General features: G+C 39.2%; 3 protein-coding genes, 1 long non-coding RNA gene and 1 pseudogene across 4 annotated transcripts; 3 read left to right on the forward strand and 2 right to left on the reverse strand.

Moving 5' to 3' along the window:
• Positions 1-337: 337 nt before the first annotated feature.
• LOC125261837 (rab9 effector protein with kelch motifs-like) lies at positions 338-5,060 on the forward strand (the record flags this gene model as incomplete). Its single annotated transcript, XM_048180387.1, has 4 exons — positions 338-548; positions 2,481-2,630; positions 2,943-3,092; positions 4,812-5,060. Coding segments are annotated over 4 exons (717 nt in total), but the record flags the coding sequence as incomplete, so codon positions are not given.
• Positions 5,061-6,193: 1,133 nt separating this feature from the next.
• On the reverse strand, positions 6,194-11,779 carry LOC125261841 (endoplasmic reticulum chaperone BiP). The gene is made up of 9 exons (XM_048180391.1): positions 11,626-11,779; positions 10,637-10,788; positions 9,934-10,165; positions 9,708-9,845; positions 9,504-9,616; positions 8,738-9,128; positions 8,390-8,627; positions 8,000-8,167; positions 6,194-7,118 (listed from the first exon to the last, which is right to left on the reverse strand). Exons 2-9 carry the CDS (start codon positions 10,750-10,752, stop codon positions 6,553-6,555), a joined length of 1,962 nt encoding a protein of 653 aa, XP_048036348.1. The 5' UTR covers positions 10,753-10,788; positions 11,626-11,779; the 3' UTR covers positions 6,194-6,552.
• A 5,345-nt stretch (positions 11,780-17,124) lies between these two features.
• On the reverse strand, positions 17,125-19,809 carry LOC125261842 (annotated as a pseudogene).
• An 8,957-nt stretch (positions 19,810-28,766) lies between these two features.
• Positions 28,767-39,524, forward strand: LOC125261838 (endoplasmic reticulum chaperone BiP-like). Its single transcript, XM_048180388.1, has 10 exons — positions 28,767-29,110; positions 29,235-29,300; positions 29,715-29,810; positions 29,976-30,207; positions 30,299-30,436; positions 30,539-30,651; positions 32,739-33,129; positions 36,311-36,548; positions 36,892-37,059; positions 38,782-39,524. Exons 1-10 carry the CDS (start codon positions 29,031-29,033, stop codon positions 39,102-39,104), a joined length of 1,845 nt encoding a protein of 614 aa, XP_048036345.1. The 5' UTR covers positions 28,767-29,030; the 3' UTR covers positions 39,105-39,524.
• Positions 39,525-55,729: 16,205 nt separating this feature from the next.
• On the forward strand, positions 55,730-67,427 carry LOC125261840. The gene is made up of 3 exons (XR_007183448.1): positions 55,730-56,091; positions 66,843-66,956; positions 67,335-67,427. It is a non-coding gene; the product is annotated as an uncharacterized LOC125261840 (long non-coding RNA).
• The last annotated feature ends 4,662 nt before the right edge of the window (positions 67,428-72,089 follow it).

Below are 72,089 nucleotides of genomic sequence, written 5' to 3' on the forward strand. Positions count from 1 at the left end.
CTTGCATGCTTGTGCATTCATACAGTACCAGTCTCCAAGGCTGCAAAATACAGTAAAAACCGTAAATATTATTACAATTTAAAACAGCTGTTTTCAACATAATCATGAATGTTTCTCGAGCAGCAAATCATCATATCAGAATGATTTCTGAAGGATCATGTGACACTGAAGACTGGAGTAATGATGCTGAAAATTAACAGGAATAAATTACACTTTACTATATATTCACATAGAAAACATTGTAATAATATTTAACAATTTTTACTGTATTTTTGATCCAATAAATGCAGCTTTGGTGAGCAGAAGAGACTCTTTCAAAAGCATTAAATAATCATAATTATTCCAAACGTTTGACCGCCAGTGCATATGCTGTTCATTATGCTGTGCAGATGGTTTGTGGAAGACAGTGCAGGTGAAAGGAAGTCCTCCTACAGTCAGGACGTACCACACAAACTCCGCCTGTGTTGGAAACAGACTCTACGTGTTTTCGGGAGGCGACGCCGGAGCAGCTCCAGTCACTGATCCACAAGTCCACGTCTTTGATTCAGGTCTGACAAATACTTATATTTGGACACAAATACTGAAATATAGCTGCAAGCAGCAATTAAGGGGCCAAGCACAGAGAGCAATGAGCAATTAAAGACAAATTAAGATGATTTTGAGGCAAAATGGCTGAAAAATCATGAATGCAATTACTAGTAATATGATTTAATAGTTTATCACTTTCGACCAGTAGGTGGCGCTGTGACCAAATTGATGTGGTGTGGTCAGAGTGAGGTGAAAATAACACCTGTAAAGTTTGGTGTCAATATGCCAAAGCATTGCAGAGTTGTTTTGGCATCATGTCATCAAATTTGTTTATGCGGAATATGAAAACGTTTCATCTATCGATACGAAATGCATACGCTAGAAAAAGTAGGTTTTTAAAGAAAAACAAAAGCGTGCACAGGAAGTTCGGCCAAATTGGTATCTATGTTCTCGGCATGACCCAAGGAATCTATTAAGACCAGTGTTATCTACATAGGCAAAATAAATCAAAAGCTATTAGCATTTTTGTACATTTTTGACCCCATGGTGCTGAAGACATATAGAATTTTACGACAAAATTACAAAATGATTAATACCCAAAATGGCCTTTGGGTATGGGGTATTGTTCAATTTGGCATGCTGCACCGAATCTAAAGAGACCAGTTTTGTGATTTTTGGCCAAACCGTTCAGAAGTTATACGCAAAAATGTACATTTTTCATATCTCCTGACCACTAGGTGGCAGTGTGCCGAAACTGTACAGGTACAGTTCAACCTGAATTCTGTAACTTTTTGTCAGCATGGTCTGAAGATCATCTGGTATAAGTTTCAGTAAAATTGGAGCAACAACCAAGGAGGAGTTGGAAAAAGAAGGTTTTACGTAAAATTCAAAATGGTCGATATGGGAGAATTGGGTATCGTTCGACTCGACATGCTGTAGCTAATCTTAAGAGATCAGTTTTGTGATTTTTGGCCAAACTGTTTATAAGCTATAATCAAAAATGTCAATACACTAAAGCATTACGGGAGATATAGCCTCGTGTTCATTTTGGCGGGAACTTCGTCAAATTCGTTTGCAGTACGAACTTATGATAATATCGCAAATATTTTTCATCCATTTGAATATTCAGTACAGGTCTTGATTTACATCATGATGTCATTGTAGTGTCATTGAGATACTATTATAGTTTTTATTAATATTTTGAATCAGTTTTTATATTTTACATTTTCATTTTAGTTGAAGTTTTAGTCTTTTTATTTGTTTTTGTTATATTTAAGTTGTTTTAGTACATCAAGTAAAATGAAATGATATTTTATTTTATTTATATTTTATTTAAATGCAAATGTTTATTTATGGTCTTAGTTTAGTTAACGTTAATAACCCTGTTGCAAAATGAATAATTGCAAAAATGTAATTTTTCATATCTCCTGACCACTAGGTGGCAGTGTGCTGAAACTGTGCAGGAAGCCTCAGGTCATGGTTGTCATAACACACACCAAGTTTGGCCAGAATACGCTAAAGCGTTGCAGAGATATAGCCTCATGTTCATTTTGGAGGGAACTTCGTCAAGTTCGTTTGCGCGTTATTCGATAACATTTTGATAAAAATCAGCTTGAATTCCGTAACTTTTTTTGCCATGGTCTGAAGATCATCTGGTTCATTTTTCCAGAAAATTGGACCAACAGCCTAGGAGGAGTTCGGAAAAGTATTTTTTCCAGAAAATTTAAAATGGCGGAAAAATAGGGTGCGATCGAATCGAATCAGTTGGTGGCGCTAGAGCGATTGATTTAGAGCTGTGGTTAATGTTCAGGCTGTCTTCTATCAATGTGCCAAATTTCATAACTTTCCCAGAAGCGGTTCTATGGGCTGCTGTAGACTCAAGAGCTGAGGAACAATAAACGTACGAAAACGAACTTGATTGATGCGTGATCACCGTCTGCCTTTATTTACAGTCACTGCGACCTGGACGCAGCCACAGAGCACAGGGAAACCTCCTGCGCCGCGGCACGGACACGTGATCGCAGCCATCGGATCGGACATCTACATACACGGAGGAATGTCAGGAGAGACGTTTCACAACGACATGTTCTTACTGAACACGGGTGGGTCAGGAGAGAGTAACACAAACCAACATCCATCAAATCCACTGATGATGCTTACTGAACCATGATCCTGCTGCTGTTTTCCCACCAAACTGATGTCACTTCCTGGAGGATGTTGTCATGTCCTCTTGTTTCCTTAAAAGGACAGAAGAACATATAAAATGATCTAGTTGAAAGTCAATTCACATTTAGTTAAAATGACAAGTTGTATGAAAGAACCGGGTCATTTTCTTAACTTTTAAAGTAGAGGCTCAACTGTCCTCCTCGTACATGTTGTTATATTTTATTATTTTTTCTCTCATTGTTATTCAGAAACTATGAAATGGGAGAAAGTGAAAGCGAAAGGCGAAATCCCACCAGGAGTGGCGGCGCATTCATCCGTGAGCTTTGGGAAAAACATCTTCATCTTTGGAGGAATGACGTCAGAAGGAGCCTCAAATTCCATGTTCAAGTTTCAGTGCGGTACGAAATTATGATAATATCGCAAATATTTATCAGCCTTTTGAATATTCAATAGAGGTTTTGATTTACATCATGATGTCATTGAGATACTATTATAGTTTTTATTAATATTTTGAATCAGTTTTTAGTTTTTATATTTTACATTTTCATTTTAGTTGAAGTTTTAGTCATTTTTATTTGTTTTTGTTATTTTTAAGTTGTTTTAGTACATCAAGTAAAATTAAACGATATTTTATTTTATATACATTTTTTCAATGAATTTCAATTATTTATGGTCTTAGTTTCGTTAACGTTAATAACCCTGTTACAAAATGAATAATTGTGGCCAAAATATTAAATAATATTAGCCTTATATACATATATATATATATATATATATATATATATATATATATATATATATATATATATATATATATATATATATATATATATATACACAGTACAGTCCAAAAGTTTGGAACCACTAAGATTTTTAATGTTTTTAAAAGAAGTTTCGTCTGCTCACCAAGGCTACATTTATTTAATTAAAAATACAGTAAAAAACAGTAATATTGTGAAATATTATTACAATTTAAAATAACTGTTTTCTATTTGAATATATTTCACAAAGTAATTTATTCCTGTGATCAAAGCTGAATTTTCAGCATCATTACTCCAGTCTTCAGTGTCACATGATCCTTCAGAAATCTTTCTAATATGCTGATCTGCTGCTCAAGAAACATTTAATGTGTACAATTGTATTTTTACAATATTTTTTTTCAGGATTATTTGATGAATAGAAAGTTCAAAAGAACAGTGTTTATCTGAAATCTAATCTTTTGTAACATTATAAATGTCTTTACTGCCACTTTTGATTGATTTAATGCATCCTTGCTGAATAAAAGTATTCATTTCTTTAATTTCTTTTCAAAAAAATTAAAATAAAAATTCTTACTGACCCCAAACTTTTGAACGGTAGTGTATAATGCTACAGAAGCTTTGTATTTCAGATAAATGCTGTTCTTTTGAACTTTCTATTCATCAAGGAATCCTGAAAAAAAAAGTACACAACTGTTTTCAACATTGAAAATAATCATAAATGTTTATTGAGCAGCAAATCAGCATATTAGAATGATTTCTGAAGGATCATGTGACACTGAAGACTGGAGTAATGATGCTGAAAATTCAGCTTTGCATCACAGGAATAAATTACTTTGTCAAATATATTTAAATAGTACACAGTTATTTTAAATTGTAATAATATTTCACAATATTACTGTTTTTTACTGTATTTTTAATTAAATAAATGTAGCCTTGGTGAGCAGACGAAACTTCTTTTAAAAACATTAAAAATCTTAGTGGTTCCAAACTTTTGGACTGTACTGTATATATATATATATATATATATATATATATATATATATATATATATATATATATATATATATATATATATATAAACACTGTTTTTAGTTAAAGTTTTAGTAATTTTGTTGTGTTTTTGTCTTTATTAAAAAAAAATTAGAATTTAATTCTAACTTTTTTTAAATTTTTACTTTGTAACTAGCTAAAATAAACATTTTTTTTTAAATATTTGATTTCAGTTTACTTTTTTCATAAGTAAAAATTTATGGTTTATTTTAGTTAGTTAACTATAATAACCCGGTTACAAAACTAATAAATATCAAATAAAAACAAATAATATCAAAGCATCTGAAGTAATATGATTTCTCACAGACAAACAGCGCTGGACGCGGCTGAAGTTTGAAGGAGATCTTCCTCCGGGGCGACTGGATCACTCCATGTGTTTAGTGCCGTGGCGTGTGAAGACGGCGGGTCGAGAAACATGTGACGCAGATGTGCAGCATCTGTGCTTCATCTTCGGAGGAATGGACACTCAGGGCGTCATATTCAACGACTGCCTCGTTACGCTGCTCACATGACCACTAGCTTTAATATTCAATAAACATATTCAATCTCAAAACAGCTGAATTGATTTCCTCAAGTTCCTCTGAACCTGAAGATCTGTTAGTTTCAACAAGATTAAAAACTATAAATTTAGACTACATGTGTTTGGGAAATGGGTCAATGATAGGAGAATTACTTTTGATTTTAATCCAGTTTGATTGCTGATCATATAAATGTAACCTTTGCATTCATGTCAACTTCATACATATTTGAAAAACTACTAAAATTAATTGAATTGCATTTTTAAAGTACTTTTGAACAACTTAATACAGAGTTTCCCAAACTGTTGTTTGAGAGTTGATGAAAAGCGACCAGCATTAACTTCTTGAGCAATTTGAGCTACAGTAGCTTGTCTGTTGGATCGGACCACATGTGCATCAATGACCCTGTCGCCGGTTCACCACTGTTCCTTCCTTGGAGCACTTTTCATACATACTGACCACTGCAGACTGGGAACAAGAGCTGCAGTTTTGGAGATGCTCTGACCCAGTCATCTAGCCATCACAATTTGGTCCTTGTCAAACTCACTCAAATCCTTACGCTTGCCCATTTTTCCTGCTTCTAACATCAACTTCGAGGACAAAATGTTCACTTGCTCCCTAATATATCCACCCACTAACAGGTGCCGTGATGAAGAGATGATTAGTGTTATTCACTTCACCTGTCAGTGGTCCTAGGTGAAAAAAACAAAACACTTCCATAATGTACTTAAAGTGCTCTATTTTCACGCACTAATTTTGTACTTAATTAAAAATTCTTTAGTACTTAAGATAATCTTTCAAAAAAATAATTTAGTTACCACATAGTACACTTGAACCCATAAGTGTACTACAAGTGGCAGTTTTTAGTACATTAAGAACAAAATTAGTGTGTGAAAATAGAGCACTTTAAGTACATTATGGGAGTGTACTTTTTTTTTTTTTTTTCACCTGGGGTCATGTTATGCCTGATCGGTGTAGATACACACATACATGTGATTAATCAATTTGACAGTACTAAAAAGTAAACTATTGTATTTGTTAACCTGTATGTCATGTAACCATTAACAAACATCTGAGAATCATGAATGTGAAAACTTAAAATATCAAGACTTTACACTTTTTCCTCAGTTCAGTTTAGACACGACATTTGAATTCAAGAGACACCCGTCATTTTGTATCAAACATTTATTGTTTAATTGTGGTAGAAATGTCTTCTACGGTTGCCAGATTTTAATAAATAACTTTTTGCATGTCACATGGAATTTACCCAGAACCCCTGAACTCCCTCCCTCCCAGAACTGCCTGAGAATAGCAGCATCGAGCCTCAAACCAGGCTGACTAAATCTCCACCGGAGTGAAGAGAAAATAAGAAAACAAATGCAACTCTTTAATGCACCCCACAAGTCTTTCCCGAAGAGATTCGTGGCTTCACGGTCGACCGGTTCATACAAAAATGTTCAATATGTACACCAGTGCCACTTCTAGAGAGGCGAGGGCATCGACGCAACTGAGCAGAGTCACTGGACGATCTACAACTCGTCCTTTTCGCCCTGCTCGTCGCCCTCTTCTGGTGGCGGGCCGCCCGCGCTGCCGTACAGCTTGCTCACGATGGGCTGCACGACCTCCTCCAGCTCCTTCTTCTTGGCCTGGAAGTCTTCGAGTTCTGCTTCCTGATGAGACTCCAACCACTCGATCTTCTCCTCGACCGCCTTCTCGATGGCTTCTTTATCTTCGGACGACAGCTTGCCGCCGAGCTTCTCCTTGTCGCCGATCTGGTTCTTCAGAGAGTAGGCGTAGCTCTCCAGCTCGTTGCGGGCGTCGATGCGCTCCTTCAGCTTCTTGTCCTCGTCGGCGAAGCGCTCGGCCTCGTTCACCATGCGCTCGATGTCTTCGGGTGTCAGGCGGTTCTGGTCGTTGGTGATGGTGATCTTGTTCTTGTTTCCTGTGCCTTTGTCCTCAGCGGTGACACGGAGAATGCCGTTCACGTCGATCTCGAAGGTGACCTCGATCTGAGGGACGCCGCGGGGTGCGGGAGGGATGCCGGTCAGGTCAAAGGTTCCCAGAAGGTGGTTATCCTTGGTCAGGGGACGCTCACCTGGAAACAGGCAGAGAGAGTGAGAACTAGGGCTCGACATCAATAATGAAAAAAAAAAAAACAACACCAAAAATGCGAGAATAAGTCATTTTATTACATTTAGTGTAAGTGCCGATCAATAGCGGATAATGTTCTGATGGAAACAAGGTGGCGCTATTGAGGCTCACGCACACCAAGAAACTCAGTTAACATACTGCAGTAAAAACGTGAAGTTTTTATATTTATAACATTTGATACAGTTATGCAAAATCATACGAGTCACGACCAATGATTCAGCATTTTAAAACAAATCGGTTGAGTCAATGATTCAATGACTCATTCATAAACAAATGCCTCGTTCTTGAATGAATCAGCCGTTTGAACAAATCGTTTGAATGAATGACTCACTCATTAAGATAGTCACTTGCTGCCACCTACTGGCAGTTTAGTTTCATGTTTAAAAGTAAGATTCTTTCCAACATTTCTTATTTGCATATTGTAAACTTTCAAACAATCTCTTAACATTTTTTTAATAGAGTTGTAATTTTTCAGTGTAAATGATTTAATTTGATTGGTAACAGCCCTGTAGTGTTTTATTCTAATTAAATTGATCAAATTTAAGAATTTAAAATGAAAGATGAAGCACAAAAGTCTTATTTTTTCCAGACAAGCAGCTTTTTACTCTGACAAGTGAATGATCAGAAGTTCATCAAGCACATGACGAGGCTTAATGTCAAGCCCTGGATTCTATTCTGAAGATTAAAGACGGCTTATGAAACGGTCTAAAACGCAGCAAAATATAACATGCATACGCATTACATGTATGTCAATTTACCACAATGCCAGTGACCAGGCTATTTTCAAGTGTAACTGTCATGTTGACGCTAAAATCGTTGGCTTACCTTCATAAACTTTGATGGTCACGGTTGGCTGGTTGTCAGAAGCGGTGGAGAAGATCTGGGATTTCTTGGTGGGCACGACTGTGTTTCTGGGAATGAGCTTGGTCATCACTCCTCCAACGGTCTCAATGCCCAGGGTCAAAGGGCACACGTCCAGAAGCACCAGGTCACCTGATCAACAAGATTCAGTCATTAATCATCTCGCAAAAAAAGGGTTTGGCAAAATTATAGTCAAGATTATTTTGGTCAATATTGAGATGATTATTTAACAATTGATCGCTTTGGAAACATCATGAATTTATTGAACATATAGAGGGACATTTTAGGGAGTGGTGTGATGGATTTATTATCCAAATGCTAAACGATAACATCATTGCAAAATGGAATACTCACCGGTGTCCTCTTCTCCGGACAGAACTCCAGCCTGAACGGCGGCTCCGTACGCCACAGCCTCGTCGGGGTTGATTCCTCTGGAAGGCTCTTTGCCGTTGAAGAACTCTTTCACCAGCTGCTGGATCTTGGGGATTCGAGTGGAGCCGCCGACCAAGACGATCTCATCAATGTCAGACTTCTTCAGGTCAGAATCTTCCAGAACCTTCTGCACTGGTTTCATGGTGGAGCGGAACAAATCCTGCGAAGGGGAAACGGGTCATTTTATCAATTCATGCATTTATTAATATTTGGAATTAGTTATTTTACTTTAAAGTTTTGCAAGTTGTCATTTTTATTATATTCTCTCACCATGTTGAGCTCCTCAAACTTGGCGCGGGTCAGAGTTTCAGAGAAGTCTTCGCCCTCGAAGAAGGACTCGATCTCAATACGGGCCTGGTGCTGGGCGGACAGCGCTCTCTTGGCCTTCTCCACCTCACGGCGCAGCTTCTGCACGGCACGGTTGTCCTTGCGCACGTCCTTTCCGGTTTTCTTCTTGTACAGCTTGATGAAGTGCTCCATGACACGCTGGTCGAAATCTTCCCCACCCAGGTGAGTGTCTCCGTTGGTGGCCACTACCTCAAACACGCCGTTGTCGATGGTCAGCAGGGACACATCGAAGGTGCCACCACCCAGATCGAACACCAGGATGTTCTTCTCGCCGTCCTTCTTGTCCAGACCGTAAGCAATGGCGGCAGCAGTTCTGTGAAGAGCAACGAGACGTCCATCAGGGTTACAATCATTAATGAGAACTCAAAAACTTTGTTACTTGAAATAGAATACATTTTAACAAATAAAAACAGAGCGTAAATCTGGACTTCAAAGATCAAAGATTCTTATCCTGTTGCGCCCTCTATAGGCCATAAGTGACTAGTCGACGCCAAGCTTAAAGCGTCATGGCAGAGCATTAAAGTCGATTAGTCGGTGCAACCCCTACTTTTGATTAATGTTAACTAATGAAACCTTATTGTAAAGTGTTTCCTGAAACTATAATAGTAGATCTATGATACTAAAATAACACTGGTTGTAAAACAGCTTGTTTAAATTGACATCAAAGCAAGCGTAACAAGTTTCTTACGGCTCGTTGATGATCCTCATGACGTGCAGACCAGCGATGGTTCCTGCGTCTTTGGTGGCCTGGCGCTGGGCGTCGTTGAAATAAGCGGGCACAGTGACCACAGCATGTGTGACCTTTAAAAAGAGCAGAACTGAGTTAGATGGAGTTTCACAGACAGCAGCTGTTGGCCTCAATGTTTCCTGTGTGTTGAAATCAAAACTTTACCTTCTGTCCCAGGTAAGCCTCTGCAGTTTCCTTCATCTTTGTCAGAACCATTGCAGAGATTTCCTCAGGGGCAAAAGTCTTCAGTTGACCTGCTCCAATATCCAGCTGGATGTGAGGCTTGTTCTTCTTCTCAATAACCTGGAAGAGACAAAGCAAGTGTTTATCACCCATCGAAGACAAAGGGATGCAGAGCTCTGGCACAATACAGGTTTTCAGACGGGCGTACCTTAAAGGGAAAGTATTTAATGTCCTGCTGCACGGTGGAGTCGCCCCATGTGCGGCCGATCAACCGCTTGGCATCAAAGACGGTGTTCTCAGGGTTGGAGGTCAGCTGGTTCTTCGCAGCGTCTCCAATGAGACGCTCTCCTTCAGTGGTGAAGGCCACATATGATGGAGTGATGCGGTTTCCCTGGTCATTGGCGATGATCTCAACACGACCGTTCTTGAACACTCCAACACTGATGAAAAAAAGAAAACAGTATAAGTACACAGCAATAGTGTTTATTATTAAGTATAAGGGAGAAATGTTCACACTTTTTGCTTTTAAATAAAAAATAAACGTAATAAAATTATACAAATTAAAAATATATAATATATAAAATATATGTATATATTTTTATTAAATATTATTTTATAATTATATTTTGTTCAAGTTAAAAATGTATAAATACATTTTATATTGAAAAATGTTAATTTTTTAAAATATATAAAAAGTATAAAATATGTATATATTTGTATAAGATATATAATAATAAAAAAATTATATATTTTGTTCCAGTTAAATAAAAAAATAAAAAGTAAACATTTTTTGTGTGGGGTTGTCAAAATAAATTGCTATAAAAAAAAAAAAAAAAAAAAGTGATATATATATATATATATATATATATATATCTTGAAAATCAATTTTATGAACTCAAACTCATTCTCACCAGGAGTAGGTTGTCCCGAGGTCTATTCCAATCACTGTCCCAACACTTTCCTTCTTCTCATCGTCTTCGGCAAACACGCTGCCGGCCACCAGCAAAAACAGGCAAAGGAAACGCATTTTGGCCTAGATTTGGTGTCAAATCTTCACTGATTTCTGTAAAGAATACATTAATGTCAAAGGTCAGGACAGGTACATAATACAGTAAACATCACTGGTTGGAAAGTTTACTATAATCAAGTAAAACACCTTCATGCAAAAACTCAAGACCAAAGAAATCCTAATTATCCTCTAGATAGTTTAACCAAAAATGGCATGAACTGATGCATTTAATTCAATTATGTTTTTCAAATAGAAATAATGTAAGAACAAACAATGGACACTATTTTCCAATTCTGAAGCAGATATGATGTTCAGTCACTGAATCATATTCTAGAGTAACTACTCTCCAGTTCAACCTCGTGGTGCATCATTTTTTTTATTTTTTTCCAATTTACACCAAATATTAACATCATTGTAACATACATTTTAAACATTTTGAAACATATTTACTTTGAATTGAAACCAATTTAAGATAAAATACATTAGTTCCTCATGTTTTACCGGTTACCATCTAATGAATGAACATATAAGCAGCAAGCTATAACAGCAACAGTTCACCAGAAAAATCATAAATTTATGTCGATAACCAAAATATTTTCGGACTCCATTGACTTCCATAGCATTTTTTTCCCCTCCCGCACGTTACTATAGAAGTTAATGGCGGTTCACATACCCATATTTTTCAAAATATCCTCTTTAGCGTTCAGCAGAAGAAAGAAATTTTTACAGGTTTGGTACGACATGAGGTCGTGTAAAAGATGACATAATTTTCATTTTTAGGTGAACTGCCCCTTTAAATCGCCATTTCTCACGACTATCCAGTCAAAATGGGTTAGTTATCTTTAAAGCGGTTTTGTAGGGTAAAACAAACAATTAGACATAAAATCTCACCTGATAACGCAGAATTAAGCAGTAATCTCAAGGGCGTGTGCTGAACGCAATGTTTCTATCTTCTGTGTTTCTCGTGTGTTCTGTCTGTCTCGACTGTCACTCATGCGCTGCTCGCCTGTATATAAGCCGTCACCGCTTCCCCGTCGTGGAGCCTCGCCATTGGCCGGAGAGCAGCTCGTTGGAAGGCGCTCATTGGCTGAGCGTTGCACGCTGGCTGATGCTGATTTGCAGACGTACTGATGGGGAAACGTCATGAGACGAGGCGAACTGTAAGGATTTCATTGGCTTGCATGAGTGTCATTTTGTGAAGATTCTGGATGAGGAATCTGGTGCATTTGAAACAGGCCAAGAAATAGAAACATTTTGAGAGGCCTTAACCAAAAACTCTCATTTTACGTACATATGCACATCTCAAAATAAGCATATATATGATTGTGCGTAAAAGCAACATTATCTTGTTATTGCAGGACTGCTTGATGAATAAATAAATATATGGACAATGCATGTTGAGTGTTATGGTGTGAGAACATGAGAGAAACCCTCACAATGATCAATTATACAGTTTTGCCTCATGCAAAAATGTATCAAACACTAATATATTAAGCTTATTCAACTTATTAAGTGCAAATAAACTATTGAGGAGAATCTGATGGGTGCATGTGTGAAAATAATGGCATTCACAATTATATTTTTGTGGTTTGGTGACTCATTATGAGCGAAACTATCAGCACACAAACAATAAAAGATTTTCTGTCATGTAATGATGCAATGATAAGGCAAGGTTTTTCAGTATGTTTCAATTCTTAGTCACTAGTATTACTGCATTAATGTTTTTTTTTTTAACAATTAACGTAATGATCAATATACATTTCTGAATTGATTTAGAATTTTCAGTGTTGTATTTATATCTACATTTCATATAGGCTACCGACAATGAAACACAATAATGATGAGGTCTTAGTAGCACAACATTTCTTAAGACTTTCATTACAAATTAAAGTTAGGGTGCTTAAAGGATTAGTTCACTTTCAAATTAAAATTTCCTGATAATTTACTCACCCCCCATGTTATCCAAGATGTTCATGTCTTTCTTTCTTCAGTCGAAAAGAAATGAAGGTTTTTGATGAAAACATTCCAGGATTATTCTCCTTATAGTGGACTTCACTGGAGCCCAAAAGGTTGAAGGTCAAAATTACAGTTTCAGTGCAGCTTCAAAGCTTTTTACACGATTCCAGACGAGGAATAAGGGTCTTATTTAGAGAAACCATCGCTCATTTTCTAAAAAATAAATAAATAAACAATTATATAAGTTTTAACCATAAATGCTCATCTTGAACTAGCTCTCTTCTTCTTCTCTATTTGAATTCCAGCAGTGTAGACACTGCTAAGTGTATTACTGCCCTCCACAGGTCAAAGTTTGAACTAATTGTTATATACTTGCACTAGCATATTGTATATGACAATTTAGTTCAAACTTTGACCTGTGGAGGGCAGTAATACACTTAGCAGCATCTACACTGCTGGAATTCAAATGGAGAAGAAGAAGAAGAGAGCTAGTTCAAGATGAGCATTTATGGTTAAAACGTATAAAATTTGTAATTTTTTTTTTTTTTTTTTTTTTCAGAAAATGAGTGATGGTTTCTCTAGATAAGACCCTTATTTCTCATCTAGGATCGACTGTAATTTTGACCTTCAACCGTTTGGGCTCCATTGAAGTCCACTATAAGGAGAAAAAACCTGGAATGTTCAAAAATCTTAATTTCTTTTCGACTGAAGAACGAAAGACATAAACATCTTGGATGACATGGAGGTGAGTAAATTATCAGGAAATTTTCATTTGAAAGTGAACTAATCCTTTAATCTGGTTTAGATTTTAAGAATCTTTATCTTGAACATATAGAGGATTCAATAAATTAATTTTCAGTTGAGTCTGAATTGTGTCATTTTATCTAACTAATAATACAAAAAGCAGAACAAAGCAATCATATACAAAGCAGAACTAGATAAACATTGCAGAGCACAACCTGTCATTTATTGACTTGCAGATGCCCAACAATACAGTAATTTAAAAAATCGTTTAATCAGAACACCACAAAAAAACACTTCGGTGCTGTGGTTTAGTATGAAGTAGAAACGTCAGGCGTAGGTGGAGTAAGACCTGGGGCCAGTTGCATAAACTTAGTCAATATATTAAGGCTGTGTCTTAAAGGATTAGTTCAACCAAAAATGAAAATTCTGTCATTTATTACTCACCCTCATGCCGTTCCACACCCGTAAGACCTTCGTTAATCTTCTGAACACAAATTAGGATATTTTTGATGAAATCCGATAGCTCAGTGTGGCCTCCATTGCCAGCAATGACATTTCCTCTCTCAAGATCCATTAATGTACTAAAAACATATTTAAATCAGTTCATGTGAGTACAGTGGTTCAATATTAATATTATAAAGCCACGAGAATATTTTTGGTGTGCCAAAAAAACAAAATAAGGACTTATATAGTGATGGCCGATTTCAAAACACTGCTTCAGGAAGCTTCGGAGCGCTATGAATCAGTGTGTCGAATCAGAGGTTCGGAGCGCCAAACAAAGTGCCAAACAATATACAAAGTGATTTCAGCAGTTTGGTGGCTTGACACACGATCTGAATCATGATTCGAAACGCTGATTCATAGCGCTCCGAAGCTTCCTGAAGCAGTGTTTTGAAATTGGCCATCACTATATAAGTCGTTATTTTGTTTTTTTGCCGCTCCAAAATATTCTGGATTTAAATATGTTTTTAGTACATTAATGGATCTTGAGAGAGGAAATGTCATTGCTGGCTATGCGGAAGTATCATGTGTTTGCATACAAACATCTCTCCACCTAGAAGTTTCAGCAACACAGCTTTAGCCTCAATCACCTCAGGCTTCTGGCAGATATCTGATTGAGCGAAATCCCAGAGTTGTTTGGTCACTTCTTCCCTTATTGCCGTCGACTCAGGCAACTCCAGACCAACAGTTCCATCTAAGGTGAATAACTCTTTAATTTGAGCTCCCGGGAATCACAAGCTCCACTGATGAAGTCTGCGCTTAAAGCCAGACTGAGCAAGTCTTGGAGGAACAGACCAGCAAAAGCAAGACCGAGCAGATCCATTAATGTACTAAAAACATATTTAAATCCAGAATATTTTGGAGCGGCAAAAAAACAAAATAATGACTTATGTAGTTATGGCCGATTTCAAAACACTGCTTCAGGAAGCTTCGGAGCGCTATGAATCAGCGTTTCGAATCATGATTCAGATCGTGTGTCAAACCACCAAACTGCTGGAATCACGTGACATTGGTGCTCCGAACTGCTGATGCGCACACTGATTCATAATGCTCCAAGCTTCCTGGAGCAGTGTTTTGAAATCGGCCATCACCAAATAAGTCATTATTTTGTTTTTTTGCTGCTCCAAAATAATCTCATCGCTTTATAATATTAATATTGAACCACTGTACTCACATGACCTGATTTAAATATGTTTTTAGTACATTAATGGATCTTGAGAGAGGAAATGTCATTGCTGGCTATGGAGGGCTCACGGAGCCATCGGATTTCATCATAAATATCTTAATTTGTGTTCAGAAGATTAACGAAGGTCTTACGGGTGTGGAACGATATGAGGTTGAGTAATAAATTACATTATTTTCATTTTTGGGTGAACTAACCCTTTAAGGACTAGTTTGACCAACTTGCAGTTAACCCTCTGGAGTCTGAGGCTGATTTGGGGCCTGGAGAAGTTTTGACATACCCTGACATTTGTGCTTTTTTCAGTTGTTCATAAACATATTAATGACAAAGGTGTCATTACACTGTATTCAGCACAAACTAGGCTACCATAATATGTGAGGAACATGTATGTACATGTTTGTGTTTTTGAAGGAATAACGTTTATGCGTGGTTATTGAAAAAACAAAAAAATTAAGTCACTGAAATAAGGCCAAAAATATATATTAAATCTGTGTTTACAAGACTTCTGGGTATTGGGGGTTGTAGACTAGAGTTTTTGCTTCAAAATTATGTAAAAATTATAATGCATACTTGTTCATATAACACAATATATTGATTTAGTTTTTGTAAGACACTTTTTGTCAAGAAACACAGTATGCGTGGAGGCGTGAATCATCATGAATAATGGCTCATTTACACCTGACAAAAGAATCGCATAAAGAACCTCTAATGGTGCTGCATATTAATGAGGCCTTTCAGTCAGGTAGGCTGTGAAAAAAACCTCTGTAATCATGTCTCAGCTCAATTTAAAATAATGGTATTCTATTATATTCTTTAAAATATAATGTATTTCTGTGATGCAAAGAGTCTGAATATAGGTTTTTAGTTTAAAAGCATTCACATTTGGAGAAATATTGGATTCTCATATGTTTATGTCAATTTTCTATACAGAAGAGTTATATTTATTCTATATTCATTGTTATCACTATGAGCGCTGGTGTTTTCAATTCATACTTGTAGCCGGAGGGCGCTCTGTACACCTTTAGTCCACAATTTATTCTAAAGAAGAAGAAGAACCAGGAACTAACGGCATGTCTTCCAGAGGTCGCTAACATACAGGCTTTTACATACAGATAAACACTTTTCAAGACAATAAATACACGATTGAGATGATGTATGCCTGTATTGACTCATAATTTGCGTCTGAATAGCGCTAGCTCCGTGGACGTGGGAATGAGCTGAATCACGGATTTCTGACATGTGTCTCTTTTCATGCAGATTAAATAAACACAGAATTTTTGTTTGCGATATGACTTATATGATTTAAAACCTAACATTTCAACGTGTCTTTAGACCTAAGTCTATTTTTTTGTGATTAGTATTCACTAAGTTAAAGTTCATTTTCTGAGAACTATCAGATTAAACTTTGTTCAGAGGGAGAGGACAGATCATACATCATTTTAGTTTTCTTTATTTTGCAAAAAGCACAACATTTTGTTTTTACTCTGAGTGTATACAAATAAAAGAAGATATTCTATAGTTTCAATTGATGTATTATGACAAAAAATGACGGAGTATTTTAAGTCTGTTTTGCTGCAATGTGAAAAAAACCTGAAAACGCGCCGGCGCATTTTCAGACCTCAGGGAGTTAACCAAGGGGTTATCATTGTTATTTTTCCAATTCAAATTACACCAATCTACCTTTTTATGTAACGGACTTTAAAAAATTAGGACCACTCTTCAAGAAAAACATTAGTGTCTTAACTTTCAAGACTAGTCTAAGTGGTTTATGCAACCGGCCCCTGCTGGTTGTTTATACATGAGGAGAATTCAATCAGTTTGCAATGCAGATAGGAGAGTTTTTCGGCATGGGTGCGTCGCAACATGGGAAACCATTCCCAGTGAGGCATCTCTACGACTCTCTATTCAGCCAGCGCGAGTTGCCTCTGGCTTTTGGACAAACCTGTTGAATGTTGGAATCTTCTGGGATTTAGTTAGTTGAGTTACTAGGTCTAGTGTTTGTTCAAAGTTCTGAGAGGCGAGATTTTGGCGACAAGCTCCGGAGGACACAGGAACAGGTTAGTCGTTTTGGTCTAGGTGCACTTCTAGGTCAAATGCGGAAGTATCATGTGTTTGCATACAAACATCTCTCCACCTAGAAATTTCAGCAACACAGCTTTAGCCTCAATCACCTCAGGCTTCTGGCAGATATCCGATTGAGCAAAATCCCAGAGTTGTTTGGTCACTTCTTCCCTTATTGCCGTCGACTCAGGCAACTCCAGACCAACAGTTCCATCTAAGGTGAATAACTCTTTAATTTGAGATCCTGGGAATCACAAACCCCACTGATGAAGTCTGCGCTTAAAGCCAGACTGAGCAAGTCTTGGGGGAACAGACCAGCAAAAGCAAGACCGAGCACACCGGTCAGCAGATGTTCAGAGAATCACTGAAACTCATGTTGAAGTTCTCGTAAGATCACAGTGAGACAGGGATAAAGTTTGGGACATTGGTTGAGAAGAACACATAACATTCCAAAGGCCCAAAGCATCTTTGCAGCATCTTTACTCCTACACCGACTGACCACATTGGGTAGTTGTTCGGCCAAGATGATGTGCATGAGGCCTTGAAACTCCATCCTGGGGGCCCATTGAGGCACCTCCAATCCCACGGTCCCCAAACACGGAAGATGGTCTAGATAGCTAAGTTGCATATACTTCATCACATTGGCGATCCCGAAATCACTCTTATCCTTGACTACAGTAAGCGTCTTGTCCACAAGCAGGCCCGTCACTCTATCGGACAGGGCGATCTACAATTTGAAGAAGCCTAAGCAAACGGCGCCCAGTTCTTCAGGCTTCAACTAGTTCAAATGGCGCACGAGTAACAACTCAACGGGTTGAACGAAGGTATCTGGATATCTCCTTCTTTCTCCATTTCACTTGCTCTCCGGCAGAACTTCATTTTATACAATCTAAGTGTGCTATGGGATTGAGACAAGCCCAAGTTCACAAAGGACCTTAGCGCATCTAATAACTGCGCCGGCGTGACCAGTAGAGGAACGTGCCGTCAGTGTCTGGTAGTAGGCCGAGGGCTTGTACGCCAATGTGCTTTCTGTTTCTTCTTCTCTCTTTTGCACTCCATTTTCCAAGTTTGATGACCAATGTTGGGCTCTAAAGATGAAGGCATGCTGTACGTGGGCATAAAGACAATGCATTGCCACATGATGTAACAGCACCAATGCAGATATCAACAGCAGACACTGGAAAAGATCATAAAAGACATTTCTGTTTTCAACCTGTCACTTACATGAGATCCACCAAGAGCAAACCACAACCACCAAAAGTAACCCTGGTTCCTTGAGACAATAGGAACGAGCATTGCGTCAGTTTTAAATGATGCTTATGGGGAAAACTCCTGTTTTCTCCAAATCCTGAAGCCTGATTGGTTTACGTCTGTGCAAATGCACAGACAAATGGCATTTTAGCATGCCAACATGGGCAGGGTTGGCTGCCTAAAGTCCAGTAGCATGGCAGGCAATGCAGAGCCTGCTACATAGTCCATAAGCATCTCAGACTGACAACACCTATGCTTGGAGAACAGGGATGCACAGATTATAAAATCTGTCGAAGGTGGACGGCGAGGACCAGCCAGCCGCCACAGAGATGTCTGCGATAGAGACTCTGCTGGACCACGCCGAAAAGGATGCCATACATCTGGTAGAGCGGGCCTGCATTCCTGAGGGGCACTACAAGTCCATAGACTTGTAAGCCAGCGCTATCACATCTACAATCCATCTGGAAAGTCTCTGCTTCGAAACTGGAAGCCATTTTGTGCGGCTTCTAAAGAAGACGAACAGCTGCTCTAATTGCAGATATTGACCAGAGAGCTCAATATGCACTCTAAGGACCTTGACGGGACAGAGTGGATGAGGTACCTGCTTGTTCTCTGTGAGCGGAAGAGCTGGCAGCACTATCACCTGCAGTCTAAATGACCAAATGAACAAAGCCTTTCCTTGGACTAAGGACCACTTTACTCTCATAAGGACTGAACTCAATGCAGGAAGGATCAAGAGCCTGCAAATCTCCAACTTGCTTGACTGACTCTAAAGTCAGCAAGAGGGTGGTCTTAAGCGAAAGGGACCACAGGTCATTTGACTCGACTGGCTTAAAGGGAGGGCCCGGAAGTGCCCTAAGGACTGTGGAAAGTTCCCAATCCAGGACTGAGCATGGGTGTAGAGGGTTCAGCATCCTAGCCCCCCCTGAGGAACTTAACGACTAAGTCATGCTTCCCGATTGATTGATTTGCCACAATGGATGCCACATAAACTTTGAGTATGGAGGGGGCATGCCCACTGCCCAGCATATCCTGCAAGAATGTCAGAACTGACACAGTATCGAATTCAATGGGGTCTATTTTTCGAGCTAGGCACCAGCTTGAGAAATGGACCATTTCTGGGAGTAAAAGCACCTTTTGGAAGGGGCCCTTGCCTCTGAGATTCTCATGACATCACAGGAAAAGGCCTGACGGTTCCCGTCGAAGGGCCAAACGTGCAGGTCCCACAACTCTGGTTGGGGGTGCCAGATTGTCCCTCCTGCTTGGGAGGGAGGTCTCTCCTCAGCGGTATGGGCCATGGAGCTGCTGACAGTAGCTGAAACCATAGCTGGTTCTGCCAGTTTGGTGCCACCAGAAGAACAGCACATGCTTCTTCCCATATCCGACTGATGACCTGCAGGAGCAGGGCTACAGAAGGGAAGGCATAATAAAGGTACCGACGCAGCCATTTCAGAGCCAGTGTGTCCATTTCCTTTGAAAGGTAAATATGTCAGGGGGAGTTCTTTAACGCTTTGACCGCCCGGTGAAGCTGTCTTCATTCACCTTGATGTCCACCTGTGACAACATGTCTGCTCCCTCATTCAAGGAGCCCTCACTGAGTGGAGGCTCGTCTGTGTTCATAGGATAAGACGGCCCGCCAATCTGTTTAGAGGGCAAGACCTGAGGCCTCTTTGGTGGTTTATGAAGGCAACCACCGTCCTGTTGTCCGAGTGGACCAGGACATGATGGCCTCTGAGTTCCGTCATGAACTCCCTGAAGGCCAAAATTACCACCATCATTTCCGGACGGCTGATGTGTCATTTCTCCATAGGAGTCGCCCATGAGCTGAAGGCTTTTCTGCCATCGCACAGGGCACCCCAACCTGTCTTGGAGTCATCTGTCAAGACCACTTTACTCCTGGAAACAGAGCTCAGCATCGTTCCGTTCAGGTAGAAATGGGGACATGTCAAAGGGACCAAGGCCTGCCCTTGACACAACCATGGGTCACCCTAAGAGTCTCCTCTGCGCCATGCGTGAGGCAGGACACAGCCTTTTACCCAGAGCTGGAGTGGTTGCATGTGGAGCAGGCCCAGCGGAAATACTGAGGAGGCTGCTGCAGTAAGGCCCAGCATTTGAGCTGAGTCGAAAACTACCCCCAGGAACGAGATGCGTTGGCTGGGGAGCAGCAAACTCTTGCCAAAATTAACCCTGAAACCCAAGTTCTCTAGATGGCTGGATGTGAAAGTAAGCGTCTTTCAGATCAACTGATATAAACCAATCCCTGGGGTGAATCTGTGCGAGGATTTGTTTCAAAGTTAACATTCTGAATGGCAATGTCATGAGGGCACGATTCGGATGTCTCAAATCAAGAATGGGCAAAAGTGACCACCATCTTTCTTGGGAATGAGGAAGTATTCACTGTGTTCGGTGGGAACTCTCTCCATGGTGCCCTTTTCCAGCAGAGACTGAACTCTGAGGACATGAGAACTGCCGTCTGAGACCGAAGTGTGAATCACGCCCATGAAGCGTGTTGGTCTGTGAGCGAATTGGATCAAGTATTCTCATTCTATTATTCCCAAAATCCAGCTCACCTCTCCGGGGATGGACTGCCATGCCCGGAGTTGAGTGGCAATTGGTTTAAGTGCTACAGGCTGCATCTCACACTCAAGTGGGAGAACAGTGCCTGTAACAGCATTGAGGGGAGGAGAAATGCTCTTTTCATCCAGCTCAGTTTAATGGTGTCAATGCAGGTAGATCAAAACCATTGCTGAATATCAAGTGTCCCCAACTAAGCAAGCCAAAAGGCGACAGCAGCAAGGAACCCAAACTCCAGACAAAAATGGAGAAAAAAATCCTTGGGAGAAACCAGGCTCAGTCGGGGGGCCAGTTCTCCTCTGGCCAACAACAAACAGTGCATGATTATGATTCGGGCAGCATAACAGGTCAGAAGTCAGATTGGGATAGCAACAGTCAAAATATTTAATCCAGTTCCATCTAGAGAAGACTGTCAAGGCTTCAGTCTTCTTCAGAGCAGCGAGATGATCTTCACGCTGAAGGAGAATGATTTTGACGAGACCTGGCATTTCTGTGGCCTTTACAGGCAGCCAACCAACCCTGCCCATTTTGGTGGGCTGAAATGCCATTTGTCAGTGCACTGCGAACCAATCAGGCTTCAGGATTCGGAGAAAGCAAGAGTTTCTCCCCTAAGCGCCATCTAAAACTGATGCAATGTGAGTGATCAATATAGAAAGGGAATTGATTATGTTGTACTCAAACACTGTTTGTAAAATGTCTTGAGAACATACTGAATTGTTTTGTATTTTTGAGATTAATTTTAAAAATGACTAATTAATTAAATCAAAGTTACACCACTACAACATAAAACATTCAAGTCTTCTAATTTTTTGATAAACCAATAGGGTATGAGCCAAATGGGTCTTCAAATCTATTATTTGCCTGTAAATAACAGGATCCATGTGTTAGTTTATATGCAATATAGGCTAAGTAAAATAACTGAAGAAACGTCAGCTTTAAAGCTTGAGTAATGAGTCTACTGTCAGCCAATAATTTAATAATTAACTTAAATTAACATTTTATTGCTGACAACAGATATAGTATTTCTTGTGAAATGTTTGTTATACATTAAAATAAATCTGATACATTATTAAACTGATCATTAACATTCTTTAAAAAACAGACATTTCTATTTCTATTAACACAATCATGGATGACAAATTACAGTTTCCAAAAAACTAAGAAGCACAACTGTTTTCAGCATTGATAATAATCAAAAATATTTCTTGAGCATCAAATCATCATATTAGAATGATTTCTGAAGGATCATGTGACACTGAAGACTGGAGTAATGATGCTGAAAATTTAGCTTTGATCACAGGAATAAATGACATCTGAAATTCATTAAAATATTATATTATGTTGAATTGTAATAATATTTTACAATATGTAAAATTTAGTAAATATATTTAAACACAATCTTGTCATCAAACACACTTCACAGCCAGAAAAGTCTCCTGTACAGAGCTGCAGAGGGCAGTCTTGGCAGCTAAACATTAATAATGCTGAAATAATACTGGAAACTTCTTGCCTTTGTGTCTAGAGTCAGTCTCAGCAAACACTCTCTGAGGGGTATAGACAGCAGAAATGAGAATAATTTATGCACAGAAATAAGCAGAATTGATCACTAATGGGATTATATTGCACTAATAGAAATTGAACAGTTTTTGAAAATTATTTATAATAATTTTTTTATATAAAATATGTGTTATAAAACTTGTTGAACTGTTAGAAACTCAAAGCCATAAATCTAAACAAATTGTGTTCTAAATTTAAGGTTGGTATCTGAAAAAAAGGAGCTCAAGTAAGATTTAATTTGGGTGCAACAGTACCAAACTTTTTCCATTAGATGACAGCAAAGATCCACTGGTAAACGGCAGTGGGATTAGTTATTTGCAGTACAGTATAATTTCTCTCTCTCAAATATTTCATGCACATACGCACATAATTTTTATTACAATTATTTTAATTAGTTCTATGATTCAACAGAAGCAGAAAACAGGAAAAAGCAATTATTTGTTTTATATGCCAAACCTGAGAAAATGATACAATCTGGTAAAGAATTGCAAAACAGTCTTTGATAATTTCCTCCTTGACAACAGAATGTAATTAACAAACACTGCATCATGTTATAGTTAAATGACCCTTGATAAAAAAAAAAAAGTAGTTTTATAAGTTTCACTGAACAATTTTGTCCTTAAGGCCCTAAATGTAACTATTTTGTGTAACGAGTGTCATACAGATTTAGGAAACTAGGAAATGAGGTTGAAATTTTAAAACTCTCATAGTGTCTTTACACAACAATCTGTAATTTTGTGTTGATAAACTCAATAAAAAAATTTAAACATATTTACATATTTTACACAATATAGGCTATATGAAAAAATGCAAATTAGACACATACCTAGTATGAACTGCAATGCTAAACATACGGAGAGTCACAATTTCTTAATGCTCTCTTGAACATTTGATGTTGTAGTGGTGTAAGATTTGGTTTCAAAAAGCTTTGAAGAGTAAACAGTGCAGTATATTTACTTATTTATTTTATTCGTCATTTTTTTAATTAAATTTAAAAAATACAAAATTCAGGATGTTCTCGGGACATTTAACAATGTTTAAAGAATGCAAGAACTACATAAAATAAATGAAATGAAATGAAAATGAAAGGGCAACACAAACATCTTGTATTTTCTGTATATGATGATGTTTCTGATAACCAGGGCTTGACATTAACACCCGCCAGCCCACCAAATGTGGGTAGATTTCAGCTGTCAACTAAAATCAAGTAATTTTAGCATGTCAAAGTCAACTTTAATCATATAAAATGTAATTTTCCAATCAGCAAAATTGCGGCCAGTGAAAGTGCTGCTGAGTGGCTAATAACTTTAGAAAAACCACTAGCCACAGTGGCTGGTGATCAAAAAAGTTAATGTCAAGCCCTGCTGATAACTGTTCTGTATCTTGTAACACTGGTTTATCTACAGGCGAGCGCAGCACCATGAGTTACAGTTGTGACAAAAAGTAAACACAAGAAACACAGAAGACAGAAAGACGCGAGAGAGAGACAGCACATTCACTGCATTCAGCACACGCCCTTGAGAACAGTGTTTAATACTGTGTTATCAGGTAAGAATTATGTTTGTATTATCCTATAAAGCCACTTTAAAGATAACATTAACCCATTTTGACTGGATAGTCTTGAGAAACGGTTGCTTTGCTGCTTATAATGTTCATTCATTAGACAGTAAACCGGTAAAACAAGAGGAATTAACCCTCTGGGGTCTGAGGTGTTTTCTGGGCCCTGGAGGTGTTTGACATTCCCTGACATTTGTGCTTATTTCTGTTACTTATAACATTTTCATGGCTAAAGTCTGATTACACTGTATTCAGCACAAACTCTGCTACAATAATATATGAGCAGCATGTATGTAAAAGTTTGTAGTTTTGAGAAAATTACATTTATGTGGTTTGGGGAAAAAGTCACTGAAATAAGGCCATAAAACCCATACTGAATATTTGTTCACAAGACTTTTGAAAAAATGTATGTTGTAGCCTAGAATTTTTGCCATGCCTAGTTCTGTTTGTGTTCATGCTCACTGTCATGGTTTCTGTTGTCATGTAATTCCCTTACTCCTCATGTGATCTTGCCATGTGCTCCCCTTGTGAATGTGTCATGTTGTCATTGGTTTTTGTGATCGGTCATTGTCTTGTTTGTTCACAGGTGTTCCTTGTTTTGTCATTAGTCTCTCTGTATAAATAACCCTCATGTTTCATTGTTCTCTTGTCTAGCTTTGATCATTGTACCGCTGTTGGTGAGTCTTATGTTCAAGTTAATGTTTACATTTATTTCCATGCCATGCCATGTTCAAGTTTATCTCTTTAAGTTTATGTTTAGTTTATGTTCTGTTCACGTCAATAAAAATGCATTTGGGTTCAAATCAATTTGCCTCTACTAGATATGTTAAAAAGACATGTTTTGTGTCAGAAGGTTGTATTCGGGGAGGGCATGAATGATCATGACAGTGACCCTCCCCTAATGGCCCTATCAGGTGGGACCAGTGGCATGAACGGAGGGGAGGGGCAGGGGGGCTTGAGCGAAAGTGAAAGTGCCCTTTGCGGTTGCATTGCAGTGCCCCCGCGTTCCCATTTCGATTTCTACTGTGGGAGAACAATTACCAGACTGGAGAAAGAACTCAAAGGTCTGTCTTCTCCTTAAGCACTATTACCATTGAAACAGACAGGTCTCAGCGCCAGCTCCCTTCAGTCCTGTGCTACACAGTTCTTAACATTCATGTCTGTGGATGAATTAAAGTCACCTGACAATTGCGTGTTACAGGGACGACTACATTCAGAAACAATAGAAAAATTGCCATCTGTGAGGTTTGGTTAGTGGTGTCTGTCAGCCTGCATGGAGAGCTTCTTGAGACTCCAGAGGCACCAGCAGCTTCAAATACCTGTTTGCTGCTCAAGACTGGCTTTTTTTATAGCTGCCCTTTTAATACAATTAATTTTTTTGACAGGAACTTTCATTAATGAGCCTTTATCTGACCAAGTTCTGCTGTGCTCTAAATCACTCACAAATCTTATGATAATTTGATAATCTCCATTCAGTTTCACACAACATTAGTTGTTTTCATGCCTTTTGCACAACATTGGACCATTTCATGCTTTTCATCTTCAGAAAGATCTTTGAGAACTGACATGACATGAGACATGAGAACTGTGATTTGCTTAATAGTGTGGAACAACTTCTAAGTAGGGTTTCCATAGACCTGGCAAATTATTTTGTCTGAGATTGATACCAGTTATCTAAAAAGACATGGATAAATAAACAAACAAACATTTTCTTAGAAAAACTAAAATTTGAATGTTTATTGTACTGAAATCTTACTGATATGTCACTTGCATAATAATTTGGAACGTGGTGTAAATTGGCCAAATCCTCCTCTTCTAGCTGGTCCTTGCCATGTCTGCTGGTCAAGAAATCTGACGGTACTATAGAAAACTAAATTCGGTCACAAAACCCGACTCCTTTCCTCTACCAAGAATGTGTTGACCAGGTTGGTGCCATGAAGTTCGTGACTAAACTGGATTTATTAAAGGACTACTGGCAGATTCTGTTGACCGAGTGTGTGTGCTTTTATAACACCAGATGGGTTATTCTCTTACCGGGTTATGAGCTTCGGCCTTCGAAATGCACCCGCAACGTTTCAAAGATTAATGAACAAAATAGTCGCTGGATTAGAGGGCGTGACTGTTTACTTGGATGATACAAACGTGGTAAGTGAAACTTGGCCAGAACATATTAAAAATGCTTGTGTCTACTCCTCGTTCACCTCACTCAAACTAATCTCACGTTAAATCTGGCTAAATGCTAGTTTGCGGGGGCGACCATTATGTACCTAGGTAAGGTGGTAGGGCAAGGACAAGTGCGTCCAGTGCGAGAAAAGGTAAGGGCAATAGATGAGTATCCCGTTCCTGCCACTAAGAAAGATTTGATGCGCTTTCTGGGTCTAGGAGGGTTTTACCGCTGTTTTTGCAGAAACTTCTCCACAGTTGTTGCCCCTCTAACCGACCTGCTTAAAGCTAAAGCACCGTTTGTTTGGCCCGAATCCTGCCAAAATGCCTCTGATACAGTTAAAACGCAGCTAACTTCGGCATCCGTCCTGATGGCACCTCAGCTTGAAAAAACATTTAAATTAAATCCAGGTAGATGCCAGCAAAGAGGGGGCAGGTGCAGTGCTAGTCCAAGAGGATGATGCGGGAATTGAGCGCCCTGTTCGTTTTTTCTCACGAAAATTCAACAGTTATCATGCGTTGGTGCCTATTCCTTCAGCCTTATCATTAAGATATTCAGCACCTTAAAGGCTCTGAAAACATAGTGGCCGATGCGTTGTCTATGGTACTGGTATAGAAAATATTATGTAAAGGTTTGGACTGTGAGCCCTCAGGTTTGTGTTTCTTATTCCATCTACACCCCATGTTACCCTACTGAAGGAGTTTATATATATATATATATAGTATTTCTAGAGGTATTGTATGCCTACAAGTTTTCTTTAAATATAGAGGTCTTTGTTATTATGTTTTTTTTGTGGGTACTGTTAACGGAAACTTTTAGTTCCCTGCTCTCTTTTGCCGTGTGTTGTACTCCCTCTATAGGCTACAAGGAGTAATCAGCTGGATTGGGTACACTGGTGCACAGGTGTGCCCTGTCTAGAAAAACATCCTGGCAAGCTTTCATAGCGTCGCTTTCTCCTTTTGTTGATCCCTGATCAGGAATGAGGCGTAAACTGGCGCTGCCACATGCTTTGAGAGGCTTTGTGGCCGAACTTTTTTTGACTGAAAAACTAAAATAAATTTGTGAATTTGTGAAAACGCCTTTATCTTAAAAAGATTTCGATAAAAGTACATGATTTTAAAATGTTAAGGGCTTTTGAATGTATATTACAATAGTATTACTATTTTGAGTAAATTGTAAAAATGAGGATTTGATGATCATTGAATTGGCACCACAAGGTTGAAATGAAGACTAGTTACATACAAGAATATTATTTACTGAATGACCATCATATCTGCTTTAGATGTTTTTTTTTGTTTTTGTTTTTTTTTGTTTTTAATTCAATGCATCGATTCATGACATTTTTGTTTAAAGGGTCATGAAACTCCCCTGTTTTAGCCTTGTCGTTCACACCTCTGAGCTGGAAAAAGTCTGTTAAAATGGGAGTGTAAAGCTCTGGAAAAGTGGGAGTGTAGAGGGGGGGAAGAGGGGAGAGAACAACCAATGAAGCACAGACATACAACACACTCATTATACACAATAATGAATATTAATAAATGAGCACGGAGAATATGACAACAAACTGACAAGCACAAAGGAGAAATGTGAAAGAATATTTAATAGGGTTAATAATAAGCTACTTTGATTACATTTACGAGCACTGCAGTCTCAAAATCAGTCTTTTGTCTATTAGAATAATCGTGTTGTCGCGTTCAGATAGGCTACATCACTGTATCAGTGTCCAGTTTGCACATATAATTCATTTGAAGAAGACTTGATGAAATATGTGTGCATAACTACACTGTGCTGGTTAATGTTTGGTGCAGGAGAATGTGTGAAATAAAAACTATAAACACGGATACTTTATTTGGTATGAGCTATGTGCCATGTGGCTAGTGTTATTAAACTCGATCATAGGCTATGCGCGCTCCGCGTCTATATCATAATAACAATCGTATTTTTCATGTGTTCGTATTCAAACTCCAGTTCTGACCGCATCGCGAGCAAAATACAAACAACACTCATGTGCTGCTGTGCTGAAGGAAACAGCCTACGGCTCGTGTGTTTGAACGCAGCTAGAGCAGGCAGAGGTGAATGAGCCGCTCTTTTGTGACATTTGAATTCTCCGCTGTAATGCGATCTCACGCGAACATATTTTCCATTTGTGCTGGTAGATTACAGCAAAACAATTCACATACACACAAACCTCTGCTCTGGTCACATCGCAGGAAAATGCATTTTTGTGTTGTAGCACTGAGGAAACGAACACCAATGATACGTCTCTGAATGACAAGAGACCGAGGCGAGAGAAGTGACACTTCCTCATGCATAATACCGCAATTATAATCTTATGCATACTACAGCGCAGTGATTGGATTAAATGAGCTTCATGTCATGAATGTATGTTGAGAATCGCTCGAAAACGGTCTACGTCAGCATGTTCGACCATGCCTATACTTGGGCCGAAAGTACACGATTACATCAGATTTTGTGACGTTGCTCCGACTGAGTACCTTTAGTGTTTTCAATGATGTGCAGCCTATACATATCTGTTTCCAGCTCAAAAAAAAGTGTTTTGGGGTTTCATGACCCTTTAAACTATAATCCAGAAGATGTCTTGAGTTTTTGCATTGTATTGCTTGATTATAGTAAACTTTCCTACCAGTGAGTGACATTTACTGTATTATGTACCTGCCCTAACCTTTGATGTTAATTTTTTTATGTATTCTTTACAGAAATCAGTGAAGATTTGACAAGATCTACGCCAAAATGCAATTCCTTAACCTATTGTGGCTTGTGGCCATCTGCGTGATAGCGTGTTTCTTCTTTGATAGAATATCATTTATTAGGTAAGGAATATTAAGAAGTGAGGAAATTTCACAAATGGACTTATTGCACAAGTGGAAACCTATCATGGCACCACGCTTGAATTCACTGAGCTTCTGCGACTCATTCTTTCACAAATGTTTGTAGAAGCAGTCTGCTGTTACGTGCTGGTGTTGTAGAGACGAGGCGTTCACGGACTTCCACAGTGAATGGGTATTTATTAGTAAAATGAGGAGACAATATCAAACACTTCAATATAACATTTAAGAAAAGACAAGGAGTGAAGGGAGTGAGTCCATATATAAAGGGAGTGCTGATGAGGGAGTCCAGGTGATGATGATCAGTGATGATGGGGAGATGACGAGGGAAGTGAGAATAGGAGGATCATGGGAAATGGAGTTCAGGAAGACAAGGGATCTGTGACATCTGCATGCCTAGGTGCTTGATTTTATACACCTGTGGCCATGGAGTGATTAGATCACAATGATTTGGAGGGGTCTCCCAATACTTTTGGCAATATAGTGTATATACCTACATGTGTACATGCTCAGCTTTAGGTCATTTCTCTCTTATACTTTATAATAAACATTATTACAGTGTACTTATACTGTTTTCTTTTTTCATCAGTGTTAGAGAGATCAAGAGTGAGTTTGCGGAAGAGGATGAGAAGGAGGAAAGTGTTGGGACAGTGGTTGGAATAGACCTCGGGACGACCTACTCCTGGTTAGATTTCATAACCAGGGTCATTAAAATTGATAATTGTTTTATTGATAATTTATTACATTTATTTTTTTACATGCATACATGCTCAACTTTAGATCATTTCTCCCTTATACTTTATAATAAACACTATTACTGTGTATTTGTACTGTTTTCTTTTTTCATCAGTGTTGGAGTGTTCAAGAACGGTCGTGTCGAGATCATCGCCAATGACCAGGGAAACCGCATCACTCCATCATATGTGGCCTTCACCACTGAAGGAGAGCGTCTCATTGGAGACGCTGCGAAGAACCAGCTGACCTTCAACCCTGAGAACACCGTTTTTAATGTCAAGCGGTTGATCGGCCGCACATGGGGCGACTCCTCCATGCAGAAGGACATTGAATACTTTCCCTTTAAGGTACGCCCGTCTGTGAACCTGTATTGTGCCAGTGCTCCGGATCTGTTTGTCTTTGATGGGGAATGATAAACACTTGCTTTGTCTTTTCCAGGTTATTGAGAAGAAGAACAAGCCTCACATACAGCTGGATATTGGATCAGGTCAAATGAAGACTTTTGCCCCTGAGGAAATCTCTGCAATGGTTCTGACTAAGATGAAGGAAACTGCAGAGGCTTACCTGGGACAGAAGGTAAAGTTTTGGTTTCAACACACAGAAAACATTGAGGCCAACAGCTGCTGTCAGTTGCGTCGCAGTGAAACTCCATCTAATTCAGTTCTGCTCTTTTTAAAGGTCACACATGCTGTGGTCACTGTGCCCACTTATTTCAACGACGCCCAGCGACAGGCCACCAAAGACGCAGGAACCATCGCTGGTCTGCACGTCATGAGGATCATCAATGAGCCGTAAGAACCTTGTTACACTTGCTTTGTTGTAAAACAGATCATTTTCTTTAGTGCAGAATTAGAAATTTTGCATTGACAGCTAGCAGAAATAATTTTTTTTTTTTTAATATATTTGAATTTTATTGTAAGTTTAGTCATTTTTGTTTCGTCACTTCTTTTTTATTTTATTTTTTTAAAATATGTATATAATTTTTAATTAATTTTTTGTTTTATTTACCTAGTGAAATAAAATATGTTTAAGGTTTTTTAATGTATATTTTAATTGGTTAAAAGTTTAATAATTTTGTTTTGTCACAATTATTTTTAATATGTATATAGTTATTATTTATTAGTTTGAGTTATTATAGTACTTCAAGTTAGACAGATATTAAATATTAAAATACAAATATACAGGTGCTGGTCATATAATTAGAATATCATCAAAAAGTTGATTTATTTCACTACTTAGATTCATAAAGTGAAACTTTATATTATATTCATTATATTATATTCATTAATTACACACAGACTGATATATTTCAAATGTTTATTTCTTTTAATTTTGATGATTATAACTGACAACTAAGGAAAATCCCAAATTCAGTATCTCAGAAAATTAGAATATTATGAAAAGGTTCAATATTGAAGACACCTGGTGCCACACTCTAATCAGCTAATTAACTCAAAACACCTGCAAAGGCCTTTAAATGGTCTCTCAGTCTAGTTCTGTAGGCTACACAATCATGGGGAAGACTGCTGATTTGACAGTTGTCCAAAAGACGACCATTGACACCTTGCACAAGGAGGGCAAGACACAAAAGGTCATTGCAAAAGAGGCTGGCTGTTCACAGAGCTCTGTGTCCAAGCACATTAATAGAGAGGCGAAGGGAAGGAAAAGATGTGGTAGAAAAAAAGTGTACAAGCAATAAGGATAACCGCACCCTGGAGAGGATTGTGAAACAAAACCCATTCAAAAATGTGGGGGAGATTCACAAAGAGTGGACTGCAGCTGGAGTCAGTGCTTCAAGAACCACTACGCACAGACGTATGCAAGACATGGGTTTCAGCTGTCGCATTCCTTGTGTCAAGCCACTCTTGAACAACAGACAGCGTCAGAAGCGTCTAAAGACAAAAAGGACTGGACTGCTCTGAGTGGTCCAAAGTTATGTTCTCTGATGAAAGTAAATTTTGTATTTCCTTTGGAAATCAGGGTCCCAGAGTCTGGAGGAAGAGAGGAGAGGCACACAATCCACGTTGCTTGAGGTCCAGTGTAAAGTTTCCACAGTCAGTGATGGTTTGGGGTGCCATGTCATCTGCTGGTGTTGGTCCACTGTGTTTTCTGAGGTCCAAGGTCAACGCAGCCGTATACCAGGAAGTTTTAGAGCACTTCATGCTGCTGACCAACTTTATGGAGATGCAGATTTCATTTTCCAACAAAACTTGGCACTTGCACACAGTGCCAAAGCTACCAGTACCTGGTTTAAGGACCATGGTATCCCTGTTCTTAATTGGCCAGCAAACTCGCCTGACCTTAACCCCATAGAAAATCTATGGGGTATTGTGAAGAGGAAGATGCGATATGCCAGACCCAACAATGCAGAAGAGCTGAAGGCCACTATCAGAGCAACCTGGGCTCTCATAACACCTGAGCAGTGCCACAGACTGATCGACTCTATGCCACGCCGCATTGCTGCAGTAATTCAGGCAAAAGGAGCCCCAACTAAGTATTGAGTGCTGTACATGCTCATACTTTTCATGTTCATACTTTTCAGTTGGCCAAGATTTCTAAAAATCCTTTCTTTGTATTGGTCTTAAGTAATATTCAAATTTTCTGAGATACTGAATTTGGGATTTTCCTTAGTTGTCAGTTATAATCATCAAAATTAAAAGAAATAAACATTTGAAATGTATCAGTCTGTGTGTAATGAATGAATATAATATACAAGTTTCACTTTTTGAACGGAAGTGAAATAAATCAACTTTTTGATGATATTCTAATTATATGACCAGCACCTGTAGTTAAAAATGTATTCAATTTCAAATAACAAATGTTTTGTAGTTCTCATTAATGATTGTAACCCTGATGGACATCTTGTTGCTCTTCACAGAACTGCTGCCGCAATTGCTTATGGTCTAGGCAAGGAGGATGGTGAGAAGAACATCCTGGTGATCGATCTGGGCGGTGGGACCTTCGACGTGTCCCTGTTGAACATCAACAACGGTTTGTTCGAGGTGGTGGCCACCAATGGAGACACTCACCTGGGCGGGATAGATTTCGACCAGCGCATCATGGAGCACTTCATCGAGCTGTACAAGAAGAAAACCGGAAAGGACGTGCGCAAGGACAACCGTGCCGTGCAGAAGCTGCGCCGTGAGGTGGAGAAGGCCAAGAGAGCGCTGTCCGCCCAGCACCAGGCCCGCATCGAGATCGAGTCCTTCTTCGAGGGCGAAGACTTCTCTGAAACTCTGACCCGCGCCAAGTTTGAGGAGCTCAACATGGTGAGAGCAAACACATCTGTAGCATTAAAAGAAACTGTAAAAAAAAAATAAAAAAAACATATTCATAAATAGAAATAAAACTTAAATAAGCCTAATCTTTCTCATTTAATATTATTTAATATTAACATTAATATTATTTATTTTAACTTTCTTCAGTCTCGTTGACTCAAATGTACATCATTGCTTACGTTCCATGAGTGCCCACTACTGGCAGAACCCTTGTAATGGGCTGAACTGGAACGTCCTGAGCCCTTGATCACTTGGAATCTGCTATGGAGTTGATTTATTATTTACATTTTTTCCCCTTACAAAACTGTTTAATGCAGCATTCTATATGTATATAGGTGTGTTTGGGTTGTTTTAGATATTTAAAAAAAATTATTAATATATCATAGAGTTGTTTGTGGTGGGGGTAAATCAAACACGATATGCAGTGATGTCACAATCGTGTTGCATTGTGGTATAGGGAGCTGCCTGAAGTGTATATATGAAGTAGACTCAAAATCGAGTAGACTCAAAAAACTCGGTCAAAATCGAGGGAGTGAGGGTCTGTCCATATAAGCTTCCCTCATCCACTTCACGAAGTGGAACGCACTTCAAAATGGCGGCAGGGATTTCCTCCGGGGGGAAGTGCTAAGGGAAGTTTGCAAGTGCGTGTCTAAAACTGGAGTGGACTCGAGAACCTTGAAACTCATCCAGAGAAGGTTTTGGTGGCCCAACATGCAACGAGACGTTCGGGCTTTTGTTGCTGCCTGTGCTTTGTGTGCCCAGAACAAGGAACCCAGAACCCACCCTCATGGTCTACTGCACTCACTACCCATCCCTACACACCCCTGGTCACACACTTGTCCAGAGGTGTCGACAGGCATGGCGGAGAGCATGATTAGCCCTATTAAGAGCCACTCAACAACAGCAGAGGCATGCAAACAGGCACCGTAGAATTGGACCATAATTTAGACCAGGGCAGAGAGTGTGGCTGTCTACTAGGGATCTCCTTCTGCACCTCGCTTCATCGGGCCCTTCAAAGTCCTCAAAAGGATTAACCCAGTGTCCCACCGACTACTTCTACCAAGGTCCATGCGCATTCATCCCAGCTTTCACATCTCCCGTTTGAAACCTGTCTGTTTTCCTTTATCCCCAGCCAGGAAACCCCCTCCAGTTCCTCGCATCATTGGCCGTCAGCCAGCCTACACCCTGCGCTGATTGCTGGACTCTCGCCAGGTCTGTGGGAGAACCCAGTATCTTGTGGATTGGCAGTCTTGGGTGCCAGCTCGAGATATTCTAGACCCAGATCTCATCAGGGAGTTCCACTGCCGTGGACAACAACACAGCTAGGGGAACATCAGGAGCCTTACTGGAGGAGGGGCTCCTGTGAGGCTCCTGCTTGTAATGACTCTCCCAGCCTCTAGTTGGTGCTGACTTGTAATGACTCTCCCAACCACTAGCTGGCACTGCCACTTATGCCGTGTAATGACTCTCCCAGCCACTTGGTGGCCCCAGCTTCTGTAGAATACATTGTATTGCTACTCATTAGGACTTGATTTCTCCCACCTGTGGGTCATTATCTTGTTTGTGTTTGCCTATTTAAGAATGCCTTTTTCTTTCAGTTGTGTTCAGTCTTGAGCCTACTATGCATGTGTTATCCTTGTCACGAAAACAAAGTCTGTTGAGTTTTTGGATTTGCCTTTTACTTATCTTTTGTTTCTTGTATTTTTCTGCGGATGCACAGCTTCCTTTTTTTTGTACTATGGCACTTGGACTCCTCAGTAAAACACTTTTTGTTCAGTCATCTAAGCCTGCATGTTATTCTTCTGCCCTTGGGTCCATCTGTTATTTGTCATCCACCATAGCTCAGTGGTAAAGAGGCAGTTCAGTTGACTAGAAGACTTGAGTTTGATTCCAGCCTCAGACACCCATCACAGATGCAGACATATAGGTCTTGTTAAATGGTTGTTAGGGTACTTGGTTGGGTTGCTAGGGAGTGGCTTGGAAGCTGTCAATAATGATACTCCAAAGGCTGCTTGCCAGTATGAATGATATAAACCAACCCCCATATCGCTATGACATACAGATGTGAAGATATCCTTCTTTGGGTTTTGTTTGCTAAGGTGCTCAACATTGGTTGCTAGGGTATGGCTCGATAGCTTTGTAATGATCCTGAGAGACTGAGCCAGCCCACATGTCTCTATGACACTGTGCTGCAAAGATATCCTACTGGGTCTTTTATAATGGCAGTCAGTGGGATCAGTTGTTAGGGTGCTATAAATGGTTCCTAGGGCGTAGCTAGACAGTTTCCATGGTGATGTGTAAAGACTACTTGCCAGTCTGAGTTAAAGGTGATAGAGAGGATTTTTTTTGTCGACTGAGAATCCAAAGACTGTTACTGAGTTTTTGAAATGAGCGCATGCGTAAGAACAACCCCTCTCCTTCACAGCTCATTTCAAAGGAACGCCTCCCAAAACGCGTGCACGAGTATTGGAACACGAGTGTTTACCACCGGCATTCGCTGTGTCGTGTTTTTTTGGATTCATTATGTCGGACTCACCGCAGGTAACTCATGATCTGCAGTTGTTACTCCTGTCTCCTGACAAAAACATTGCATGCAGCGCCTGTGGAGTGTGGAAAGTTACTGGAGCGTGCAACCGCGCACGTCTCTCACAAGGAACGTCATGGAAGTGATTGACAAGCCAGAGGGCCAATCCGCGCACGTCTCTCACAAGGAACGTCACGGCAATGATTGACAAACCAGAGGGCCAATCATTTACGCGATGATCAGATGATGTATATTAATATTATTACTTTCAGTGCACCTAATAAATAGTCTTTTATCAGTTAGTAAAGACAGTTTCAAGTAATATTGCAAAAATGTGTAAAACAAAACATCCTCTTTAGCACCTTTAAAAGAGGCCACCCACTTGTCTCTACAATATACTCATTCACAGATATGTATCTCACCTTTTTCAATGGAAGTCAATGGGGTGGTTGCTAGGGTGCTGTGACTGGTTTCTAGGGCGTGGCTATGAAGTTGAAATGTCATCATTTATTAGCTACTCACTAAGCTGAGTGAAATGAGACCACCCCCAAGTCTCTACAACATTCTGATGTGGAGATATGATGTCACATATTTCGTCCCAATGTTAAGTCTAATTTTCCCCCCCCATTTTTGCGTTTCCCTTCACAGGATTTGTTCAACTCCACCATGAAACTAGTGCAGAAGGTTCTGGAAGATGCTGACCTGAAGAGGTCTGACATCGATGAGATCGTCTTGGTCGGCGGCTCCACTCGAATCCCCAAGATCCAGCAGCTGGTGAAAGAGTTCTTCAACGGCAAAGAGCTTTCAGAAGGAATCAACCCCAAAGAGGCTGTGGCGTACGGAGCCGCCGTTCAGGCTGGAGTTCTGTCCGGAGAAGAGGACATCGGTGAGTTTGTCTCCACATCCAGAAGCTCTGAATTAAGGACAATTAATCAATTACCACTTAAGTTTCCAACGACTATATATAAAACCAGAGCAGAATGTAGGTCTGCATAAACAACAGAAACAAATGTTGATGCGTGACCAGTCCACTTCAACGCAAAACATGTCCCCAAATGGCCCACTGAGCCAGAAACGTTATGATTGAACCTGCTCTCCATTAGCCCCATTAGTGAAGGGATCCACTCGGATATCAATATTGATCTCAATATTGACTAAAATAATCTTGATTATGATTTTGCCTTAGTCAAACCCTTTTTTTGTGAGATGATTAATGACCTGTTGATCAGGTGACCTGGTGCTTCTGGACGTGTGCCCTTTGACCCTGGGCATTGAGACCGTCGGAGGAGTGATGACCAAGCTTGTTCCCAGGAACACTGTCCTGCCCACCAAGAAATCCCAGATCTTCTCCACTGCTTCTGACAACCAGCCGGCCGTGACCATCCAAGTTTATGAAGGTAAGCCAATGATTTCATCATCAAAACTGACTGTATCTTATTGAATTACACTTGAAAATAGCCATGGTAGCTGACATTGTGGAAAATCATGAACATACAGTGGGTACGGAAAGTATTCAGACCCCCTTACATTTTTCACTCTTTGTTATATTGCAGCCATTTGCTAAAATCATTTAAGTACATTTTTTTTCCTCATTAATGTACACACAGCACCCCATATTGACAGAAAAACACAGAATTGTTGACATTTTTGCAGATTTATTAAAAAAAGAAAAACTGAAATATCACATGGTCCTAAGTATTCAGACCCTTTGCTCAGTATTTAGTAGAAGCACCCTTTTGATCTAATACAGCCATGAGTCTTTTTGGGAAAGATGCAACAAGTTTTTCACACCTGGATTTGGGGATCCTCTGCCATTCCTCCTTGCAGATCCTCTCCAGTTCTGTCAGGTTGGATGGTAAACGTTGGTGGACAGCCATTTTTAGGTCTCTCCAGAGATGCTCAATTGGGTTTAAGTCAGGGCTCTGGCTGGGCCATTCAAGAACAGTCACAGAGTTGTTGTGAAGCCACTACTTCGTCATTTTAGCTGTGTGCTTAGGGTCATTGTCTTGTTGGAGGGTAAACCTTCGGCCCAGTCTGAGGTCCTGAGCACTCTGGAGAAGGTTTTCGTCCAGGATATCCCTGTACTTGGCCGCATTCATCTTTCCCTCGATTGCAACCAGTCGTCCTGTCCCTGCAGCTGAAAACACCCCCACAGCATGATGCTGGCACCACCATGCTTCACTGTTGGGACTGTATTGGACAGGTGATGAGCAGTGCCTGGTTTTCTCCACACATACCGCTTAGAATTAAGGCCAAAAAGTTCTATCTTGGTCTCATCAGACCAGAGAATCTTCTTTCTCACCATCTTGACAAACTCCATGCGGGCTTTCATGGGTCTTGCACTGAGGAGAGGCTTCCGTCGGGCCCCGACTGGTGGAGGGATGCAGTGATGGTTGACTTTCTACAACTTTCTCCCATCTCCCGACTGCATCTCTGGAGCTCAGCCACAGTGATCTTTTGGTTCTTCTTTACCTCTCTCACCAAGGCTCTTCTCCCCGATAGCTCAGTTTGGCCGGACGGCCAGCTCTAGGAAGGGTTCTGGTCATCCCAAACGTCTTCCATTTAAGGATTATGGAGGCCACTGTGCTCTTAGGAACCTTAAGTGCAGCAGACTTTTTTTGTAACCTTGGCCAGATCTGTGCCTTGCCACAATTCTGTCTCTGAGCTCTTCAGGCAGTTCCTTTGACCTCATGATTCTCATTTGCTCTGACATGCACTGTGAGCTGTAAGGTCTTATATAGACAGGTGTGTGGCTTTCCTAATCAAATCCAATCAGTATAATCAAACACAGCTGGACTCAAATGAAGGTGTAGAACCATCTCAAGGATGATCAGAAGAAATGGACAGCACCTGAGTTAAATATATGAGTGTCACAGCAAAGGGTCTGAATACTTAGGACCATGTGATATTTCAGTTTTTCTTTTTTAATAAATCTGCAAAAATGTCAACAATTCTGTGTTTTTCTGTCAATATGGCTGCAATATAACAAAGAGTGAAAAATTTAAGGGGGTCTGAATACTTTCCGTACCCACTGTATATACGTTTTGCTACACTTTAGGCCTTTCAATCTTCTGAATAGAATCAGTTCTGGTTTTCACTCTATTTCTGCCTGTTTCCAGGTGAGCGTCCCCTGACCAAGGATAACCTCCTTCTGGGAATCTTTGACCTGACCGGCATCCGTCCCGCACCCCGTGGCGTCCCTCAGATCGAGGTCACCTTTCAGATCGATGAGAACGGCATCCTCCGCGTCACGGCCAAGGACAAAGGCACGGGAAACAAGAACAAGATCACCATCACCAACGCCCATAACCGCCTGACACCCAAAGACCTAGAGCGCATGGTGAATGAGGCCGAGCACTTCGCCGACGAGGACAAGAAGCTGAAGGAGCGCATCGACGCCCACAATGAGCTGGAGAACTACGCCTACTCTCTGAAGAACTAAATCGGTGACAAGGAGAAGCTCGGCGGCAATCTGTCGTCTGAAGATAAAGAAGCCATCAAGAAGGCGGTTGAGGAGAAGATCGAGTGGTTGGAGTCTCATCAGGAAGCAGAACTCGAAGACTTCCAGGCCATGAAGAAGGAGCTGGAGGAGGTCGTGCAGCCCATCGTGAGCAAGCTGTACGGTAGCGCGGGCGGCCCGCCACCAGAAGAGGGCGACAAACAGGGCGAAAATGACGAGTTGTAGATCGTCCAGCGACTCTGTTCAGCTGTGTCAATGCCCTCGCCTCTCTAGAAGTGGCACTGGTGTACATATTGAACATTTTATTATGAACTGGGTGAGTGTAAAGCCACAAATCTCTTCGGGAAAGACTTGTCGGGTGCTTTAAAGAGTTGCATTTTTTTTCTTAATTATTCTTCACTCCGGTGGAGATTTAGTCAGCTTGGTTTTTGAGGCTCGATTTTGCTATTCTCAGGGAGGGAGTTCAGGGGTTCTGGGTAAATTTTTATGTGACATCCAAAAAGTAACTTATTAAATTCAACAATTAAACAATAAACATTTGTTACAAAATTACCATGCAAGAGTATGTGTGTGAGTCAATTTGACAATGCAAATTGTTTCAAAGCAGCTTTACAGTGATAACAGAAACATAATTTTGGCTGTACAGCAGCTCTAGATGAAAATAGTGTCACTGTCCAGCTTAAGTAAGTTCAGTATTTATTCATATTAATTTAGTTAATTTATCTATACAGTAGTTCTGGAGAAAACAGTGAGGTCATCGTCCAGCTCAGTTCAGTTACACACATACAATGGTGTCAATGCAGGCAGATCAGTTATAATGTTGAATATCAAGTGTCCCCGACTAAGCAAGACAGGGGCGACAGTGGCAAGGAACCCAAAGGTGACAGAATGGAGAAAAAAACCTTATCAGACACCAGACTCAGTCGGGGGGCCAGTTCAGTGAAGATGTATTACAATCATGACTACGGTAACCTCGGGATAAACGGGATAAAGAAAGACTAATATTAGTGTATGCCATTCTTCTTCTGATGTAACGAGTACATCTGGTGTTATAGGAAGTGTTCTCAGTTCTGGCTGACCTAATTTATGCAGCCTAACAATCATTTAACTGATTTGAAAACATAAATTGATAATGTGTTATGTGTATGCCAGGTTAAATAGATGTGTATTTAGTCTAGATTTAAACTAAAAGAGTGTCTCTGCTTCCCGAACAATGCTAGAAGATTGTTTCAAAGTTTAGGTGCTAAATAGGAAAAGGATCTTTTCTTGATTTGGATATTCTAGCTTTTATCAACTGGCCAGAATTGTGAGATCGCAATAGACGTGAAGGACTATAATGCGTTAAAGGGTTAGTTTACCCAAAAATAAAATTTATGTACAGAAATAAGCAGAATTGATTACTAATGGGATTATATTGCACTAATAGAAATTGAACAGTTTTTGAAAATGATTTAGGAATGTTTTTTATATAAACTGTTATAAAATCAAAGCCATAAATCTAAAATCAAGCGTTAGTGTCAGTTCTGGCAGGTCACGTCAGTCAAGCTCTCATCAGCTGACTCCCAGGTGACTCATGTCTACCTATAGGAATATGACACCTATCACAGCATCCATATATAAGCTCCTCAGTACTCTAACTCTATGCATTTATCAATTATATCAACAATAGTGGTCCTGACAGAACAAATCATGTTCTAAATTTAAGGTTGATGTCTCAAAAAAAAAAGCAAAACAGCAAAGATCCACTGGTAAACGGCGGTGGGATTAGTTATTTGCAGTACAGTATAATTTCTCTCTCTCAAATATTACATGCATATATGCAAAAATTTTTTATTACAATTATTTTAATTAGTTCTATGATTCAACAGAAGCAGAAAACAGGAAAAAACAATTATTTGCTTTATACAGGTCCTTCTCAAAAAATTAGCATATTGTGATAAAGTTCATTATTTTCCATAATGTAATGATAAAAATTAAACTTTCATATATTTTAGATTCATTGCACACCAACTGAAATATTTCAGGTCTTTTATTGTTTTAATACTGATGATTTTGGCATACAGCTCATGAAAACCCAAAATTCCTATCTCAAAAAATTAGCATATCATGAAAAGGTTCTCTAAACGAGCTATTAACCTAATCATCTGAATCAACTAATTAACTCTAAACACCTGCAAAAGATTCCTGAGGCTTTTAAAAACTCCCAGCCTGGTTCATTACTCAAAACCGCAATCATGGGTAAGACTGCCGACCAGAAGGCCATCATTGACACCCTCAAGCGAGAGGGTAAGACACAGAAAGAAATTTCTGAACGAATAGGCTGTTCCCAGAGTGCTGTATCAAGGCACCTCAGTGGGAAGTCTGTGGGAAGGAAAAAGTGTGGCAAAAAACGCTGCACAACGAGAAGAGGTGACCGGACCCTGAGGAAGATTGTGGAGAAGGAACGATTCCAGACCTTGGGGGACCTGCGGAAGCAGTGGACTGAGTCTGGAGTAGAAACATCCAGAGCCACCGTGCACAGGCGTGTGCAGGAAATGGGCTACAGGTGCCGCATTCCCCAGGTCAAGCCACTTTTGAACCAGAAACAGCGGCAGAAGTGCCTGACCTGGGCTACAGAGAAGCAGCACTGGACTGTTGCTCAGTTCCAAAGTTTTTTTCGGATGAAAGCAAATTTTGTCATTCGGAAATCAAGGTGCCAGAGTCTGGAGGAAGACTGGGGAGAAGGAAATGCCAAAATGCCTGAAGTCCAGTGTCAAGTACCCACAGTCAGTGATGGTCTAGGGTGCCATGTCAGCTGCTGGTGTTGGTCCACTGTGTTTTATCAAGGGCAGGGTCAATGCAGCTAGCTATCAGGAGATTTTGGAGCACTTCATGCTTCCATCTGCTGAAAAGCTTTATGGAGATGAAGATTTCGTTTTTCAGCACGACCTGGCACCTGCTCACAGTGCCAAAACCACTGGTAAATGGTTTACTGACCATGGTATTACTGTGCTCAATTGGCCTGCCAACTCTCCTGACCTGAACCCCATAGAGAATCTGTGGGATATTGCGAAAAGAAAGTTGAGAGACGCAAGACCCAACACTCTGGATGAGCTTAAGGCCGCTATCGACGCATCCTGGGCCTCCATAACACCTCAGCAGTGCCACAGGCTGATTGCCTCCATGCCACGCCGCATTGAAGCAGTCATTTCTGCAAAAGGATTCCCGACCAAGTATTGAGTGCATAACTGAACATAATTATTTGAAGGTTGACTTTTTTTGTATTAAAAACACTTTTCTTTTATTGGTCGGATGAAATATGCTAATTTTTTGAGATAGGAATTTTGGGTTTTCATGAGCTGTATGCCAAAATCATCAGTATTAAAACAATAAAAGACCTGAAATACTTCAGTTGGTGTGCAATGAATCTAAAATATATGAAAGTTTAATTTTTATCATTACATTATGGAAAATAATGAACTTTATCACAATATGCTAATTTTTTGAGAAGGACCTGTATACCAAACCTGAGAAAATGATACAATCTGGAAAAGAATAGCAAAACAGTCTTTGTTAATTTCCTCCTTGACAACAGAATGAAATAAACAAACACTGCATCATGTTATAGTTAAATGATCCTTGATAAAAAAATGCACTTTTATAGGTTTCAATGAGGACAATTTTGTTCTTAAGGCCGTAAATGTAACTATTTTATGTAACTAGAGTTATACAGATTTAGGAAACTAGGAAATAAGGGGGAGATATTAAAATTTCAATAAAAATACACACTACACACAAGGTTTAACTCACATTTCCTTACATTTTCAGATTTGTCTGCATCTCATAGTGCCTTTACACAACTATCTATAACTTTGTGTTGATAACACTCAACTCAAAATAAACTCAAATAAAAATGTGCCTAGTATGAACTGCAATGCTAAATATACAGGGAGTCATAATTTCTTAACTCTTTCTTGAACATTTGTTGTTGTGGTGGTCAGGGGCGCAGGAGACATTTTCAAACAAACCTGCCTGATTATTTAAAGTGCTCAGGAGACTGGGACCTTTTTGGGGATTTCTGCCTGGATTTGGCCTACCCAAATTGAAAAGCTTCCCATACCCACATACAGTGCTCTAAATACAAAATATTGGTGTCATTTTACAGGAAACCCTTTGAAGTTACATAAAACACTGCTGAAAGTGATAAAAAATGATAGTATATATTGTCTGTGCTGTAATAAACCCACCCCAAAAAAAGAAAGAGTGTTTTTATATTTTTGTTATAAATTCTTGCATAACTCAGGTCCTGAGTGCTCCAGCACCCTGAAGACAGATTCCTCTAGATTTCAGCAAACACTGGAAAAAAAAGAATTGTGTCTCTATCATGTTGAAATGAATATTACATTTTTAATGTAATTTCCATCTACTCAAATCTAAAGTCTCCCCATACCCATATACAGTGGAATTAATGCAATATCCCAGTGTCATTTTGAAGAAAACTGTTTGAAATTACCATAGACTGTAAAAAAAAAATATGGACGTAGTGTCTATGACGTCACCCATAGAGTTCTGAAGAGCAGTTTTGAAGTGAAAATGAGGCCGCTGCCATCTTAGCTGCGCGTCACCGCACGTCACTCCTGGATAACTGAAAATGGGCAAAGAGGCGGGACGTGGTTGGAACTGAGGTGCCATGGTCACTGAAACCCAGCTCGATGTGATCATGTTAGCAGGCAAAGCAGCTATCTATCTATCTTAAAAACTATCTAAAATATTAATATTCTAATGATATAACTTATCTTTATTAGTTGAAGATAAGTTATATCATTAGAAAGTTCTAAAGGTGTCAATCTACGGTGTCTTTTTTACGATATGCTCCAGTACCAGTAATTGGAATTTGTGTCGGGTTTGCACATGACAACATAAAAAATAAAACGGGACTTCATAGTTTTATAATGAAATTAAATCATTCAAAACATTCAAAACAAAAGCATTAAATCCATGAAATATTGATATATTATGCATTGTTTGCAACACATTTCTTCTAATGAGCCCGCGTCTAAAGTAGTGCAGCAGTTTTAGTTATAATATCCAAGCAGTGCTGTCGGAGTTTGTAGTGTCTTGAGAGGCATATTCTCCAGCCATAATCATAGTAAATCGAACAAAACTTTCAGCCGCAAGACACATGTTCTGTTTATCTTCCGCATGTACACATGTGCACATGTACACAGACACACCTGTCTCGTGTCTCGATCATTACCGCAGCAAGCCATATTATTTTATAATTGTATAAAATAATCCCGAAAAAAAGCACAAGCACGGCAGAGATGCCAAATTCAGCAGCTGGTAGTAGCTGAGGTAAAGTGACGGCTCACATACAGCAGCACAATTCACCTGTCACTCAAGTGACCACGCCCTTAATTATGAAGAACTTTAAGGCTTAATATAATTTAAACGGATGAGTTATAAAAAATTCACCCCCCTCAGAGTTGTCATGAAGGGCAAAATTAGCAGTATAGACCAAAACACAATTTGAACCAGAGTGTAAACATGTTTTTTTCTGCTGTAAAATTGGCCATTTTAAAGATTCTGCTCTCTTTTGCAGCCTGTCCCTAGCGGCCAGTCGATGAATTGCAGTTTAAGTCACTTCCGTATTGGCTTCACGAGAAACTGGGGGGAGGTTGCCGCTTGGAAATGACATAAAACACTGCTGAAAGTGATACATATGATAGTATATGTTGTCTGTGCTATAATAAACAGAAACAAAAAAAGTTGTTTTTTTATTTTTATCAGTTTTATTCTTTCAGGAGACACAAGACTCTATAAATTATAAAATATATGTGGTCTATTATAATCTAGAACAGGATCTACATCCTCCAGATTTATATGATTCCTTATATGTGCATCGTTTTTGTCACCTGTGTTGAGCTTCACTTGAGCATCACCTCAGCATCATCCAGCTTCCTCCTGGAGATGCCCGCTGTGCCAGCTGCTGCTGCTCACTAATCTTCAACAGCAACTGAAACAGAGAAATCACTGTTTATACACACAGGTTTTGAACTGTAATAATATCCATTTTGACAATATCAAAATGTAGATTTACAGAAATAATTTTATTCAAGCCTGCTGTGCCTTGCCATATCCTAAACATAGTTTTGACATTTTTTTGTCAAATAATAGTTAATCAGATTGGTTGCTGTGCTTTCACATTTCAAATAATAATAATTCTATCAAAATGAGTATAAGCATTGTAAATACAGTACACATACCGAACGCAGAATCCTCTCCTCTCTAGTGCAATCCTCTCCGCTGCGTCGCTGGCCGAGGAAATCATCACTTTAATTTTGCTTCAAAGATCTCTTTTATCGATGTCATTGATGCTTTTCCCTTTCTAGATGTAATTATCAAAATCAAAACAGTCCATAAACTATAAATCTTCAGTCCAAGCATCTTGTGTGTCAACTTGAACTAATCTGAGAGATCAGCCTCCTGACCTTGAAGTGTAACATTTCTCAGTTTCTGAATGGACGGTTGGCTTGATTGTGTTTTATGGTGCTGAATTATCTACACCTTCTACCTTATTTTAATTATTCTCAGGTTAGGTAAAGAAAGTCGAATCTGCCCTAATTCATAAGTAATTGAAATCTCATACTCACAAAATAGGTCTGCAGAAGACTTCTCCGTGGTCTGTTCAGCTCAGTTTAGAAATCAGAGACTTATTGCTGGTGAGCTTCTTAGTTATAAGTAGTATAGTTTTATTGATTACAGGTTAAGTAGTTTACATACAAAACACTAATATGGTAATATGGTAAAATAAAATAAAATCAAATTACAGTCAACACTTAGGTTATAAGCGTTTTATCTGCAGGAGGTGCTAACAGCAAGTTATCTAACACCGGAGAGGCCGTTCATCAAGAAGCAGCGTCTGACCTATTGCTTTTCTCTTAACCTTTTATAGACAACACAAACCACTGATGTAATGACACATAAAAATCCCCTCATAAATCATCAGTCTTTTGCAGTCAATTGGTCGAGTCCAAAATCAGGGGCTGTCATAAGCTCTGGAAAACACCTCAAAATTTGTCTATACATAGCCCGCTGTTCCTTGGTCCTTCTTCTTTGGGCCCTTTTTCGCTGCTGTCGCCGCTTCCTCGTCTGCAACACATCACTTCAAGGTAATACCTGTTTTTCTATCTAATACATGTTTTCTCCTCTCTAATCTACTAACATATTACTAACAAATGCATTATACTAGCAGTTGTTCTTTTTATTCCTTAATACATGATTAATACACAGTTTAATAAAGGCATTACAATACCAGTTGTCTGACGTTTTTCTTGAGTAACTAGTATATACTTCAATAAAGGTGTTACAGAACCCGTTGTCTGTCATTTTTTTGTCGTTACATATTTTTAATTGTTACTATTATGTCTATTATATATTTCAATAAACATTTTTCAAATTAATTTCTGTAGTTATGTCTTTCTTTTTATTAATCTATTATTCTTGTAGATAGGAAATGTACTTTCAATATCAAAGTTGCATTATTCCAGTGAGACAGGGCGTGGCTATCAACAACAATTGATATATGTCCCTGCAAACGCTGAGTTCTGGGCATGATTTATATACTATCGACATGTCCTCAGAAAATGATAGCATACTTTGATCGATGGTTTGGAGATCGCATGTTTCTCTGTTCTGTACATCTGTGACAAAACAGTTGATTATTTAGAAACGGAAGCTCACAGAAACGTGAAAATGGTCTCATTTGAAAAAAAAAAAAAAATATCCTAAGCTAAAAGATGACATATAGAGAGTTTGTAGCTGTTTGTGGCTGTCTGAAGCAGCCCTTATCAAAGCCCTTATTCAAAACTGAGGAGTCATGACCAGGGGCGCCATGAACAGTTTTAAGGAGGATGTGCAAGACAGGATTTTGGACCCCCTTCGTTCAGGATAATGTTTTTGTTTTTTGTTTACACCTTTTATAAGAAATTGAAATGTATAGCATATTATTAGAGAAATTAGATTAGGTTATTATTGTGCTAATGCAAATAGCATAAGTCAAAGCACAAGTCTCGCTCAATATTTTGAATGAGTTTTTATTTTTATATATTTTTCTTTTTCATTTCAATTTTACGTAATTTTAGTAAATTTAAGCAAACTTAGTAAATGTACGTTTTTTAAAGTTTATTTTAAGTTTCAATTATTTTAGTACAGTTAAACTAATTTGAAATGAGAAATGTTATCTTTGAAACTAGCTGTAATATTTTTTTTCTCATTTTCATTTTAGTTAAAGTTTTATTTTATTTCAAGTAAAGAAAATGTTTTTATATTTTTAAATTTAGTTTCTGTTTTATTTTTTTAGTTAACTATAATAACCCTGCTTCCAAATGCACAATGATGTTTCACTTTATATTTACAGATTTTAATGTTATTTTACTACAGTGCTATTAGTTAACAGGACTGGACTGAGGCTAAAATTTAACCCTGGACAAATCCAGACCATCCGGCCCATGAGTTCACCCATGAATATTTTGCTGGAGTTAGGGGCTTCAATTTGAGTATATGAAACAAATAATTACAGATATTATTGAATTTACTGAAAATACAACAAAATTATTATAGCGTTTGTCATATGGAAATGCACTAGACAGTAAAGCACTGATTTTGAGCTAGGATGCCTTAAAGTGAATTTACTGCTATTAAATTTTGTCATCATTTAACAGTTTATGTAATACACTGATATTTATATTTCACCACACTGTCACTGAATTAATGTTTTACTTCAATTAAAATTTGACCAATTATAAAGTTCAACAATTAGTAAGGTCATGGTAGTCAAAGGTAAAAGCATGCTCCTTTGTAATTAAAACTGTGTAAACGCATGTAGAAACTACAAAAGCAACCTCTATGAAAGTGATTTATATTGCCCGATATTTAATGTTAGTACTAACAGCAACATTTTTTTATGCTTTTTCCACAAAATCCTACAGAGTTCGTACATGCAAGGGAAATTATTATAAGGGTACTGGATTTACCTCATCATGCAGTTTACATGGTTGTGTTTTCAGCTAGCTAGATTTACCACACATGTATAACAGCAAATACTGCATCAAATCTGAATGGATTAAGCGATATGAGCTGTTTATCACTGTTCTAGTGAGACTGATCCCGAACAGTTTTACGCTGAGGTTGACAGATGCACAGTTTAATTGTTAGCGCCGTTTCCTCACACATTTGGAGGAAAGTACATGCGTGTTAGTAGTTAACATATTTTGTGAATGTAAAGATTTAAAAAATCCAATTAATGACACCCAAAGTGGTAATTTGGCTACCTAGCAATTCCCACAGATTCCCACAATTCCTCAGCTAGGCACTGATCACACTCACACCTGTTTCCCATCAGGTTCCCTTTATAAGCTGCACTCCTTCACACATATATGTGAACACTTATATAGCACTTTTTACAATGCAGATTGTGTCAAAGCAGCTTTACATTGATAACTGGTATATAATTTTGGCTGCACAGCAGCTCTTAAAGAAAATGGTGTCAATGCAGGCAGATCAAAGCACTGTTGAATATCAAATGTCAACTGTCCCTATCTAAGCAAGCTAAGGAGCCACGGAGTTATCACTATTGTAATATACATTCAAAACCTCTTAACATTTTAAACGTACTTTTATCAAAATCTTTTTAACCCTCTGGAGTCTGAGGCTGATTTGGGGCCTGGAGAAATTTTGACATGCCCTGACATTTGTGCTTTTTTCAGTTGTTCATAAACATATTAATGGAAAAAGTGTCATTACACTGTATTCAGCAAAAACTAGGCTACAATAATATGTGAGGAACATGTACGTACATGTTTGTATTTTTGAAGGAATAACGTTTATGCGTGGTAATTGAAAAAAACAAAAAACTTAAGTCACTGAAATAAGGCCAAAAAAATAATATTATATATGTGTTCACAAGACTTCTGGGTACTGGAGATTGTAGACTAGAGTTTTTGCTTCAAAATTATGTAAAAAATTATCCTTCCTACTCCTTCATATAAAACAATAGAGAGATTTAAATTTTCTGAAACATCTTTGGTCAAGAAAACACAGTATGTGTGGAGGTGTGAATCATCATGAATAATGGGTGATTCTCACCTGAGAAGACAAAAGAATCGCATAAAGACTTCTAATGACCTGCATAAATAATGAGCTCTTTCAGACAGGTAGGCTGTGAAAAAACCCTCTGTTGATCATGTCTCAAGCTCATCATAATGTAAATCAAACATACAGAAAAAACAGCAATACTGTGAAATATTATTACAATTTAAAATAATGTTATTCTATTATATACTTTAAAATATAATGTATTTCTGTGATGCAAAGTGTCTGAACAATTATGTTACCTCTATGGCATTTCATATAGGCTTTTAGCTTAAAAGCATGCACATTTGGAGAAATATTGATGGATTCTCAGTAATATTTATTCAGTATTTATTGTCATCACTATGAGCGCTGGATACTGTGTTTTCAATTCATACTTGCAGCCGGAGGGCGCTCTGTACACCTTTAGTCCACAAATGCCTGCTAAAGAAAAATAGGCAATCCAGGAACTAACCGTACTAACAGAGGCCAGAGATCGCTAACTATGGCTATTCAAAACACTTTTCAAGACAATAAATACATGATTGAGAAGATGTATGCATGTATTGACTGAATTTGCGTCTGAATAGCGCTGGCTCCGTGGGCGTGGCCGCATTAGTGGATAATGAGCTGAATCACGGACTTCTGACATGGCAAGTTTACATGTTCACCATCTGCCTCGGAGAAGAGGATCTCTCCAGCACCACTCTGGACCAGGACCCCTACCAGCAGCCATCCCACGGTACGGAATGCCCGCATGAGCCATCGCCGAGTGGAGTGACAGAGCTGAAGTTTGCCACAGAGTCAGAATGGGAAGAGACGACTGATCCGGTGTGTGAGCCGGCTACTGCGCCCGTACGGGAGCTTACAGTGGAGGGAGGAAAGCCCCACCCACTATAGTTGAGGATGATCAAGGACCTATGAAATTGATTTCATAGATTTTTATTCTGAAGTAATCTGTCTTCCGTCATCATCTGAACTGCCTGTCTGTCCCATCACGATCATGGAGATCATACCCCTGTCGGTGTCTCTCCCTATGCTGCGAGTTACTATATTGTGTGTGTGGGCAGCACACATTGCCTCGGTACTCCCAGCCAGTCCCAAAATCCCACCCAGCCTCTCTCTCCCACCTCCTCCCATCAGAACCCATTCATCTTCCTCGTCTCCACTGCTTCAGTCCCTCTGCTCACCCTCAGCCCACCATCAGTGATGTGGGCTCGCCGTGTGTCTGCCAGTCTACAGCTACGTCATGGATACCCGGTCTCCGCCTCCAGCCTTCGCGACCAGGACTCCACCTCGGCCCATGGGTCCATTAGCTCCTCCTTAACTCCAACCTCCCTCATCTCCACCGTGGCCCATCAGTCCACCAGTTCCGCCGGGCTCTCTCCTCCCTCCAGCTTCACCTTGGTTGTTCGTCGGCCTGCCCTCACCACGGGCACTCCTCTGGCTTCACCTCGTCCCTTCGTCCCTCTGGCTCCATTGGGTTCCTCACTCCCTCCAGCTCCACCTTGGTCCTCTGTCGCTCCGGCTCCACTGCGGCCTTCTGGATCCCCGTCTACATCTCAGTGGCCAGAGCCGTCAGCATCGCCATGTCTTGCCGGATCCTCAGCGTTGCCTTGGCTCGTCGGCATTCTGGCTACACCCTGGTCTCCTCTTCCACCTGCTCCACCTCAGTCAGTCGCCGCCCTGGTGTCGTCAGCCCTTCCTCTACCATGGCACCTCCCTCCATTGGCTCCACCATGGGCAGCCTGCCTAGCTGCAGTCTGGGTCCCACCTTACTCCTCCTGCTCTAATTTCCTCCTGTTTCCTTGGCTCCTCCCACCTTCTGCTCCGCCCTGGTCCCTCCTGTCTCCTGTTGGGTCATCTGCCTGTTGTCCTGTCTACCCTTCACCTGCTCCTCGTCCTCCACCTGAACGCCCTCCCTTCCTCAGCAGTTGGTCCATCTACAGTGCGAGGCTGCACCTTCCAGGGAGGGGATGTACTGTTACACCTATGGACTTTGGTTATGTTTGCATTTAGTTCTGTCCTGCCTTGTTCTGTTCATTTGCCCTCATTGTGCGTATTCTGATTAGTTAACTATCCACACCTGCTTCTGTTCTCCCTGATTACATTCTCCCTCATAGCTCCCTTATATAATCTCTTTGTTCTGTTCTGTGTTTGTCAGATCTCGTCTTTATGTGAGTTGTGTACCTGCCTATCGATGTTGGATTAAAATAACCTGTGATCTGATCTTCTTCGTCTTGTTCTCGTATTTATACACAACCAGCGTGACACATATCTGCTTCAGATGGGTTTTTTTTGTTTGTTTGTTTTTTTTGTTTGTTTTTTTTTAATTCAATGCATCATTTCATGCCATTTTTGGTTAAACTATCCAGAAGATGTCTTGAGTTTTTGCATTGTATTTCTTAATTATTGTATTGCTGGCATCTTGTTTCTGGCATTATTTTCTTTTTTAATCACTCTTAAGATTTGCATAACAAATAAACAAACATAAAGAACTAATACCAAACTTTTAAACAGTAGTGTATATATTATTATATTGAATCAAGCACACTTTATTTGTAAAAAATAAATAAATAAATAAACAATAAATTATGTAAACATCAGACTGGTTGCTTATTCTATTCTATTTCTCATTTACAGTAGCTGTACCAAATGTAATTTTTCACTTTTGTCCATACAGTTTTGTTTAATCCAAACTTTACTTGTTACATATTAAAGAAACACATTCACACTTGTGTGTGGTCTTGGGTTATTTGGCTTATATTTACAAAATTAACGAGAATTTAAGAACAATCACACTAGGAGAGATAAAAAAAAGGGCAAACTAATAAAAACAAACAGTTACGAAACTATAAACAATTAAAATTTAGGTATAAGTTCACGTCACACCGAAAAACTCGTAACACTGGTATATATACAGGCGAGCTCGGCACCATGATTTACAGTTGAAACAGAAAGAAAACGTGAGAGACAGAGAGAGAAAGACACAAGAGAGAGACAGACATCACATTCACTGCGTTCAGTCCACGCCCTTGAGATTAGTGCTTAATTGTGTGTTATCAGGTAAGAAGTATGTCTATTTGTATTATCCTATAAAGTCACTTCAAAGATAACATTAACCCATTTTGACTGGATAGTCTTGAGAAATGGTTGCTTTGCTACTTATTATGTTCATTCATTAGACAGTAAACTGGTAATCATGAGGAATTAACCCTCTGGGGCCTGAGGTGTTTTCTGGGCCCTGGAGGTGTTTGACATTCCCTGACATTTGTGCTTATTTCTGTTACTTATAACATTTTCATGGCTAAAGTGTGATTACACTGTATTCAGCACAAACTCTGCTACAATAATATATGAGCAGGATGTATGTAAAAGTTTGTAGTGTTGAGAAAATTATGTTTATGTGTGGTTTATAAAAAATAAAAATAAATAAGGCCATAAGACCCATAATAAATATTTGTTCACAATTTTTTTTTTTTTTTTTTTTTATAGTATGTTATAACCTGTAATTTTGGCTTCAAAATGATATGAAAATCATTTAGGCCCACTCATTCACATAAAACAATATATTGATTTATAAGACATGTTTTGTGTCAGGAAGGCTTATGCGGAGAGGGCGTGAATGATCATGAATAATGAAGTTTCTCACACCTGGGAAGACAAAGACCCTCCCCTAATGGCCCTATCAGGTGGGACTGTGAGGGAACTAGAACTAAGAATGTGAGGAGATTAAAAGAATGTCTTTTTGATTGATTGTATTTTATTTACAACACAACATAATCCAAATATAACTAAGGCCAAAAAGGCACTTTGAGTACACTGGTCTAAAGACAGAGACTTTAACAGTCACACACCTTTGTGCCATTCCTGAAATAGTTCCTATTCAACATACATGTCATTTCCAAGGTGTTTGTTTTTTCATTTTACCATGTTCATGTAGTGCAGCTTGCTAATGTTGGTACAGCAGGGAAAAACAGATTTAGCAGGACTGGTTTCTGTAAAAATACAACAAAATAACTGTTAACATGCTGATATCAGAAGCAACTAGTGCTGCATCTAATTGTGAGTTTTCTGTTTAAAATTGTGATTTAAAAAATTCATAAACAATATAAAGAACACTGGGTTTGTTGTGTCTACTTGTATTTAATTTTGCACATGCACATTTTGGGGGGAACAATGCAGGCAGCCTATAACTATAAATCATTATAAATGTTATGAATGTCCAGAAATGTCCAGAAACAAAAGATTATATACTGGTTATCTATTTAATATCTACCATTATATATTAGGATATCCCTAATACAACTATCACTGTAGCTGAATAAAAAGAAGATATAAAGACTTTGACTTATTAAATATTAAGACAATAAATTGAACACTGCGAGAGTACATGGTTTATCTGTGCTCTTCATGCCATCTCAGAGATTTTCATAAAAACAATTATATTTATGATGCAACTCTAATTGACATTGCATTAATTTTATATAGAATACTTCAAAATAATATACTGTCTGCCTCATTCTGTGATAAGAAGCCACTTCAGATACCAAATGTAAATTATTTCAAACACTTATGATGTTATGAAGTGAGCGTGTTTTGCTTATCAAATGCACATCAAGTGACTCAAACTGACAGCCCTTACAGAGACCATTTATTCTACGAAACATTATTAACATTATTAACATCTATGTTTGAACAGATATTCACAAATATGGTATTTCACAGTTTCTTTATTTTACAACTCTGTGATTTAATTCAGTTTAAAGTCAGTTGAAACAGCGCTGACAACAACACTCAGGAGAAACATTGAACTGATCCAGTTAGAATACTGTTCAACCAAAAATTCAACAACATTTATCATGGACTTACTGTGGTAACACTAACTGTAACCATGGCTGGCGCCACCTATAGGCAGAGCAAGCAGTTGCCTAGGGCCTTGGGCATGGAGGAGGGGCCTCCATTACCATAACGTCCCCCTAGCAGGCTCTTTTTCCATTAGATATAGATGAATTCGCAAGTGTCTCTCAACTGTAATGAAACCAATTACTGTCACCGTATCAAAGTGGGTCCCACCTTCTGAATACATGAAAAAAGTTATGAAAATACAACTTTTCTGCAGCTGACTGACTTTAAGTCATTGAATTATGATTGCGCTGAAACAAACATCTTTCATGGGGTGCAAAGTGAATTAATTGTAATGTATTATAAAACTAAACGTGTTCTGTCGATCTGCATTACTTCCGGATAGATCATTTGCCGGATTATGAGTTTAAAAGAGCATGAGTGCCGTCGACGCACACTTTAAATTTGTGTGTAATGAATGACATTGCGTTGGTAGCTGACTACCAAGATACTGAAGTAGAGTAGACTATTACAGCACTAGAGTACTTTTTTAATGTTTCAAAAACAGTACCTCAACTGTCTGTATCTTTAAAATTTTGCTGTTTACATTACTGTTCTACTGATACTTACTGCAGTTTTCAAAACAAATATTTTTGTTATATTTATTGAAAAATAAGCATACAATTTTAGAAAGTAATTAAGTATTTATGCTTAGTAGTTTGTCTCTTTTACTTTTACTATATAGTAGTTGTAATTAATGTAACTATTTTGTGTATCTATAGATTTAGGAAACTAGGAAATGAGGTGGAAATATTAAAATGTGATCTAATATAATCAAGAACAGGATCTACTTCCTCCAGATTTATATGATTCCTTATATGTGCATCATTTTTGTCACCTGTGTTGAGCTTCACTTGAGCATCACTTCAGCATCATCCAGCTTCCTCCAGCTGCTGCTGCTCACTAATCTTCAACAGCAACTGAAACAAAGAAATCACTGTTTATACACACAGTTTTTGAACTGTAATAATATCCTATTTGACAATATCAAAATGTAGATTTACAGAAATGAGTTTATTTAAGCCTGCATACTTGCAGACTGCTGTGCAAGCAGCCTTGCCATATCCTAAACGTAGTTTTGAAAAAAATTCAGTATGTTCTCGGGACATTTAGCAAACAATGTTTATCCACATAAAGATGCAAGAACTAGCCTTCATAAAAGAAATAAAATGAAATGAAAATGAAAGGGCAACACAAACATCTCCTCCCTGTGATACTGGTATTACCGGTGTTGTCATTAACCGGTTGGAAAATTCCTCACCGTCACAACCCTTATAAGGATACATCGCAAAAACACTCACTTGTGAAAATGAAACTTCTTTAAACTGTTGGATTGACGTTGTGACATTCTGGCATCTTGTTTCTGGGTTTTTTAAAAAAAAATTTAAGAATTGCATGACAAATAACATAAACAAAGAACTAATACCAAACTTTTAAACAGTAGTGTATATATTATTATATTGAATCAAGCATAATCACACAGTATGCTTACTTGTAAATAAAATTATGTAAACATCAAACTGGTTGCTTATTCTATTCTGTAAAAATATGTGAAGTATTCTTATCATTTACAGTAGCTGTACCAAATGTAATCTTTCACTTTTGTCCATACAGTTTTGTTTAATCCAAATTTTATATATTAAAGCAACACATTCACACTTGGGTGTGGTCTCGGGTTATTTGGCTTATATTTACAAAGTGAACAAGAATTTTATAACAATCACACTAGGATAGATTAAAAAACTTGTTAGCCCACAGATATATCATACAGGTTTATTTCAGCTACTGCATTCAACAAATGATAACAATTAATAAAAGACAGTTTCAAAGCATTGCAAAATACAAAGGAAACCAAAAGTAACACCGGTTTATATACAGGCGAGCTCAGAGTTACAGTTTAAACAGAAAGTCCAGCTCACACCCTTGAGATTAGTGCTTACTTCTGCATTGTCAGGTAAGAATTATGTCTATTTGTATTACCTTACAAAACTGCTTCAAAGATAACTTTAACCCATTTTGACTGGATAGTCTTGAGAATTGGCTGCTTTGCTGTTTATAATGTTCATTCAGTAAACCGGTAAAACAAGAGGAATTAACCCCCTGGTGTTTGACATTCCCTGACATTTGTGCTTATTTCTGTTACTTATAACATTCATGTCTGAAGTCTGTTTACACTGTAGTCAGCACAAACTCTGCTTCAATAATATATGAGCAGCATGTATGTAAAAGTTTTAGTTTTGAGAAAATGACAATTGTGTGGTTTGTGAAAAAAAAAAAAAAAAAAAAGGTCACTGAAATAAGGCCATAAGACCCATACTGAATATTTTTTCACAAGACTTTTAAAAATGCATGTTGTATTTTTGGTTCAAAACAATATGAAAATTGTCACGGACACACACAGAGACAAGATGTTCAGATCCACATGCAGCATTTATTGGGCAATCCAAAGTCGTAATCCAGAAAACAGGCAAAGGTCAAAATCCAAGGAACAGTCCACAAAACAGAAAACCAGAGATACAAAAGTGCACGTAACACAAATTAACAAACCACAACCAAGGACAGAAACAACTGAGTATAAATAGACAGACACTAATGAGGAAACACAAAACAGCTGGGTGCAATGACATGGGATAATGAGTCAGGGAAGTGTGTTATGGGTAATGTAGTCCAAGGGGTGAAAACAAGAGTCCGGGATGGAGTGCCCTCTAGTGGCTGATTAGGGCACTCTCACTAGTGATCATGACATTACCCCCCCCCCCCAAAGGAGCGGCTACCAGACGCTCCACCAGACAAAAAAAAAAAAAAAAAAAAAAAAAAAAAAAAAAAACACAAACAAACAAACAAACAAACAAGAACACAAAAACTCAGGAGGGAGGTGAACAGGAGGAGGATCAGGCGGGTTCCAGCACGTCTGGAGTCCTGGCTGAGTGCCAGGGCGGTCCTGGAGGAACAGACCAGGTGGGTTTCAACGGTTCGGATGGCCTGGGCAGTGGCGGCAGGGCAAGGCGCTTAGTTGGCGCCGGCAGGCAAGTCAAGTCAAGTCAAGTCAAATTTATTTATATAGCGCTTTTTACAATTGGTAATTGTTTCAAAGCAGCTTTACATATTAGAAGCACAGAAAAAAAAAGAGAAGTGGTTAAAAATAAGCTGTACAAGCAAGCGTGGTAATATGTAACATATACAAGATGGTGCTACATTAAGCCAATGTCGGCTGACTCCCAGGAGTGGAAAAAACCCCCTAGGAGAAAAACCCAGCGTGTTAACACTGGGAAAAAAGTCCTAGGAGGGAAAAAAACCCTTGGAAGATATATATAATATATGTAAATGGATATGGAGATCAAAATCTGAATTATACATTTGTATTATAGAGATTAAAAATAGATTATATATAAATATATGCAAGCGGATACGGGGATTCAAAATCTGAATTATAGATGCAGCCAGGACTGGATCTGTAGGCCCATTGTCTCCTGGGCTACGTTGTAGTCAGGTCTCAGACACAGGTTCTCCATCTGATCTGGATACGGCCTGGATCCAGCACCCGGCAAACCTCAGGATAAGCAAAGAGACAGATATTAGCGTAGATGCCATTCTTATTCTGATGTACAGGTATATCTAGTGTTATAGGAAATGTTCTCGGTTCCGGCCGACCTAATTATTGCAGCGTAACAATCCTTTAACGGATTTGAAAAATGTTAATGTATTGATAATGTGTTATGTGTATGCAAGAGCAAAGAGATGTGTTTTTAGTCTAGATTTAAACTGACAGAGTGTGTCTGCTTCCCGAACAATGCTAGGAAGATTGTTCCAGAGTTTAGGTGCTAAATAGGAAAAGGATCTGCCGCCTTCAGTTGATTTTGATATTCTGGGTATTATCAACTGGCCTGAATTCTGAGATCGCAATAGAACGTGAAGGACTATAATGCATTAAGAGCTCGCTTAGGTACTTGGGGAGCTAAACCATTTAGAGCTTTATAAGTAAGTAGCAAGATTTTAAAATCTATACGATGTTTAATAGGGAGCCAATGTAATGTTGACAGAACTGGGCTAATATGGTCATACTTTCTGGTTCTAGTAAGAACTCTAGCTGCCGCATTTTGGACCAACTGTAGTCTGTTTAAAAGCCGAGCAGAACAACCACCCAGTAGAGCGTTACAGTAATCTAGTCTTGAGGTCATGAATGCATGAACCAACTGTTCCGCATTTGTCATTGAGAGCATATGTCGTAATTTAGATATATTTTTTAGATGGAAGAAGGCGGTTTTACAGATACTAGAAACATGACTTTCAAATGAAAAGATTGGTATCGAAGAGCACACCCAGGTTCCTAACTGAGGACGAAGATTTAATGGAGCACCCGTCAAGTGTTAGAGAGTATTCAAGGTTTTTTCGTGAGGAAGTTTTTGGTCCAAAGATTAGGATATCAGTTTTTTCTGAATTTAATAATAAGAAATTTCTTGTCATCCAGTTTTTAATGTCAGCTATGCATTCTGTTAGTTTTGTGAATTTGTAGGTTTCGTCAGGGCGCGAGGAAATATAGAGCTGAGTATCATCAGCGTAGCAGTGAAAACTAACACCATGCTTCCTAATTATCTCTCCTAAGGGCAGCATGTACAGAGTGAAAAGCAACGGTCCTAGTACTGAGCCTTGTGGTACTCCATACTGAACTTGTGATCGATACGACATCTCTTCATTAACTACTACAGACTGATAACGGTCAGATAAGTACGATTTGAACCATGCCAAAGCAATTCCACTAATGCCAATATAGTTTTCAAGTCTTTTTAAAAGAATGTTGTGATCGATAGTGTCAAAAGCTAGCACTGAGATCTAATAACACTAATAGAGAAATACAGCCACGATCGGATGATAAGAGTAGATCGTTTGTAACTCTAACGAGAGCAGTCTCAGTACTATGGTATGGTCTAAATCCTGACTGGAAATCCTCACAGATTCCATTTCTTTCTAAAAAGGAGCACAGTTGTGTTGAAACTGCCTTTTCTAGTATCTTTGACAGAAAAGGTAGATTCGAGATTGGCCTGTAATTTACTAAATCTCTCGGATCTAGTTGAGGTTTTTTAATAAGAGGTTTAATAATAGCCTGCTTAAAGGTTTTTGGCACGTATCCTAGTGTTAAATGAATTAATTATATCAAGAAGTGGACCTACGACCTCTGGAAGCATTTCTTTCAGTAGTTTAGTCGGCATTGGGTCTAACATACATGTCGTTGATTTTGATGATTTGATAAGTTTAGATAATTCTTCCTCTCCTATAGCGGCGAATGATTCTAGTTTTACCTCAGGGACACTACAGTGCACTGTCTGAAGCGAAACTGTAGACGGTTGCATGTTTTTAATTTTCTCTCTAATATTATCAATCTTGCAAGTAAAGAAGTTCATAAAGTCATTACTGCTGTGCTCTATTGGAAACGTCAGCAGTTGAATCTCTGTTTCTAGTTAATTTAGCCACTGTGTCAAATAAATACCTAGGATTATGTTTGTTTTCTATTAAGAGATTTGAAAAATAAGTAGATCTAGCATTTCTTATAGCCGTTCTGTACTCAATCATTTTTTCTTTCCACGAAAGGCGAAAAACTTCTAGTTTTGTTTTCTTCCAACTACGTTCAGCTTTTCTCAACAGCTCGTTTTAGAGCCCGAGTGTGCTCATCATACCACGGCGTTGGATTAGTTTCCTTAATCTTCTTTAGACGTAAAGGAGCGACTGCATCTAATGTGCTGGAAAAGAGAGAGCCAATAGTTTCTGTTGCAGCATCGAGTTCTTCTAAGTTGTCAGGTATACTAAGGCGATGAAACTGCTCGGGGAGATTATTTATAAAGCAATCTTTAGTGGTAGACGTGATGGTTCTACCAATATTTATGGCTGGGTGGTGGTTTTGTAGCCTTGGCTAACTTGTATTATACACGAAGACTAAATAATGATCTGATATATCATCGCTCTGCTGTAGAATTTCAACAGCATCAATATCAATTCCATGCGACAGTATTAGATCTAAGGTATGATTACGACAATGAGTGGGTCCTGACACGTGTTGTCTAACTCCAATAGAGTTTAAAATGTCTGCAAATGCCAATCCAAATGCGTCTTTATTATTATCTACATGGATATTAAAATCACCAACAACAAGGACTTTATCCGCAGCCAGTACTAACTCTGATAGAAAATCAGCAAATTCTTTGATAAAGTCAGTATGGTGCCCTGGTGGCCTGTATACAGTAGCCAGCACAAATGTCAACTTACATAATGTTACATAAAGCACCATCACTTCAAAGGAATTATATTTGAAATTCTTTTGAATGATTCTGAATATATTACTATAAATTACAGCAACACCTCCCCCTTTGCCTTTCTGTCGAGGATTGTGTCGATAATCATAACCTTGAGGACTAGACTTCATTTAAAGTAATGTAATCGTCTGGTTTTAGCCAGGTTTCTGTCAAACACAGCAAGTCTAGTTTATTGTCTGTGATAATTTCATTTACGAATAAGTGCTTTTGAAGAAATAGATCTAATATTCAGTAACCCAAGCTTTATCATTTGTTTATCTGAATTATCTGTGATTTTCATTTTTTGAACATCAATTAAATTTTTACCCTTAAAAGGTTTCTGAAGTTTTTTGTATTTACTAGTTCGAGGTACAGACACAGTCTCTATGTGATCATATCTAGGTGAAAGAGTTTCTATGTGCTGTGAATTATTTGAGTTCTGTGACGTGAGGCGGCTAGCAGACGGTCGGTTTAGCCAGTTTGTCTGCGTCCTGATCTGGGCCCTGGTTTGTCATGGTTTAGCTCTAAGACTATTTGCCAAATTTCTAGATAGAAGAGCAGCACCATCCCGGGAGGGATGAATACCATCTCTTTTCAACAGATCAGGTCTGCCCCAAAAGCTTTTCCAATTGTCTATGAAACCTATATTATTCTGCGGACACCACGCAAGGCGCTTGGGAGACCAAAGAACAACCTCTAGGGTGGTCTCCGGGCCTTGAGGGACGGAGGAAGCACTTCTCCTCTTCCTCCTCCTATGAGGGTGAGGCAGTGGCTCTGTGCCTACCTCATCTGTAGGCGCCCTGGCCGGAGCGGACTCCCTGGCCGGAGGGGACGCCCTGGCCGGAGCGGACTCCCTGGCCGGAGCGGACTCCCTGGCCGGAGCGGACTCCCTGGCCGGAGCGGACTCCCTGGCCGGAGCGGACTCCCTGGCCGGAGCGGACTCCCTGGCCGGAGCGGACTCCCTGGCCGGAGCGGACTCCCTGGCCGGAGCGGACTCCCTGGCCGGAGCGGACTCCCTGGCCGGAGCGGACTCCCTGGCCGGAGCGGACTCCCTGGCCGGAGCGGACTCCCTGGCCGGAGCGGACTCCCTGGCCGGAGCGGACTCCCTGGCCGGAGCGGACTCCCTGGCCGGAGCGGACTCCCTGGCCGGAGCGGACTCCCTGGCCGGAGCGGACTCCCTGGCCGGAGCGGGGAAGGCTTCCGGGCCTTCAGGGATGACTGAAGCCTTCCTACATTTACATTTACATTTATTCATTTGGCAGACGCTTTTATCCAAAGCGACTTACAAGTGAGGAATACAACAAGCGAGTCGTCATGACGAGGCAAATAGACAAGAAGTGCTCATAATACAAGTTATAGGCAGTGCTCAGATTATCCTAAGCTACAATAGAGAGGGATTAGAGGAAGTGAAAGGATAGGAATAAGGAGGTTTTTTTTTATTTTAAGATGAGGTTAAGTGCTCACGAAAGAGATGGGTTTTCAGCTGTCTTTTGAATATTGCCAGGGATTCCGCATTCCGGATGGAGGCAGGAAGATCGTTCCACCAGCAAGGAACAGTGAACGAGAACATTCTGGAAAGTGATTTTGTGCCTCTCTGTGATGGTACCACAAGCCTTCGCTCCTTTAATGAGCGCAGGTTTCTGGTAGGAGTGTAGACTCGTAAGAGTGAGTGGAAGTAGGAGGGTGCTGAGCCTGTGGCAGATCTGCAAGCAAGCATCAACGCCTTGAATTTGATGCGAGCAGCAAGTGGTAGCCAGTGAAGAGAGATGAAGAGAGGCGTGACGTGGGCTCTTTTGGGCTCGTTGAAGACGAGACGTGCTGCTGCGTTCTGAATCATTTGTAGAGGCTTGATTGTGCATGATGGCAGTCCAGCCAGAAGAGCATTGCAGTAATCAAGTCTAGAAATGACCAGGGCCTGGACCAGAAGTTGTGTTGCATGTTCTGTTAGAAAGGGCCCGATTTTCCTGATGTTGTATAGTGCAAATCTGCATGACCGAGCTGTCTTTGCAATGTGGTCTTTGAAGGACAGTTGGTCATCAAGGATTACTCCAAGATTTCTGGCCGAATTTGACGGGGTAATTGAGGATGTACCTAGCTGGATGCTGAAATCGTGATTTAGAGTCGGATTGGCAGGGAAGACGAGAAGCTCAGTCTTAGCCAGGTTGAGCTGTAGATGATGTTCTTTCATCCATGCCGAGATGCCCGCCAGACAGCTTGAGATTCGTGCAGCTACTGTGGGATCATCTGGTTGGAATGAAAGGAAGAGTTGTGTGTCATCAGCATAGCAATGGTAGGAGAAACCATGTGCCTGAATGATGGGACCAAGTGATGTAGTGTAAATGGAGAAGAGGAGGGGTCCAAGAACTGAACCCTGAGGAACACCCGTGGTCAGTTGATGAGCTTTGGATACCTCCCTCTCCAGGCAACCCTGAAAGAACTTCCTGTGAGATAGGATTCAAACCAGAGAAGCGGAGTACCTGTGATGCCCAGTGATGAGAGGGTGGACAGGAGGATCTGATGATTCACCGTGTCAAAGGCAGCAGATAGATCGAGCAGAATGAGAACTGATGATTTGGAATCAGCCTTTGCAATCCGCAGGGATTCAGTGACCGACAGCAGTGCAGTCTCAGTCGAGTGGCCACTCTTGAAACCGGATTGATTGACATCCAATTGGTTGCTCTGTGAGAGGAAAGATGACACCTGGTTGAAAACAACTCGTTCAAGTGTTTTTCCTATGAATGGTAGGAGAGAAACAGGTCTGTAGCTGTCTACAAGAGACGTGTTTAATGTGGGTTTCTTAAGCAGTGGGGTTACCCGAGCCTGCTTGAATGTGTTAGGGAAAGTGCCAGTGTGGAGAGATGTGTTGATGATGTGTGTCAGTGCTGGTAAAGTGTGGGAGCGATGGCTTGTAGGAGGTGTGTGGGGATGGGATCTAGAGGGCAGGTGGTGGGATGGCTGGAGAGGAGAAGTTTGGATACTTCTGTCTCAGTGAGGGGGAGAATGAAGAGAGGAGGTGTGTGGCTGTGTGTGTGGTTGGTCTGAGTTCCTGTGTGTGTGGAGCGGAGAACTGACTGCTGATGGTAGATGTTTTATCAGTGAAAAATGTAGCAAAATTATCAGCAGTAAGGGATGAGGTGGGTGGCGGTGGAGGGGGGCAGAGGAGAGAGTTGAATGTTTTGAAAAGTGTGTGTGTGTGTTTGGAGCGCTGTTGATTTTGTTGTGGAAATAGGAAGATTTAGCAGCATGAATTTCAGCAGAAAAGGATGAGAGCAGAAATTGATAGCTACTTAGGTCAAATTGGTCTTTTGATTTGTGCCACTTCCTCTCTGCAGCCCTGAGTTTGGTCCGATGTTCACGAAGAACATCAGATAACCAGGGATTAGAGGGAGTGGCACGTGCAGGCCTGGATGACAGAGGACAGATACTATCTAGAGAAGAAGTTAATGTGGAACATAAAGTGTCTGTTGCTGTATTCACATCTAGAGATGCGAATTGTGAGGGTGAGGGAAGAGAGGATGATACAGTAGAGGAAAGATCAGAAGAAGAAAGAGAGCGCAGGTTTCGTCTGAAGGTAACTGGTAGCGGGGTTGGTGGTGAACAAATGGGGAGTTGTAGATTAAAAGTAATGAAGAAATGATCGGAAATGTGCAAAGGTTTTACAAGAATGTTGTCGGTGATGCAGTTGCGTGTGTAAATGAGATCAAGTTGGTTGCCAGATTTGTGTGTACTTGTGGTGATGAGCCGATTAAGATCGAATGAGGCTAGAAGAGAGTGGAAGTCTGAAGCATACGGCTTCTCTAGATGAATGTTGAAATCGCCAAAAACTACAAGTGGGCTACCATCCTCTGGGAATGAGGACAGCAGCATGTCCAGTTCCTCTACAAAGGTACCCAGTTGGCCTGGGGGGCGATAAATTACTACGATATGAATTTTGACAGGAATTGCGATTGTAATAGCATGAAACTCAAATGAATTGTAGTTGCAAAGAGAGGAATGAGTCGAGTATTTCCAATTGTCAGAAATGAGAAGACCTGTGCCCCCACCCCTACCAGATTGGCGAGGGGTATGAGAGAAAGTGAAGTTGTTGGAGAGAGCAGCAGGAGTTGCTGAGTCCTCTGGACGAATCCAGGTCTCAGTCAAGCCCAAGATATTAGAGAAGAATTAGTAGCAAAGGCTGGAATGAAGTCAGCTTTGTTAACTGCTGACTGACAATTCCATAGACCCACAGAGACAGAGAGAGGAGTATTAGTGTTAGAAGAGGAGTAAACAGGACGCAGGTTAGAAATATTGCGCTGCCTTTTACGTGGGTTAGTGGAGCGTTGCCGAGAGACAACAGGAATGAGTTGAAAGCACATGCTGAGGAAGAAAGAAAAGTGTGAAAGGAGGGAAGAAACTTAAGTGCCTACCGGTCTTCACACGAGGAGGCTGAACGCTCCCGCTGACACTTCCGCGACAGCGCGCACACACAATTAATATACTGCTTATTAACACGCGATTGAAACGAGCTAGGCCCGCCTTGCAAATCAGCAGTGCAAAAGCCTAAACCCGTGAATGGCTGAAAACCGAAACTAACTAAAGCTTAAGTGCGGGCAATAACACCAATAAAGTCTGCAAACGCAGCTGTTATTCTAAACAAGTACAATTAAAATACAATTCTATATAGTCGAGGTAGGAAATAGGACAAACACAGATACGAATTAAATCCTTCCTAGCAGCAAAGAATAAACGAAGCAACTGACCCAGAACAGATATTAAGCAAAACACTCACGCGCTCTTGCGTCCGTCACCACTGCCAGCTCGCTAGTCCCTAGTTCCTCTTCCTCCTTTTACGAGAGTGAGGTGGTGACTCCGTGCCCACCTCCTCTGTGGATTCGGGAGCGACCTCGTGGGCTGGAGCGGCCTCTGGCTGAACATGTGTTGCCCACTGGCTTCTATGGCCGAGATATTTGACAAAGACCCAAAAATCCAGGATCTAAAGCCCCTCCAACTCCCACTGAGGCAGAGGGTCATCGAGGAATCCATTAAAAATCCCTTTTACCTCATCATTATACCGCAGCCCTCTCGCCATAGTCCAGAAAAACTGGGCAAAACACCCTACCTCCCTTCCCTCCTGACGTAGAGCCACCACCACCCGAAGTAAAGCCATCCGCTCCCCAATGGAGGCTGGGGGAAGAATCTGAAAACTCATGCTGCTGGATCTGTAAAATGGTGGTTTGTTCTGTCACGGATGCACACAGAGACAAGATGTTCAGATCCACATGCAGCATTTATTGGGCAATCCAAAGTCGTAATCCAGAAAACAGGAAAGGGTCAAAATCCAAGGAACAGTCCACAAAACAGAAAACCAGAGATACAAAAGTGCACGTAACATAAATGAACAAACCACAACCAAGGACAGAAACAACTGAGTATAAATAGACAGACACTAATGAGGAAACACAAAACAGCTGGGTGCAATGACATGGGATAATGAGTCAGGGAAGTGTGTTATGGGTAATGTAGTCCAAGGGGTGAAAACAAGAGTCCGGGATGGAGTGCCCTCTAGTGGCTCTAATGACACCTATTTACTCATTCACATAAAACAAAATATTGATTTCAAATTTGTAGTAGGTAGTGTTTATTGTCTCCCTTGTTTTGGATAAGAGAACTGCTGCAAACATCAACAAACAAAACATATACAACATTAACAACCAACCAACTCATATAATCCTGCATCATAAAATTTTTAAAAGTGGTAGCTTTCTAAAGACATATCTCTCATGTCTGTGTGGCAAGTATTTGCTGAGTTTCAGTTCATTTTTGAAACACGTTTTACAAAAGCACAAAGTTGTGTCGTTATTGTGAGTGTATACAAATAAAGGTAGACACTTAATAGTTTCGAATGATGTATGTGTAGCCCTCTTTCTTGTATGTATGAGCAAAATTGACAGTATTTTGAGTCTCTTTTGGACTGATAAGAAAAAAAGTGAGGTGCTATCACCGGTGCGACCGCCGAACCTGAGTTAAATGTCTTTAACTTAAAAAATATTTTGATAAAAGTATATGTTTAAAATGTTAAGGGGTTTTAAATGTATATTAAATAGTGTTAATATTTTGAGTAAATTGTAAAAATTAGGATTTGAAAATCAGTGAATCGGGAAAAAATTGAAATGGAGACTAGTTACTTTGACTAGAACAAGAAGAATATAATTTAGTGACTGACCATCATACAGCATCTGCTTCAGATGTTTATTTATTTATGTATTTATTTTTAATTCAATGCATCAATTTATGGCATTTTTGGTTAAACTATCCAGAAGATGTCTTGAGTTTTTGCATTGTATTGCTTGATTAAAGTAAACTTTCCTACCAGTGAGTGACGTTTACTGTATTATGTACCTGCCCTAACCTTTGATATTCATTTTCAATGTATTCTTTACAGAAATCAGTGAAGATTTGACAAGATCTACACCAAAATGCAATTCCTTTGCCTCTTTTGGCTTGTGACCATCAGCGTGATAGCGTGTTTCTTCTTTGTTATAATATCATTTATTAGGTAAGGAATATTAAGAAGCGAGGAAATTTCAAAAATGGACTTATTGCACAGGAGACAACCTATCATGGCACCACGCTTGAATTCACTGAGCTTCTGTGACTCAATCTTTCACAAATGTTTGTAGAAGCAGTCTGCATGCCTAAGTGCTTGATTTTATACACCTGTGTCCATGGAAGTGATTGGAACATCTAAATTCAGTGATTTGGAGGGGTGTCCCAATATAGTGTATATACCAATCAGGCATAATATTATGACCACTGACAGGTGCATAGTGTATATACCTACATGCATACATGCTCAGCTTTAGGTCATTCCTCTCTTATACTTTAAAATAAACATTAATACTGTGTTTTTGTACTGTTTCTTTTTTTCCATCAGTGTTAGAGAGTTCAAGAGCGAGTTTTCTGAAGGAGAGAAGGAGAAAAGTGTTGGGACGGTAGTTGGAATAGACCTTGGGACAACGTACGCCTGGTGAGAATGAGTTAGATTTCATAATAAAATAGTTGGTTTGATAAAAAAAAGAAATTATATATATATATATATATATATATATATATATATATATATATATATATATATATATAATTTTTTAACAACAAAATATAATTATAGAAATATGTACACATTTTATAAATATTTTTATATTAGTTTTTTATATACAATATTTAAAAAAAAATATATTTAAAAAATAGATTAAATGTTCACAATAAAAATGTTGAATTTATATAAATAAATAAATAAATAAATAAATAAATAAATATTAGTGGTGGGCCGTTATCTGCGTTAACGTGAGACTCATATCGGGCGATAAAAAAAATATCGGCGTTAATCTATTCTCAAAGTTGGGTCGGGAGCTGGGTCTATTCTATGCAAGCTAACCGCTTCTTAAGTCGTGACGTAAGGAACGCCGTTTCCGGGTCCAAGCCTCGACTCATTTCACTTGAGAATGCCACCGACGGCCGTTTATGAGCGCTATTTATTCATTTTAAACATCAATCATTTTAAAAAGTTAAACATTTTAAATACTTACAGTCTACACAACAGTCTCCGTGCTCACAGCGTCACAGATATTAATATTTTAACGATTTATAAAAGATTAATCATTGTCTGGCCATCTGGAATTTTGGTATGGAGATAAAGGTTATAATTATATATATTTTTGTAGTATTACGCCACATCGTGTGTGTATATTAGGAGGACCATTTGTTGTTTTCTTGTGGTACGAGATAGAGCGTTTTTTTTTTTTCGTTTTTTTTTTTTTTATTAAATGTTTAACAGAAAAAAAAAACAATAACAACAATTGTCATCGTCATATAACAATAAAACAATACGCCAGAGTCCAGTCTTTCAGTCCAGATTAAGTGCCAAGTCTACGAGATAGAGCGTTAGGACCCGGAAGCGCTGCCGCGTGACGTCAGACTTAACAACCGAATGATGATTTTCATCTTGATATTTTAGCGCGGATGTATACCTAGCCGAATTGACCCTTCGCAAAGACCCGCCCCCCTTACTGTTGCTTTGTCAAGCTGTGGCGCTGTCACACAGTGATAAATGCATCACGGAGCAAAGAGGACACTGACAACACGTCGACAGACAAGACAGACTAGGTTACTTATGATATTAAATAAAGTCCCAGCTTTAAAACTGTGTAGTTTTTTAAGAAATTCAAACAATAAAAACCATTTTGTTGCTCTTTAATGTGTCCTGACCAGGGCTTGACATTAACACCCGCCAACCCGCCAAATGCGGGTAGATTTCAGCTGGCGGGTAAAACAGCCACTCCCACTAGCCACTTTGGCGGGTTGAATATAATTTCAGTTTACAGCCAAATTATCGTCGAAGATCGTCGTAGCACAAAATTACAATCCAATCACACAATTCGTTATTTATGTGCAGTTAGTGAAGGAGGGATAGGCGGAATTGCGCTGAATGATACACAACAGAAGCGCTCTCTCTCTCTGTCGCGTGCGATCAGTTCTCCTCGTGCCTGAATAGTCAAATACTCGTGCACACAGATGTCTAAATGTCCATCGTGTATCTCGCGTGAATACAGTCGGTTATGGCTTAAGTGGACGTAAACAGGCGAGTAATAACTGAATATGCGTCAGTTACGTCCATGCATTCAGCTGCCCAATTCAATAAGTCATTAATGTTAATCAAACAACAAAAGATGTTAAATGAATGTAGGCTATATATTAAACCTACTGTATCTGAAAAAAAGATTATTATGAAGATTATGTTTTTGTAATTTGCTTCTTTGTTCTTTTATATAGCCTAACACAAATAACTTATCTCATATTAGCTCATGCTCATATTGTCCACCTCTTGCCCACCTGTACATACCAGCTGATATACAATGTAGTCTTGATTTAGGTGGTTAATCTGCATTTAAAAGTTTGAAAGGGTTTTAAATCTTCTAAATCAAGTAAAATTGCTCAAAAAAAAGTAATTTAAGCATAACAAAGTCAACTTTAATCATATAAAATGTAATTTACCAACATCAAAATTGTGGCCAGTGAAAATGCTGAGTGGCTAGTAACTTTGGAAAACCACTAGCCACAGTGGCTGGTGAGCAAAAAAAGTTAATGTCAAACCCTGGCCGTGACCGATTGCTGTAGCCCCTCAGCTCAAGAGGCTCGTAAACCGATCATCTCTTACTACGAGTCCACAGCATCAAATAAACATGAATGAACATGAGAATCAATGTCGTTTTAAACGCGGAAAGATGTCAATATACACAATTTTTCAAGTTTAACTCCACCGAGTTTAATCTTCTAACTCCTGACTGCTTTGTCGTACAAAATAGTGGATTACTTTTAGTCATTATTTGGGTAGCACACATATTCTGAATGTCTTCGGCAGAATTCAAATGAGCCATTTTAATCTATATTAATCTAGATTAATTCCAAGATTACAGTGAGATTAATCTAGATTAAAAAAATTAATCTATGCCCACCACTAATATATATATATATATATATATATATATATATATATATATATATATATATATATATATACACCAGAGGTCGCGTTAGACTTTCGCACTGTCCGTCATTTAATAGTTTCTTTTTTCGTCCACATTTTCATTTTTATTCACGAGCTTACAGGATAAGCAAATGGGCCTAGGCTATACATTTATTTATATTATGAAAATAAAGTTGTACAAAGACTGTGTCACTTCTCAGTTGTCGCGGAACATGAATGAACGCGATCATCTCTTCCTCTTTACTTCTTTACAGAATGAAATAAATATGAATGAACATCAGAATATATGTTGCAAATACAGTAGCTTACCAAAATCTGTATCACGTCTTAATCAGCTTGATAGTCAGCCACAAAACAAACCATTTAAAACAAAACAAACTGGATTAGAAACTTAATTATGTAAGTATAAGAATTATAACTTTATTATTATAAAATGGACTTAAATTGGGTGCTTGCCACCAGGGCCCCTGGGCTTGACCTCTTAAAGGCGCCCTTCATCCACCTACATTCACTCAATCTTAGAAATTAGATTATTTTTTTATGCGCGGCTTGTCAATGAAGTATGGCTCCAAATGCTAATCCATCTGAAAGCACTGAGAGTTTGAATTACTTATAATGTGCATTTGAAAAAACAACACGCGTCAAAACATCTTTCCAGACATGAGAAGCATTTATTAACATCTTGTCCAACAAAAGACAACATTTAATAACATGTTTTTACTCCAAACTCACTTCATAATGACACTTGAGCGTCCTTCTGTAAGATGATGTGGCTTCTTACACAGAATAAGGCAGTTGTGTTGTGTGTTTATTATCAAAACGTTTCAGTCATGTTTCATCAATCAAAACGTTTCAATCTTCTGTTTATTCAGCTATAGCGATAGTATGGGATTTCCTGGATTGACACGTGTTCTACTTCGGCAGCAGGGCATATTTGCAGTTTCTGCACAAGAGTGCCCCCTGGCTTTCAGATGAAGAAGCATTTACTACTGATCACAGAACCGTACAATTCTGACAAGCTGCGCATAAAATAATCGCATCTTTTGCCAAATTGCGTGTGATAAAATTGCGATAAATCGTGCAGCCCTACTCAATCTTCTTAACCACAAAGTGCAAGTTATCAGCCTTTTATTTTGCATGAATAAATGCCATTACTTATTACTTATTACTTATTCTTATTTAAATAATAATCAGTGTTCTAAAATGGAAGCAAATAAAGTGTAAAATAGAAGCAAATAATGTAGACATACATACATACATACATACAATAGCCTATGTGTCTAATGTCAATGCTATGGCCTTTGTGTAGATATTTAAAGATGGTCATCTTTAAGCATGACTGTTTGGATTTGAAATGGTAACACTTTATAATAAGATTCCATCTGTAAGGTTAATAAAAGTATTGTTCATTGTTAATTTCAACATTTCAACATTTTAAGTACAGTTCCTCATTGAACGTTTTCAGAAACTGTATTTTTGTAAGATTTGTATTTTTATTGGACTATGACGACTGCAGGCAGGGGCGTAGCACCAAATTTTGGGCCCTGGGTACAAACCATCTTGCTGGGCCCCCGTACCAAATACCATAGTGATACCAATGGGAGGGGTATTGCATTTTTATCATAATAACACTTAAAGGTGCCCAAGAATGCTTTTTTACAAGATGTAATATAAGTCTAAGGTGTCTCCTGAATGTGTCTGTTAAGTTTCAGCTCAAAATACCCCATAGATTTTTTTAAATTAATTTTTTTAACTGCCTATTTTGGGGCATCATTAACTATACACTGATTTTTTCAGCGCGCCGCCCCTTTAAATCGCGTGCTCCCTGCCACACGAGCTCTCCACTATATTACAGCACATTTACAAAGTTCACACAGCTAATATAACCCTCAAATGGATCTTTACAAGATGTTCATCATGCATGCTGTGTGCATACATCGAATCATGTGAGTAAAGTATTTATTTTGATGTTTACATTTGATTCTCTGAGTTTGAGGCTATGCTTTGTGGCTAACGGCTAATGCTACACTGTTGGAGAGATTTATAAAGAATGAAGTTGTGTTTATGCATTATACAGACTGCAAGTGTTTAATAATGAAAATAGCGACGGCTCTTGTCTCCGTGAATTCAGTAAGAAACGATGGT

This window comes from Megalobrama amblycephala, unplaced genomic scaffold (genome assembly GCF_018812025.1).
Source record: "Megalobrama amblycephala isolate DHTTF-2021 unplaced genomic scaffold, ASM1881202v1 scaffold502, whole genome shotgun sequence".
NCBI classification, from domain to species: domain Eukaryota; kingdom Metazoa; phylum Chordata; class Actinopteri; order Cypriniformes; family Xenocyprididae; genus Megalobrama; species Megalobrama amblycephala.

Coding starts and splice junctions, on each gene's coding strand:
- LOC125261841 (XM_048180391.1), bottom strand. CDS start 10,752: ATGCGTTTCCTTTGCCTGTTTTTGCTGGTGGCCGGCAGCGTGTTTGCC. Junction 10,166..10,636: donor CTCGGGACAACCTACTCCTG/GTGAGAATGAGT, acceptor TTTTTTCATCAG/TGTTGGAGTGTTCAAGAACG. Junction 9,846..9,933: donor TTAAATACTTTCCCTTTAAG/GTACGCCCGTCT, acceptor TGTCTCTTCCAG/GTTATTGAGAAGAAGAACAA.
- LOC125261838 (XM_048180388.1), top strand. CDS start 29,031: ATGCAATTCCTTAACCTATTGTGGCTTGTGGCCATCTGCGTGATAGCG. Junction 29,811..29,975: donor CTCGGGACGACCTACTCCTG/GTTAGATTTCAT, acceptor TTTTTTCATCAG/TGTTGGAGTGTTCAAGAACG. Junction 33,130..36,310: donor AGTTTGAGGAGCTCAACATG/GTGAGAGCAAAC, acceptor TTCCCTTCACAG/GATTTGTTCAACTCCACCAT.